This window comes from Haematobia irritans, chromosome 2, assembly GCF_050003625.1.
Source record: "Haematobia irritans isolate KBUSLIRL chromosome 2, ASM5000362v1, whole genome shotgun sequence".
Lineage (NCBI taxonomy): Eukaryota > Metazoa > Arthropoda > Insecta > Diptera > Muscidae > Haematobia > Haematobia irritans.
In genome coordinates this window covers 182,833,807-182,905,895 of record NC_134398.1, presented here as the reverse complement: position 1 = coordinate 182,905,895, position 72,089 = coordinate 182,833,807, and the positions used below count along the sequence as shown (strand labels likewise).

The window sequence follows — 72,089 nt, the reverse complement described above, 5'->3', positions numbered from 1 at the left end:
TTTTTTTCAAAATTTTACTTTTATAGAAAATTTTGTCAAAATTTTATATCTACAGAAAATTTTGTCAAAATTTTATATCTATAGTAAATTTTGACGAAATTTTATTTCCATAGGAAATTTTTCTCAAAATTTTATTTCTATACAAAATTTTCTCAAAATTTTTTTTCTATACAAAATTTTCTCAAAATTTTTTTTCTATACAAAATTTTGTCAAAATTTTATATTAGTTTTGTCAAAATATTATTTTTATAGAAAATTTTGTCAAAATTTTATTTCTATAGAATATTTGGTAAAAATTTTATTTCTATAGAATATTTTGTCAAAATTTTATTTCTATAGAAAATTTGGTAAAAATTTTATTTCTGTAGACAATTTTGGACAAATCTTATTTCTATAAAAAATTTTGTCAAAATTTTATTTCTATAGAAAATTTTGACAAAATTTTATGGCTACAGAAATTTATTTTAAATATTATTTTTATAGAAATATTTTTTAAATTTATTTTCAGACGAAAATTATGTCAAAGTTTTATTTCTACAGAAAATTCTTTTAAATATTTTTTTTATAGAGACATTTTTACATTTTTAATTCTATAGAAAATTTTGTCAAAATTGTATTTTTATAGAAAATTTTGACGAAATTTTATTTCTATAGAAAATTTTGTCTAAATTTTATTTCTATACAAAATTTGGTCAAAATTTTATTTCTATAGAAAATTTCCTCAAAATTTTATTCCTATAGAAAATGTAGTCAAAGTTTTATTTCTACGGAAAATTCTTTTAAATGTTTTTTTGTTATAGAAAAATTTTAAAATTTTTATTTTTATAGAAAATTTTGTCAAAATCTTATGTCTATGGAAAATTTTGTCAAAATTTTAATTTTATAGAAAATGTTGTCAAAATTTAGCACATTTTGTCAAAATTTTATTTCTATAGAGAATATTGACAAGATTTGAAAATTCTACAGAAAATTCTTTTAAATATTTTTTTTTATACGGGGGTATAATAAGTTTGTCATTCCGTTTTTAACACATGGAAATATCGATTTCCGACTATATATTCTTGATCAGGGAGAAATTCTAAGACGATATAAGCATGTCCGTCTATCCGTCTGTCTGTCTGTTGTAATCACGCTACAGCCTTCAATAATGGCGCTATCGTCCTGAAATTTGGCACAGATTCGTCTTTTGTTTCCAGGCAGGTCAAGTTCGAAGATCGGCTATATCGGTCCAAGTTTTGATATAGTCCAAGTTTTGATATATTACTATAGAAAATGTAGTCAAAGTTTTATTTCTACGGAAAATTCTTTTAAATGTTTTTTTTTATAGAAAAATTTTAAAATTTTTATTTTTATAGAAAATTTTGTCAAAATCTTATGTCTATGGAAAATTTTGTCATAATTTTAATTTTATAGAAAATGTTGTCAAAATTTAACACATTTTGTCAAAATTTTATTTCTATAGAGAATATTGACAAAATTTGAAAATTCTACAGAAAATTCTTTTAAATATTTTTTTTTATACGGGGGTATAATAAGTTTGCCATTCCGTTTGTAGCACATGGAAATATCGATTTCCGACTATATATTCTTGATCAGGGAGAAATTCTAAGACGATATAAGCATGTCCGTCTATCCGTCTGTCTGTCTGTTGTAATCACGCTACAGCCTTCAATAATGGCGCTATCGTCCTAAAATTTGGCACAGATTCGTCTTTTGTTTCCAGGCAGGTCAAGTTCGAAGATCGGCTATATCGGTCCAAGTTTTGATATAGTCCAAGTTTTGATATATTCCTATAGAAAATGTAGTCAAAGTTTTATTTCTACGGAAAATTCTTTTAAATGTTTTTTTGTTATAGAAAAATTTTAAAATTTTTATTTTTATAGAAAATTTTGTTAAAATCTTATGTCTATGGAAAATTTTGTCAAAATTTTAATTTTATGGAGAATGTTGTCAAAATTTCGCACATTTTGTCAAAATTTTATTTCTATAGAGAATATTGACAAAATTTGAAAATTCTACAGAAAATTCTTTTAAATATTTTTTTATGCGGGGGTATAATAAGTTTGTCTTTCCATTTGTAACACATGGAAATATCGATTTCCGACTATATATTCTTGATCAGGGAGAAATTCTAAGACGATATAAGCATGTCCGTCTATCCGTCTGTCTGTCTGTTGTAATCACGCTACAGCCTTCAATAATGGCGCTATCGTCTTGAAATTTGGCACAGATTCGTCTTTTGTTTCCAGGCAGGTCAAGTTCGAAGATCGGCTATATCGGTCCAAGTTTTGATATAGTCCCCATATACACCGACCTCCCGATTTGGGGTCTTGGGCTTATAAAAAACTGTAGTTTTTATCCAATTTGCCTGAAATTGGAAATCTAGAAGTATTTTTGGACCATCCAAAAGTTTACCGAAAATGGTGCCTATCGGTCCATGTTTTGGTATAGCGCCCTTATAGACCGATCTCGCCATTTTACTTCTTGGGCTTCTAGAATCGGTAGTTTTTACCCAATTTACCTGAAATTGGAAATCTAGCGGTATTCTAGGAAACTAAAAAGATGTGCCGAAAATGGTGATTATCGGTCCATGTTTTGATATAGCCCTCATATAGACCGATCTCCCGATTTTACTTCTTGGGCTTCTAGAATACGTAGTTTTTACCCAATTTGCCTGAAATTGGAAATCTAGAGGAATCGGTACAGTTTTTGATATAGCCCCCTTATAAACCGGCCCTCCGATTTAGGGTCTAGATTCTAGAACTTTTTTATATTTTTCGCGTGTATGGTTGTGGACTAAAAATGAGTCGATATTTACTATATCCACAACATCTTTTTAAGAAACCAAGATACCCATAAGCTTGATACAGCAGAAATCTTATGGCAAGAAATAAAATCCGAAGATCGTTCTGTTTATATGTAAAACCACCGTCTGTCTGTTGAACATCTGGTCAAATGCTTTGACAAATTTCTTCTACCCCTATCCAAAGATGGAATTTCCTTATTATCATTTAATATTATTTATATTTTCCAATAAAGTCTCCCAAATATTTAGACGATGTCCTCAAACGACCCCTTAACAATTTCATAAGAATTTCCATTTTAGGCCTTTAACAATGTCATCAAAGAAAAATTGTAAAAAAAACACCACGAAGTGGTATGCCATCTTTGTGGTTTACCTTTTATTGCGATATATTTTAATAAAATGCCCACAATAAATAAGAAAATCCTTGAGTTCAACCTAAATGGAATCTTCTCTTTTCTTTTTTGTTGGTTTGTTTTCTTGGATGTACATCAAAACTTTTCTTATTTGATTTTGGAAGGCTAAATTATCAACCTGAACAAAGTTTCGAGAGGTATTCGAAAGGAAATTTGTTGCGGGCGTTTATTTTGCTGTTTCGCTATGATTTAAACTCGATGCCACAACAAAAACAACAACTTGGGAAAAAACGAGAATGTAATAAACAACTCAACAATCAAAGGACAATCGGTTGTGAAGACCAAAAGCAAAGCATTCTTCAAGCGGGAACATGCTACCCACAAGCAATATTTACCAAGCGAGACTAAAATGCCAAACAAATGCGAAAGGAGGAAAAGTTTTCAAAATTTACAAGTTTCCTATCGTAAATCCATCCAAATGTTCATAGGTATATGTGAACACACAGTGGGAAGGATGTTGGTAAAATAGGGGAAGATGCTGCAACCTACGATGTTCATTTTATCAGGCCTTGTTGGCGGTGATATCGTCTTTATTCTACGAGTTCAGCAATACAATGCAGTCGCTTAGGGCCAAATCATTAGCATGGATCAGTTCGAAGCAAAATTCCTCCTATTTGACCGAGGGATGTATAAGCCGGTGCATTATCAAGGTGTAGGAACCCTTGCTTGTTTGCCATTTTATTTCTATAAAAAAATTTGTCAAAATTTTATTTCTCTAGAACATTTTTTTATCAAAATTTTATTTCTATAGAAAATTTTGTCAACATTTTATTTCTATCGAAAATTTTGTCAAAATTTTATATATATAGAAAATTTTGTCAAAATTTTATTTCTATGGAAAATTTTGTTAAAATTTTATTTCTATGGAAAATTTTGTCACAATTTTATTTTTATAGAAAATTTTGTCAAAATTTTATTTTTTAGAAAATTTTGTCAAAATTTTATTTCTATAGAAAATTTTGTCAAAATTTTATTTCTTTAGAAAATTTTGTCAAAATTTTATTTCTATAGAAAATTTTGTCAAAATTTTATTTCTATGGAAAATTTTGTCAAAATTGTATATATAAAATTTTATATCAAAATTTTATTTCTATGGAAAATTTTGCCAAAATTTTATTTCTATAGAAAATTTTGTCAAAATTTTATTTCTATAGAAAATTTTATCAAAATTTTATTTCTATAGAAAATTTTATCAAAATTTTATTTCTATAGAAAATTTTGTCAAAATTTTATTTCTTAGAAAATTTTGTCAAAATTTTATTTCTATAGAAAATTTTATTTCTATAGAAAATTTTGTCATTTCTATAGAAAATTTTATCAAAATTTTATTTCTATGGAAAATTTTGTCAAAATTTTATTTCTATGGAAAATTTTGTCAAAATGTTATTTCTGTAGAAAATTTTGTCAAACTGCGTAACTGCCGAATTGCGTAAGCGAACGAATCGTGTCGACCATAGCAAATGGTGCCGTCCCGGAATTCCGAGACGGCACTGCTTAGTGAAGACATTTTTCTATAGAAGGACCCAGGAACCCCTACATTCACTGCAGTAACAGTTGAGTTCTCAGATGCCCGTCATGAACTTTGTAAACTGGCACTGCATCTATCGATTTATAAGAGATTCGAAGAACGCAAGAGAAATTCAAGGCAGTAGGCTCAGACGGTGGTAAGCTGTCGATTACAGTAACTGGTGCCATCATCTGAACTCTAGTTAGTCAAGACATTTTTCTATGGGAGCAAAAAAATATCAGAAGACCTTGACCCACGATCCTCCTCTACAATCACTGCAGTATCAGCTGAGTTCCCAGACGCTCAGGATGAACCTGATTTTGTCAAACAGGCAACTTAATCTAGAGATTTTTAGGATAGTCGAAGAGAAACTCATGGCAGAACCCATAGCGTGAGATAACTTAGCAAGGGGTGTCGCCTCGAGAGAAAATTTGCTCAGAAATCTGCTTAGTCAAGATGTCTTGTAATGGAAACAAAAAAATTTGATCCAAAATCTCCCTCTGTGTATGTCCTCGTATTTACTTTTAAATTGCCATACAAAACTCTCTATAAGCTTATAGTTAGATACAGCCTGCATATATATTCCCAGATTTGACTTCGTAAGCGTACTGGTCCCATCAAATTCATTGCAGGATTTTTCTTCCAACGATATTCGGCTTTGTCGTCCATGTTGAGACGTAAATGGGGTAACTATATGATTTTTATACCCTCCACCATAGGATGGGGGTATATTAACTTTGTCATTCCGTTTGTAACACATCGAAATGTTCTGGGTCGTGGTGAAATTTTGAGTCGATCTGAGCATGTCCGTCCGTCCGTCCGTCTGTTGAAATCACGCTAACTTCCGAACGAAACAAACTATCGACCTGAAACTTGGCACAAGTAGTTGTTATTGATGTAGATCGGATGGTATTGCAAATGGGCCATATCGGTCCACTTTTACGTATAGGCCCATATAAACGGACACCCAAATTTGGCTTGCGATTGCTCTAAGAGAAGCAAATTTCATCCGATCCGGCGGAAATTTGGTACATGGTGTTAGTATATGGTCTCTAATAACCATGCAAAAATTGGTCCACATCGGTCCATAATTATATATAGCTCGCATATAAACCGATCCCCCGATTTGACTTGCGGAGCCTATAAGAGAAGCAAATTTCATCCGATCCGGTTGAAATTTGGTACATGGTGTTAGTATATGGTCTCTAATGACCATGCAAAAATCGGTCCATAATTATATATAGACCCCATATCAACCGATCAGCAGATTTGACCTCCGGCTCTTGGAAGACCAAAACTCATCTGATTCAGTTGAAATTTGGTACGTGGTGTTAATATATGGCCTCAAACACCCATGCAAAAATTGGTCGAAATCGGTCCATTATTATATATAGGCCCCATATAAACCGATCCCCAGATTTGACTTCCGGAGCCCCTTGGAAGAGCAAAATTCATCCGATCTGGTTGAAATTTGGTACGTTACTACCATCACGTACCAAATTTCAACCAGATATGATATTTAACAACCATGCCAAAAGTGGTCCATATCAGTCCATAATCATATATAGCCCCCATATAAACCGATCCCGAGATTTGGTTTTGGAGCCTCTTGGAGGAGCAAATTTCATCCGAGTCAGTTGAAATTTGGTACATTGTGCTAGTGCGTGGTCTATAGTTATATATAGCCCTCAGATAAATCGATCCCCAATCACACAAAAATTGGTCCATATCAAGTTCATAATTGTATATAGCCCCCATATAAGCGACCCCCATATTTCAATTCTGGCTCTCTACCACGTATGGACTAACTCACAATTTAGAAAACGATCTTAAGAAGTTTTAAGATACCACAACCCAAGTAATTCAATTGTGGATGACAGTCTTTAGTACAAGTTTCTATGCAATCCATGGTGGTGGGTACATAAGATTCGGCCTGGCCGAAATTACATATACTTGTTCCCCTTGGGATTGTCATCATGAATTCACTTTTCGTCGAGAGTAATGCTGCGATCTTTCCTATTCTACCAGCCTACCAGCAGTGATCCCATTTCTATAGAACTAAAATTTTGACAAAATTTTCTATAGAAATAAAAGTTTGACAAAATTGTCTATAGAAATAAAATGTTGACAAATTTTCTATGGAAATAAAATTTTGATAAAATTTTCTATAGAAATAAAATGTTGACACAATTTTCTATAGAAATAAAATTTTGACACAATTTTCTATAGAAATCAATTTTTGACAAAATTTTCTATCGAAATAAAATTTTGACAAAATTTTCTATGGAAATACAGTTTTGACAAAATTTTCTATAGAAATAAAATTTTGACAAAATTTCTTATAGAAATAAAATTTTGAAAAAATTTTCTCTAGAAATAAAATTTTGAAAAAATTTTCTATAGAAATAAAATTTTGACAAAATTTTCTCTAGAAATAAAATTTTGACAAAATTTTCTATAGAAATAAAATTTTGACAAAATTTCCTATAGAAATAAAATTTTTAGAAAATTTCTTATAGAACTAAAATTTTAACAAAATTTTCTATAGAAATAAAATTTTGACACAATATTCTATAGAAATAAAATTTTGACAACATTTTCTATTGAAATAAAATTTTGACAAAATTTTTTTAGAAATAAAGTTTGACAAATTTTTCTATAGAAATAAAATTTTGAAAAAAGTTTCTATAGAAATAAAATTTTGACAAAATTTTCTATAGAAATAAGATTTTGAAAATATTTCTATAGAAATAAAATTTTGACAAAATTTTCTATCGCAGTAAAATTTTTGAAAAATTGTAACTTATAAATGATTTTAAATTAATTTGGAAAAATTGTCCTCTGGTACGACTTTTGGTCCACTTTTGGAAAAATGTTGGTCAAAAATAAAAATTAATTGTGTCAAGGCTGGTTAGTGAATACACTAAAAGAATATACGTCATATTAAAGATTACGCAGTATAAATTTTAGGATGCCCAAACAAATTATTAAAGACAAATTGTTTTAAAATAATTAAATTTTAATTAAGATAAAGTTTATAATCTTTTCTTCAAAAATTTTTTTTTTATTAAATTTAGGATACACACTTTGGAAAATTGCGTCCCCCTGTTAAATTCGTATATCTTTCAACTAAGGTATATTTTCCTTAAAGTAAAGAGACACTTTTTTTATTTATAGAAATCGTCTTTAAATTAACTGAAATATTGAAGCTTTAAATTTAAGAAGGTCAAAATCATTGGATCCACGTAAACTTTTTTTTTGAGTGTATGAGTCCATGTCCGTCTATCTGTGAACACATTTTTGTAATCAAAGTCTAGGTGGCAATTTTAGTCCAATCGACTTCAACTATGGCACAAGTATGTATTTGGGGTCAAAATAGAATCATATTTGGATTTTGGAAGAAATCGGTTCATTTTTATATATAGCTATCTTCTTCTTCTTCCTGACTCGTTGTCTAAGCAAAAATAGGCACGACATTGATATTTTCAAGCTCTATCTACTTTGATTTAATTTTCTCACAATTATTACAAATATCACAATTACATCGTCTTCATTTCTCCCCCAAAATGTCCCACTATGCCAGCATAGATATGAGATTCACATATATTCGTATATTGTATGACAACTTTTTCTTCACTGTACAAATACACGTAGTGTTGTTGTGATGTTGATGGCGTTGTATACGTGGCAATGGCAATAGAGCTGTTGCTGAAATTCCTCTATATATGCGGTCCATACTAATTGAGTAAATGTTCCTTCGTGATTTTCCTCCAAATCATATTTACTTAACGCATTTTAAGCGCCAAAACATGACCGCAACGAAAAAGTAAAAGTTTTTGGCCATGCCATTATAAATGCTGGTGGTGTTGCACACTGTTGATGCTTGTACCTATCATGCTTAGTGGCTCTCTTTTATTCCTGCCTCCTCCAGGAAAACTTTTACCTAAAACTCAAGAATTGTGTGCGCTAATACAACAACAGAACGAGCAGAAAACGTAAAATTCGCAGAATCAAACTCTACCATTATGGAATAACCACCATCCAGCCAAACACCGCATCAATTGGGCGGGGGGTATTAACACTCAAGGAGAACAGCAAATATGAATTAGCCAGAAAGGAATATGAGAGGAATGTTTAATAAGATTGGAACCCAAAATCACATAACCATTCTACGAAGCAGATGTTTGTGCACAAAGGTGGAAAGTTTTAATTTTCATAAGGTGGGTGGAAAAGAACTATACTCAGAGGTAGGATGAAATGAAATGGAAGATTTACCCCTAAAAACGTAGGTTCATAATCATGGTTGCCACTAGAGCTAAAACTAATCTAGCAAAATTTTATTTCTATAGAAAATTTTGTCAAAATTTTATTTCTATAGAAAATTTTGTTAAAATGTTATTTCTATAGAAAATTTGTCAAAATTTTATTTATTTAGAAAATTTTGTCAAAATTTTATTTCTACAGAAAATTTTGTCAAAATTTTATTTCTATAAAAAATTTTGTCAAAATTTTATTTCTACAGAAAATTTTGTCAAAATTTTATTTCTATAGAAAATTTTGTCAAAATTTTATTTCTATAAAAAATTTTGTCAAAATTTTATTTCTACAGAAAATTTTGTCAAAATTTTATTTCTATAGAAAATTTTGTCAAAATTTTATTTCTATAAAAAATTTTGTCAAAATTTTATTTCTACAGAAAATTTTGTCAAAATTTTATTTTTATTGAAAATTATGTCAAAATTTTATTTCTATAGAAAATTTTGTCAAAATTTTATTTCTATAGAAAATTTGTCAAAATTTTATTTATTTAGAAAATTTTGTCAAAATTTTATTTCTATAGAAAATTTTGTCAAAATTTTATTTTTATTGAAAATTATGTCAAAATTTTATTTCTATAGACAATTTTGTCAAAATTTCTACAGAAAATTTTGTCAAAATTTTATTTATTTAGAAAATTTTGTCAAAATTGTATTTCTATAGAAAATTTTGTCAAAATTTTATTTTTATTGAAAGTTATGTCAAAAATTTATTTCTATAGACAATTTTGTCAAAATTTGTATTTCTATAGAAAATTTTGTCATAATTTTATTTCTACAGAAAATTTTGTCAAAATTTTATTTCTATAGATAATTTGGTCAACATTTTATTTCTATAGAAAATTTTGTCAAATTTTATTTGTATAGAAAATTTTGTCAAAATTTTATTTCTATAGAAAATTTTGTCAAAATTTTATTTTTATTGAAAATTATGTCAAAATTTTATTTCTATAGACAATTTTGTAAAAATTTTTATTTCTATAGAAAATTTTGTCAAAATTTTATTTCTACAGAAAATTTTGTCAAAATTTTATTTTGAAAAATTTAATTTATTTAGTAAATTTTGTCAAAATTTTATTTCTACAGAAAATTTTGTCAAAATTTTATTTCTATAGAAAATTTTGTCAAAATTTTATTTCTACAGAAAATTTTGTCAAAATTTTATTTCTATAGAAAATTTTCTCAAAATTTTATTTCTATAAAAAATTTTGTCAAAATTTTATTTCTACAGAAAATTTTGTCAAAATTTTATTTCTATCGATAATTTGGTCAACATTTTATTTCTATAGAAAATTTTGTCAAAATTTTATTTGTATAGAAAATTTTGTCAAAATTTTATTTCTATAGAAAATTTTGTCAAAATTTTATTTTTATTGAAAGTTATGTCAAAATTTTATTTCTATAGACAATTTTGTCAAAATTTGTATTTCTATAGAAAATTTTGAAAAAATTTTATTTCTATAGAAAATTTTGTCAATATTTTATTTCTATAGAAAATTTTGTCAAAATTTTATTTCTATAGAAAAATTGTCAAAATTTTATTCCTATAGATAATTTCGTCAACATTTTATTTCTATAGAAAATTTTGTCAAAATTATATTTGTATAGAAAATTTTGTCAAAATTTTATTTCTGTAGAAAATTTTGTCAAATTTTATTTTTATTGAAAATTATGTCAAAAATTTATTTCTATAGACAATTTTGTCAAAATTTTTACTTCTATAGAAAATTTTGTCAAAATTTTATTTCTACAGAAAATTTTGTCAAAATTTTATTTCTATAGAAAATTTTGTCAAAATTTTATTTCTATAGAAAATTTTGTCAAAATTTTATTTCTACAGAAAATTTTGTCAAAATTTTATTTTTATTGAAAATTATGTCAAAATTTTATTTCTATAGAAAATTTTGTCAAAATTTTATTTCTATAGAAAATTTGTCAAAATTTTATTTATTTAGAAAATTTTGTCAAAATTTTATTTCTACAGAAAATTTTGTTAAAATTTTATTTCTATAGATAATTTGGTCAACATTTTATTTCTATAGAAAATTTTGTCAAAATGTTATTTGTATAGAAAATTTTGTCAAAATTTTATTTCTATAGAAAAATTTTATTTTTATTGAAAGTTATGTCAAAATTTTATTTCTATAGACAATTTTGTCAAAATTTGTATTTCTATAGAAAATTTTGTCATAATTTTATTTCTACAGAAAAATTTGTCAAAATTTTATTTCTATAGAAAATTTTGAAAAAATTTTATTTCTACAGAAAATTTTGTCAATATTTTATTTCTATAGAAAATTTTGTCAAAATTTTATTTCTATAGAAAATTTGTCAAAATTTTATGTATTTAGAAAATCTTGTCAAAATTTTATTTATTTAGAAAATTTTTTCAAAATTTTATTTCTATAGATAATTTGGTCAACATTTTATTTCTATAGAAAATTTTGTCAAAAATATATTTGTATAGAAAATTTTGTCAAAATTTTATTTCTATAGAAAATTTTGTCAAAATTTTATTTTTTATTGAAAATTATGTCAAAATTTTATTTCTATGGACAATTTTGTCAAAATTTTTATTTCTATAGAAAATTTTGTCAAAATTTTATTTCTACAGAAAATTTTGTCAAAATTTTGTTTCTATAGAAAATTTTGAAAAATTTTATTTATTTAGAAAATTTTGCCAAAATTTTATTTCTACAGAAAATTTTTTCAAAATTTTATTTCTATAGAAAATTTTGTCAAAATTTTATTTCTACAGAAAATTTTGTCAAAATTTTATTTCTATAGAAAATTTTCTCAAACCTCGAGCTCGTTTCAATCAACAATTCATTAATTGGAAAAATCAAATACAGGTCGAATACAATAAAAACAATTTTATTTCTATAAAAAATTTTGTCAAAATTTTATTTCTACAGACAATTTTGTCAACATTTTTATTTCTATAGAACATTTTGTCAAAATTTTGTTTATATAGAAAATTTTGTTAAAATTGTATTTCTATAGAAAATGTTGTTAAAAATTTATTTCTATAGAAAATTTTTTCAAAATTTTATTTTTATAGAAAGTTTTTTTTCTATAAAAGTTTTATTTCTGTAGAAAATTTTGTCAAAATTTTATTTCTATAGAAAATTTAGTCAAAATTTTATTTCTATAGAAAATTTTGACAAATTTTTATTTCTATAGAAAATTTTGTCAAAATTTTATTTCTATAGAAAATTTTGTCAAAATTTTATTTCTATAGAAAATTTTGTCAAAATTTTATTTCTATAAAAATTTAGTCAAAATTTAATTTCTATGGAAAATTTTGTCAAAATTTTATTTCTATAGAATTTTTTTGTCAAAATTTATTTTCAATAGAAAATTTTGTCAAAATTGTATTTCTATAGACAATTTTGTCAACATTTTTATTTCTATAGAACATTTTGTCAAAATTTTGTTTTTATAGAAAATTTTGTTAAAATTGTATTTCTAAGAAAATGTTGTTAAAATTTTATTTTTATAGAAAATTTTTTCAACATTTTATTTCTATAGACAATTTTGTCAACATTTTTATTTCTATCGAACATTTTGTTAAAATTTTATTTCTATAGAAAATTTTGTCAAAATTTTATTTCTATAGAAAGTTTTGCCAAAATTTTATTTCTGTAGAAAATTTAGTCAAAATTTTATTTCTATAGAAAATTTTGACAAATTTTTATTTCTATAGAAAATTTTGACAAATTTTTATTTCTATAGAAAATTTTGTCAAAATTTTATTTCTATAGAAAATTTTGTCAACATTTTATTTCTATAGAAAATTTTGTCAAAATTTTATTTCTGTAGAAAATTTTGTCAAAATTTTAGTTCCATAGAAAATTTTGTCACAATTTTATTTTTATAGAAAATTATGTCAAAATTTTATTCCTAAAGACAATTTTGTCAAAATTTTAATTCTGTAGAAAATTTTGTTAAAATTTTATTTTTATAGAAAATTTTATTAAAATTTTTATTTCTGTAGAACGTTTTGTCAAAATTTTATTTTTATAGAAAATTTTGTTAAAATTGTATTTCAACAGAAAATTTTGTTAAAATTTTATTTTTATAGAAAATTTTGTTAAAATTTTATTTCTATAGAAAATTTTGTCAAAATTTAATTTTTATAGAAAATTTTGTTAAAATTTTATTTCTATAGAAAATTTTGTCAAAATTTTATTTCTATAGAAAATTTTCTCAAAATTTTATTTCTATAGAAAATTTTGTCAAAATTTTATTTTTATAGAAAATTATGTCAAAATTTTATTCCTAACGACAATTTTGTCAAAATTTTAATTCTATAGAAAATGTTGTCAAAATTTTGATTTCTATAGAGCATTTTGTCAAAAATTTATTTCTATAGAAAGTTTTGTCAATTTTTTTTTTCTATAGAACATTTTGTCCAAATTTTATTTTTATAGAAAATTTTGTCAAAATTTTATTTCTACAGAAAATTTTGTCAAAATTATATTTCTATAGAAAATGTTATCAAAACTTTATTTCTGTAGAAAATTTTGTCAAAATTTTATTTTTATAGAAAATTATGTCAAAATTTTATTTCTATAGACAATTTCAAAATTTTATTTCTATAGCAAATTTTGTTAAAATTTTATTTTTTTAGAAAATTTTATCAATATTTTATTTCTATAGAAAGTTTTGTCAACATTTTATTTCTATAGAACATTTTGTCCAAATATTATTTTTATAGAAAATTTTGTCAAAATTTTATTTCTATAGAAAATTTTGTAAAAATTTTGTTTTTATAGAAAATTATGTCAAAATTTTATTCCTAAAGACAATTTTGTCAAAATTTTAATTCTATAGAAAATGTTGTCAAAATTTTGATTTCTGTAGATAATTTTGTCAAAATTTTATTTCTATAGCACATTTTTTTAAAATTTTATTTTTATAGAAAATTTTGTTAAGATATTATTTCTATAGAAAATTTTGTCAAAATTTTATTTCTATAGAAAATTGTGTTAAAATTTTATTTCTATAGAAAATTTAATCAAAATTTTATTTCTTTAGAAAACTTTGTCAAAATATTATTTCTATAGAAAATTTTGTCAAAATTTTATTTTTATATAAAATTTTGTCAAAATTTTATTTCTATAGAAAATTTTGTCAAAATTTTATTTCTATAGAAAATTTTGTCAAAATTTTATTTTTATAGAAAATTTTGTTAAAATTTTATTTCTATAGAAAATTTTGTTAAAATTTTATTTCTATATAAAAATTTGTTAAAATTTTATTTCTATAGAAAATTTTGTTAAAATTTTATTTCTATAGAAAAGTTTGTCAAAATATTATTTCTATATAAAATTTTGTTAAAATTTTATTTCTATATACAATTTTGTTAAAATTTTATTTCTATAGAAAATTTTGTCAAAATATTATTTCTATAGAAAATTTTATTTCTATAAAAAATTTTGCCAAATTTTATTTCTATAGAAAATTTTGTTAACATTTTATTTCTATAGATAATTTTGTCAACATTTTATTTCTATAGAAAATTTTGTCAAAATTTTATTTGTATAGAAAATTTTGTCAAAATTTTATTTCTATAGAAAATTTTGTCAAAATTTTATTTTTATTGAAAATTATGTCAAAATTTTATTTCTATAGAAAGTTGTGTCAAAATTTTATTTCTATAGAAAATGTTGTCAACATTTTTGTACTATAGAAAATTTTGTCACAATGTTATTTCTATAGAAAATTTTGTCAAAATTTGATTTCTGAGAAAATTTTGTCAACATTTTATTTTATTTTGGGTAATTTTATTTATTTTGGGTAATTTGTTACAAGTAATCCGATTGTGGATGACAGTCTTTAGTAGAGGTTGAGGGTACATAAAAATCGGCTGGGCCGAACTTACGGCCGTATATACTTGTTGTTTAAGTTCAAATGCCGTTTTTTAGCTTTGTTCAGTCATATAATCATTTTCAAGTGTAATCCCTCCGTTAGGATTTGTCTATGCCTTTTTCTGCCTTTCGGTACGAAAATAAGGACATTTTCTAACGTCAAATGTCATCAACCCCCGCCTTTCGACATCCAAGCTTTTTTTGGTCATTCTCTTTGAGACTCTCTCGCTTCTACGAAGGTAAATATTGTTTGACGAACAATAATTGATTAAATAAAGCCCAAATATTTTGGTTCAAATTCTAAACCAGTGCCTTTTTATTTCTTTTCTACTTTTATGCCACGCATTCATTGGTCCATTCGAGCCGAATAATTGTTGGAAAGTATTAATTCGGTGTTTTTTATTTCTTCCTCGAAGGCAAAGGCTACGCCAATCAACAACAACAACAAACGATCGACGATCACCATCCTCTACGAGGCATTTTCAATTTATTGCACATAAATATAATTATATTATCAACAACCAAGGTATGTACTTTCAGTGATAATTAAAAAGTGAGCATATCCTTCGGTGTGAATATAAATAAAAACAGAAATAAACACTCGCCTACGGTCGCTTTACAACTCGTATTTTATATCGGTTGTACATTAAATCTCTACGAGAAAAAATTAAAGTATCCGTCGGTCTTTAATACCCGGTTACATTCTCATTAAAGTGTTGAAAAGTGCGTTTAATTCCACTTTGTTTTCATCCAAATATTCAACGTCAAAGTTGCATTTAATTTTCGCTGTATTTTGTCATTTGTTTGCGTATACATTGTTGTGTTTTTCTTTTGGTTTTTTGATCTTCGATCTGCATAGAAAAAACAAAAACAATTGCATTGGTTGTAAGCATTGGTTTGCCAATAGGCATCAATAGTAAAGTGTTATACAGTTGCCGTTCAACTTGCTATACACACGTACGCACACAGGTGTTACATCCAACATACGTTCGAACTGCATACACGTTGGTTTATTAGCGTGGGTCGCTTACGGCGCGAAATTATAAAAATAATTTTTTGCAGGTTCAATTGAGAAAAGTATTTATTGTTGATTCCTACGGATATCGGTCGTTTACTATTATCGTTCGTGTTACGTGGTAGTGTACCCTACGGTCGGTCGATACAAACAATAAAATAACAGTATTTATTATATATTATATTATCGTAATACTGACATATTTGAGTTTCCACGAAACTTTTTTATTTTTATATTATTGTTGTTGTTGGACCTTACTGTTTCGTAGTGTGCATCTTACAGTCCGTGCACCCTACAATCGGTCAAGTTGACATTTTACAATTTAAAGTTCACGACTTTTCATTGTCTTGTAATTTTTCCATTTGGCAAGTGATATTCACGATACACTTGCACAAATTTGGTGTATCTACGTACACTGGGAGAAATTTTGGATAATATATACACTGAGAGAAACTCTCTCGTAATATATAAAGTTTTCAATTTTTTCGATAATTCGCCACGCAAAAATTATTCTTTGTATTCTACGATACACTGAAAATATTTTTTGTATTCACGATACACTTGCAAAAATCTTTTGGAACACAAGGTACACTGGGAAAATATTGTAATATTTTCCAAATAAAGATTTTGCATATATTTCGCCACGCGAAAAAGGGTTTCTTGTATTTACGATACACTGGAAGAAACTTTACGTGTTTTCATACACTTGGAGAAATTTTTCGCCAATTTTTACAAAAAGTTGAAATACTTATAATTTACCTTACAGAGCTAATTTTAGCTGGTATTTCCAATACACTGTGAGGAAATTGGTGTATCGACGATACACTGTAAAAAATTGGTTGTACTCTGTACACTGTGAGAAATTTTCTGATCTCATTTTTTGTGTTTTTGTGGTAATTACGTTACCTTGTTCACATTTGTGGTACTTTCGGTACACTGCGAAAAATATTGTGTGTTGACGATACACATTTCGCATACACTGGAGAAAAAACTGCATTTTCATTTGTTCGACGACAAATCGAAGTAGCGTTTGGATCGATTTATACTCTTTTCGAGAGTTTTGGACATCACGTGTCAATTTTTTCGCCCTTTAAATTTTCCAGTACTTTTTCATAATGACTACTACACCACTTACTGCCTTCACAAGAGCAACTGACGCAATAGTCCGATTTGAAACGAAGTTTCACAGTTTGCGAGACGATGATTTGACCGCCTATAGACTAGAATGTCATGGTTCCGAGGCTAAGTCGTTGTGGGAAAAAGTTAAGAGCTTATTCGACGAATGTCTTGACTTTGTGTCCACACAGAGCAACGCAACCGAGGCAGTCGCCGCTGCTGACAGCAAATATGACGTGGCTTATAATTGTTATCTGAATGTCATGGAGTCAATTCAACGTAAATTGGAGGCACTACGTGCACCATCTAAGCATTCTGCTAAATCGCCTCGGTTGGAGGACCAAACATCACTTTTGAATGTTTCCCATAGGTCCGATGAGTCACGCGGCTCTTCTATCAGCTCTAGGGGAGACAATAGTTCCTCCCACAGTCTCAATCTGCCGCCTTGTGATATAGATGTTTTTGACGGCGATTTTCTCAATTGGCCGACATTTAGAGATTTCTTCACAGCAGTATACATTAACAATAGCCGACTTAGCGATATTGAGAAATTGTGTCATTTGCTCAAGAAGACCAGTGGTGAAGCTCGCGAGGTTGTTTCGAAATTTCCGCTCACGCATAGAAGCTTCGCTCTTGCGTGGAAGGCACTAAAGGGTACTTATGATAATACCCGCCTCTTGGTGAACCACCAACTCAAATTATTATTTGATTTGCCAGTCTTGGAGTCTGAGACCAGTTCAGGACTGAAGAAACTACAACGTGGTATCTCGACATGCATTTCGACAATGTCCATCTACGATGTGGCCACTGACGATTGGGATCCCATCCTCGTCTTTTTATGCCTTCAGAGGTTGCCGAAATGTACTGTTACACTTTGGGAACAGAGTATTAAGGACAAGTCTGCTTTGTCTTCTTGGTCAGATTTGGACTTCTTTCTCACGGAAAGAATCCAGACATTGACATGTCTTCGCGATATCCGCGGCATTGACGCCAGGCCTCCGGCCAACAAAAGAATTCGCTCGCATTTCACGAATGCGAAAACGACTCGTTCCCCATCAAGTACGCCTCCTTCCTCCCAATCCTCTCCTGACAGATTATGCGTTCTCTGTCGACGACATCATCACCTCAGAACGTGTTCTAGGTTTCATAATCTTTCAGTTCGTGAGAGGATGAATATTATTAGGAGCCATCAGTGCTGCATGAATTGTCTGTCCCGCAGACATATTGCAGCTAATTGCCCCAGCGCATATGATTGCGGTAAATGTGGTAGAAGACACCACACTCTTTTGCATAGGGAAACATCGACTGGTCCCGGGACTGCTCCTATCGTTCCCGCACCAGTTTCACGGAATCCCGTACCGGTGCCAGTGGATGCCAATGAACCTTCTACATCGACAGGCATTGTGTCAGGGACGTCCAGTAGACAGGTATTCCACACTTCGCGTACTGGAAATGTATTATTAGGAACTGCAATGGTGAATATCGTTCACCAGGGTATCACGTATCCTGCTAGGGCCTTAATAGATCCCGCTTCGGAATCATCCTTTATTACGGAAGGATTGCGGAACCGACTTGGACTGAGTACGTCTTCGACTTCGGCTACAATTTCTGGTGTGAATCAAAGTGTTTCGATCACGTCGAGAGAACTTTGTTCACTTTGCATTGGTACCCCACTAGATGAGTCGCTCCTACTGGAGACTACAGCGTATGTTCTTCCGAACATTTCCGGCAACCTGCCATCCTTTTCTCTAGATCGTGACATTGTGTCTAGTATGCCAAATCTACGTTTGGCTGACCCCAATTTATTTGTTTGTCGTCCTGTTGACCTGCTTTTGGGCGCGGATCTTTATCCGAAAATTGTGTTGGAGGGTACGCGAACGAATATTTTGGGATCATTACTAGCACAAAACACAGTCATCGGCTGGGTTGTCACGGGTCCTATCCCTTCCTCGAATATTTCAGTCTTCACGACTGCAGTGGACCTCCACGAGGAAAACGGTCTTGACGAGACACTTCTCCGATTTTGGGAACGTGAGGAGATTCCCCGACGCCCTCTCTTATCTGCATCAGATAAGTTTTGCGAGGACAATTACAAGAGAACGACTAGACGGGATTCTGAGGGAAGATACATTGTTACACTTCCGCTCAAAACTGATTTCTGTGGACAAATCGATTTAGGAAATTCAAGGACGGGTTGCTTAAGACAATTTCTTCGAAATGAGGCATCCCTCTTGCGAAAACCACAAATTAAGACGGTATATGACGACGTCATACGAGAATATTTACATTTGGGTCATATGAGGCCAGTTTCGGCTACGCCAACAGACGCCCCAGTTTGTTATCTACCTCATCACCCCGTGATTAACCCCGACAAAAGGACGACTAAGCTTCGAGTGGTTTTCAACGCCTCGAATAAGACGTCTACCGGCAATAGCCTGAATGACATTTTACATGTCGGTCCGACTCTACAAACTGACTTGGTCCTCCTCATTTTGAGATGGAGGTTGTACAAATTCGTGTACAATTGCGACATCACACAGATGTATCGCCAAATCCGAGTTGACCCGTCTCAGACCTGTCTGCAGAGAATACTATTTCGGGATTCTCCGCAAAACATTATCCAGGACTATGAGTTACAAACTGTAACATTTGGAGTAAATTGTGCTCCATTTCTAGCCATACGGACACTGTTGCAATTGGCGGACGACACGGAGAATGACTTTCCTCTTGCTGCGCACATCCTACGGAGGTGCATGTACGTTGACGACGTATTGACGGGCTACCATGATTTGCATACTGCGATTAGGTCTAGGGATCAGCTAATTGCCGCTCTATCTTCTGCCAAGTTTGAGCTGCGAAAGTGGACTGCGAATGATCGTACCATTCTCGAGGGCCTCCCTACGGGCCATTTGATTGATGCTGAGCTTCTCACGTTTGTAGAAGCTAGCAGTTCTAAGCCTCTTGGTATAAGATGGAACGCCCAGCTGGACGTATTCTACTTTGACATGAGTCCGCTCCCGGACAAGTCTCGGTTTACGAAACGCGATACTTTATCTGCCATTGCGAAACTGTTTGATCCACTAGGTTGGTTAGGCCCTATCATTGTTACTGCCAAGGTGATAATGCAGCAGATCTGGTCTGACAAGATTGGTTGGGATGATGCGCTTCTGTCTACGACAGAACGGGAATGGCGAAGGTTTGTCGAATGTTACCGCGACGTTAATTCGATTCAAATACCGCGTTGGGTTAACTATTCGCCTGATTGTGGCGCAGAATTGCATGTTTTTTCTGATGCCTCAGAGAAGGCATACGCGGGGGTGGTATACATTCGTATTTTGACTCCGAATGGTGATATATGCACTCATCTGCTTTCTTGTAAGACCAGAGTCGCACCGCTTAAGTCTGTGTCTCAGCCCCGATTAGAGTTGTGTGGAGCAGTTTTGGCCTCCGAATTGCTAAAGAGTATCCTCGACGAGATTGATATACAACTTCAGGGAATATTTTGTTGGACGGATTCGACGATCGTCCTTTCCTGGCTCGGCAAACCTCCATCTACGTGGACTACGTTTGTTGCCAATCGTGTCAGCAAGATTCAGGATATTACAGGTGGTGAGAATTGGCGTCATGTACGCTCTGAGGAAAATCCCGCTGACTTGGGTAGCCGGGGGGTTACCCCCTCGGAATTGGCTGGATCCCGACTTTGGTGGCATGGGCCACACTGGCTACGCCAGGATCGGTCTCAGTGGGATATTCGGGTCTCCGTCCCCCTTGATACAGATGTTGAGTTGCGCGCTGTCAAGGTTCATACCACATTTTTTTCGAATTATGAGGATGTGTTAGAGAGATTTTCGTCCTTGGACAGGGCTTTACGAGTTCTGTCTTATGTCTTTCGATTTTTACATAGGACCCATCCTGCCCATAGGGGTCACCACGTTTATCGCAGCACGGCTTTGACGAGCTTGGAGCTTAAAAACGTGAGACGACGTCTGGCTATACTGGCTCAAAAGGCTTATTATGCGGAGGAATACGCTTCCTTGTTACGCAAGGAACCTATTGGTCCGAAAAGTTCTTTGTTGCCACTTAATCCATTCTTGGATGAATCAGGCGTGCTTAGGCTCAACGGGCGCTTGGCACGTTCCCCTACACTGGCATATTCAGAGCGTCATCCGATTATTGTACCCTACAATAGTCGGTTTGCTGCTCTTTTGGCCAGGTACGTCCATTTGATATCCATACATGGGGGGAATCAATTGATGCTACGCATTTTGAGGATTGAGTACTGGGTTCCCCGCCTGACTTCTTTGATACGAAAGACCATAAATGGTTGTAAGCGCTGTCTTTTGGACAGGAAGCGGTCTTGCTCCCAGATTATGGCCGCGCTTCCACCAGAGCGTACTACACTTTCTAGACCTTTTGCCACTACTGGTGTGGACTTCGCGGGCCCATTTGAGGTCAAATCCTTTACAGGTCGCGCTTGTAAGGTAACCAAAGGTTATGTTTGCGTATTTGTCTGCTTTTCTACGAAAGCTATTCATTTAGAGGCTACATCTGATTTGTCGACGACATCCTTTTTGGCGGCTTTTTATCGATTTGTCTCCCGCCGTGGTTGTCCCGGAACAATATTTTCCGACAACGGCACCAACTTCGTTGGAGCATCTAGGGAAATTGAGCGGGATTTCAAGGTTGTGCTGCGCGAGAGCCGCGATAAGTTGTGCTCCGCACATTTGTATCAACAGTTGTCTTGGCAATTCATTCCGGCGGGAGCTCCACATATGGGCGGTCTCTGGGAGGCCGCAGTAAAGAGCTTTAAGCTTCATTTTCGAAAGCACGCCAATGGCTTCAAATACACGTTTGAAGAACTTTCTACCATTCTGGCTAGAATTGAGGCCTGCCTTAATTCTCGTCCACTTTGTCCGGTGAATGATAGTCCGCATGATATAGTGGCTCTCACGCCAGGTCATTTCTTGGTTGGATCGTCGATCCTCGCTCCTCCGGAGCCCGTTATTGATGAATCGCCTTTGCATATTGTTAACAGATACAGAAAGATGAAAGCTCTAACTCAACAGTTCTGTTTACGGTGGAAAGACGAGTATCTGAAGAGCTTGCATAAACGCTACAAATGGCAATTTCCTCAACGGGATATGCAGAAGGACGATTTAGTTGTCATTCGACATGAGCAATTACCCCCCACTTCGTGGAAGTTAGGTCGTATTGTTGATATTCATCCGGGTACTGACGGTCGAGTCCGCGTCGCGGATGTTAAAACCGAAAATGGCGTTATACGGCGTCCCGTAGTTAAACTTGTGCCTCTTACGGAGGTAAAATAAGTTCATTTTGCGTTGTACTCGCGTCCTCACTGGATTTTGCTAGCGTGAAAATCTTAGGTTTGATGGCCGCGTTTCGAATCGCTATAGGACGGAAAGTTGTAAGGCGACCTACGGTTTCTTGTCATTCTGACCATTTTGTTAATTTGATTTTCCGTTCCGTCATCGAAATCTTTCTATATTTTCATAGATGGAAAACATAGCAAAGATGGCCTCTACCCTTCCTGATTTTGAGGACGACGTCCCCATGTCTGATGAGGAACGGGAAATCGATCCAACCATCGCACCTCTGGCCGATGTATCCACCATCAGCACGACTGCTGATCCTGCCACTCTGGCCGACCTTTCCACCAATAAAAATCCGTTGACGACGGCTCCTGGAGTTCCTCCAGGAGAATTATCAGTGGCTTCGCCACCCCTTTCGGCACCAGTTCGAAAGAACCAGGGTTCGAATATTCAACGTGGCAGAAGAGAATGTGTCATATGCAAGGCAAAGCATCACTTACGTGATTGCAAAGAGTTCAGGGCGATGCGCATTGAACGAAGGCTGCGTACCGTAGCGCTTCATAAATGTTGTGGTAATTGCCTTGACGCCACACACTTTGTTCGTGACTGTCCCAGTCTACACAGGTGTAAGCACTGTAACGGTGACCATCACACCATGCTGCATAATCATGCAAAGAATAGCGCTGATCGGTCCCGCCCTGCTACAAAGTCTGCTCCCAGACAAAAATCCGGAGTTCCTCCAAAACCTGGTAGATCCTCTATTCGTCCGCATATTACGTCTGACCCTTCTGTCCGATCTTATCAGCCGTCAACTTCATCAGCTCCCCGACCCGTAATGGCGATTCAGCCCGTTGCTACGCTCGGGCCGACAATGGTCATTCAGCTAGAGTTGAATGATCGGCGAGTTCCTGTCCGGGCGCTTTTGGACCCTTGCGCAGGTCTTAGTTTAATTTGTCGGTCATTGGCCGAGGAACTTCGGCTAAGTCCTGTAGCAGTGGGTCCAGAAGTGTTCTGTCAGGTCTCAGTCGCATCATCACATGACCCATCGCAACGATTAGGGGTATCGGCAAGAATTGTGGATTTGACCCACATAACTTCTCCTTCGGAGTCCGTGAATCCTGCCCTAAAGGATCACTTTGCCGGGCTACAGTTAGCTGACCCGCATTTTTATCAAGCTTCACATGTAGCGATTGTCCTTGGTCCAGAGGTCTACCACAAAATAATGAGGCCACAAACATATTCTAGCCCGGGTTTCCCATGGGCCCAACTCACAATGTTTGGGTGGGTTATTTCGGGTCCATGCAACATATAATTGGGTGTAAGACAATCTTCCATTGTCTTCCGACTTAACGAGTCCTCGACACCCGGCTCTTCCGAGTCAAATTTATTTGAAATTTAAAAATCGATCGGGCTTAACGAGTCCATTTACGATCGCGTGCTTGACGAGCACATTTGTAAATATGAATTTGTTTTTGAAAAAATGAAACATGAATTGGAAACCATAACAAGAAAAAACAGAATTGAACTAAAATAAAATGCTCCTTTTTTTATTAACTGAAATGTACATTCTGTATACTTTCATTATTTAAATTGAACATATAATTAATATTACTTTAAATTTTGCAACATGGCAGGATGTTGCAAGGCGGGCGGCAATGTTTAAGTTCAAATGCCGTTTTTTAGCTTTGTTCAGTCATATAATCATTATCAAGTGTAATCCCTCCGTTAGGATTTGTCTATGCCTTTTTCTGCCTTTCGGTACGAAAATAAGGACATTTTCTAACGTGAAATGTCATCAACCCCCGCCTTTCGACATCCAAGCTTTTTTTGGTCATTCTCTTTGAGACTCTCTCGCTTCTACGAAGGTAAATATTGTTTGACGAACAATAATTGATTAAATAAAGCCCAAATATTTTGGTTCAAATTCTAAACCAGTGCCTTTTTATTTCTTTTCTACTTTTATGCCACGCATTCACTTGTTTTAAAGTCAGCCGTTACGTAGAAGAGTTTTCATACTTTCGTTGATGTTAGGCCAGACCAAACTTAAGGCCATATATGATTGTTTATTTTAGAATTTTATTTAAACCTTCAGTAATCGTTAAAAAATATTAATTATTACGCTTAATATTTCTTAATGCGGAAACTTTTAATTTAGCATCATGAGTTTTTTTGCGTTAATTTTTTTCCTAGAAAATTTTCTTATGAAGGGGAAATAAGTATTTCATATTTTTTTTGTGCAATTTTTTATGGACAGGTTTTCCCCTAGATGCTGTTTTAAGTTGTATAGTTTATTAGCCTTATTTGCACTTAATTTATAACAGCTATAGTCGTACATTGCAAATTCATCACTTGTCTTTTTTTTGCTTTTTAATGCATAGCCAATGCCTTCTGTGTTATTTATAACAGCAACAACAACAACACCAAAAGGTTTTAATACCAGATTACCACGTCTATGTTGCGAAGGAGTGAAATAAATGACGGTCGTATTACTGGAATTCTTGATGCATTCTATACGGAATAATAACTACAGAATTCGACCAAGGAATTATGATGACCTAAGTTTTTAAAAAAATTTCACTAAGAACAAACTAGATTTTAATGAAATGAAACTTTTAGAGTAAATTTTAGAGAAATGTATAATAAAATAAGTCATTTGTCCATAAACGCAACCAGATCTTTGCAGAGAGGAATTTCTTAATTGCACCGTTTTTTATACCCTCCACCATAGAATGGGGGTATATTAACTTTGTCATTCCGTTTGTAACACATCGAAATATTGCTCTAAGACCCCATAAGTATATATATTCTGGGTCGTGGTGAAATTCTGAGTCGATCTGAGCATGTCCGTCCGTCCGTCCGTCCATCCGTCTGTTGAAATCACGCTAACTTCCGAACGAAACAAGCTATCGACTTGAAACTTGGCACAAGTAGTTGTTATTGATGTATGTCGCATGGTATTGCGAATGGGCCATATCGGTCCACTTTTACGTATAGCCCCCATATAAACGGACCCCCAAATTTGGCTTGCGATTGCTCTAAGAGAAGCAAATTTCATCCGATCCGGCTGAAATTTTGTACATGGTGTTAGTATAGGGTCTCTAACAAGCATGCCAAAATTGGTCCACATCGGTCCATAATTATATATAGCCCCCATATAAACCGATCCCCAGATTTGGCTTGCCGAGCCTCTAAGAGAAGCAAATTTCATCCGATCCGGCTGAAATTTGGTACATGGTGTTGGTATATGGTCTTTAACAACCATGCAAAAATTGGTCCACATCGGTCCATAATTATAACCGATCCCCCGATTTGGCTTGGGGAGCCTCTAAGAGAAGCAAATTTCATTCAATCCGGCTGAAATTCGGTACATGGTGTTGGTATATGGTCTCCAACAACTATGCAAAAATTGATCCACATTGGTCAATAATTATCTATAGTCTCCATATAAACCGATCCCCCGATTTTGCTTGCGGAGCCTCTAAGGGAAGCAAATTTCATCCGATCCGGCTGAAATATGGTACGTGGTGTCAGAATATGGTCTCTAATGACCATGCAAAAATTAGTCCACATCGGTCCATAATTATATATAGCCCCCATATAAACCGATCACCAGCTTTGACTTCTGGAGCCTCTTGGAAGACCAAAATTCATCTGATTCAGTTGAAATTTGGTACGTGGTGTTAATATATGGCCTCAAATACCAATGCAAAAATTGGTCGAAATCGGTCCATAATTCTATATAGAGCCCCCATGATAAACCGATCCCCAGATTTGACCTCCGCAGCCCCTTGGAAGAGCAAAATTCATCCGATTCGGTTGAAATTTGGTACGTGACGTTAGTATATGGTATCCAACAACCATGCAGGAATTGGTTCATATCAGTCAATAATTATATATAGCCCCCATATAAACCGATCCCCAGATTTGACCCCCGTTGCCGTTCGGAGAAGCAAAATTCATCCGATCTGGTTGAAATTTGGTACGTGGTGGTAGTTATTTTATTTAACAACCATGCCAAAAGTGGTCCATATCAGTCCATAAGCATATGTAGCCCCCATATAAACCGATCCCGATTGATTTTTGGAGCCACTTGGAGGAGCAAATTTCATCCGAGGCAGTTGCAATTTAGTACATTGTGCTAGAATATGACCGTTAATAATCATGCTTTACTAGGTCCATATCGGTCTATAGTTATATATAGCCCTCAGATAAACCGATCCCCAATCACACAAACATTGGTCCACATCTATTCATAATTGTATATAGCCCACATATAAGCGACCCCCATATTTCAATTCTGGCTCTCTACGTATCGAGATAAAAGTCCATATCGATTCGTAATTAGTTGTAGACTTACCTATACATACCTTTTTTGTCCAATATATACCACGTATGGACTAACTCACAATATAGAAAACGATGTTAAGAAGTTTTAAGATACCACAACCCAAGTAATTCGATTGTGGCTGACAGTTTTTCATAGAAGTTTCTACGCAATCCATGGTGGAGGGTACATAAGATTCGGCCTGGCCGAACTTACGGACGTACATACTTGTTTTTTTTTTTTTTTTTTAATATGGAGGTACGATTTATCTATTTCACAATATCCTACAAATGCTTATATTTAGTCAGTGCGGGTGGTTAAGGATATTGTTGATGAATGGATGATTACTACCTTTATTTTGCATTATTTGTACCAGAGATGGTCTGTATCAAACTTTTTTAGGTTTGCGACTGTCGCAAAGTTGTAAACGTCACATACGCGTCGTAAATGTAGAAAAAGTAACAAAAGTCGCAAACTGAAAATACTTTAGTCGCGTCAGCTAGGCAGCGAATACGATGATATCCAAGACGATGGTATGTGCGAAGAAGTTTCAATTCTTAGGAATGTTCACAATTTTCGGTTTTAGTCCCCCAGTTCCCTATTGCCTTTTGCACGAGTACAGGGTAACCGTGGATTTTCTCGTCCTTTCTTAGCTTTAAGTTCAGTCTCCTGTCCAATATAACCCCAAGGTATTTTGCACACTCACCAACGGGAATTTCGATACCACCTAAGAAAATAGGCTTGACCATGGGAAAACTTTCACAAATTTCTGCTGAAACTCACAGCGAATGCTGTCAAATTAATTAAAAAATGTTCAGGATTTCTTCTATTCAAAATTTGGTTTTCTACAGTAGGTTTACGACTTTTGCGACATACGTATTATACCGTCGCAAATGTATGTCGCAAAAGTCACAGTTTGTGACAGGCCAACCCTGATTTGTACTTTTTTTCGTATTTCGTACCTTTTACTTACTTTCCATCATTGAATTTTCTTCGCTGTCATCTCAGTACATTTTTGTATTATTTATTTAGTCAGACAAATTTATTCAAGGAGATCGTTCAAGTCAAATACAGTCCACTAAAGAAAATAGACTCCGCTGTCATTATTTCGAAAGGCTTAGTTGTTCAGAAATAGATATGATATAGTTGGCCCCATCCGACTTTCTACGTTACTCACTTGTTTGTTAATTATTATATACTAGCGTAACCCGGCCCGCTTCGTTGCGCCTTCCGAAGCGTATTTGTAGGAACATTTTGCGTTAACTTAGTCAACCATATCCTTCGTGCTGAAAACAAATTCGAATTCTTTCAAACAAATCGGACTACTTGCTTTTTCGTTTATAGGTACAAATACGGATATGCATATGTAAAACAGTTCGTTTTAAAAAATGTTCCTCCAAATTTTTTAAATAATGTTCTGTATTCAAGTAGTTGGACAATATTTTATATTTCTTGTGAATTTTAAGTGTGGTTTGTCAAGGAAAGGTATCCTTCTCCTCAACATATCTGAATATTAAGCACTATATTATAATAACACACAAAGTATTACTGTTTCCCATCCAATAAATCGGAAAAAGCAAAAGTAGTAAAAAATTTTACCACATTAACATTTGCTAAAATGATGCACCCTCTATGTTGGCTGCCAATTTCATGTAAATTTAAGTTCTTTAATAAAAAGAAGTCTGGCAGAAGCCTGTGCAAAAATCATACAATTATGTACCGAGTTCCCATTTACGGACAACCCTCTACTTTCAATTTAAGAAAAAATAACGGACAAAAGGGAATCCTCTCCCCACCTTCGCTCCACTCCGACCACTCCACTCGGACCATCACGTACCCTATATTGATTTCACAACTACTCAATGTCCCTATAAATTCTAAAGAAGTAAATCGACAAAGTTTATTTCAATTTTCCCCTTCCCCAACCAGATATCGAAAAATCATATACTAATTTAAAAATCATGTATAAATTTAATCACCTCCTCCCACGTTCCCTGTAAATTTCAAGTAGATCGGAGATGTTTAAATTTTGCTCTATTGTTTTAAAGGGACGTCACTTTCCCCGATACAATATCGACAAACACCGTAGTGAATAGCACCCCTAACCTTCCCTGAAAATTCTTGAAACTTTCCTTCAAGTGTGGGGCAAGGAAGGTTGCCTCTTCGTTTATAACTATCCCCAACTTCCTTTGTAAATTTCAGAAAACTTAAGATTTTTTTGCAGTTTTAGAGGAGGACATCCTCCCCGACCAAATATCGAAAAGTGATGTAGCGTATCTTTTGTAAACGTCCCAGAAAATGTCAAGCAAATTATAAGCATAAAGTGGCGGCCTTTCTTCCGTCGTAACCTCTCTCCAGTCCTCTGTAAATTTCAACTAACTCGGTAAAGTTAAATTTTTTCTCTGTATGTACTTAAGAGAAGCGGATGTCTCCCTATGCCCTTTTATTTTTATTAAAAAATCAGGAACCTGATATAAATTTCATAACGTCACCTATTTTTCCGTAAAATTTCAGTCGGGGGAGTTTAGTTTTGTTTTCACTGTACTTTAAAAATAAAGTCGGTCAAAGGGGTGTTCCCCTTCCCCAACCAAATATCGAAAAATAATGTAGCGGATTGTTGTCTAGATGCCAACCCCAACATTCAATGAAAAATTCAAGCAAATCGCATAATTTTGTTCCAAGTTTCAAAAAGTAGGGCAAGGGGGAGGTCCCCCTCCCCGCCCACATATGAAATCATCAGGTACTCCATATTAATTCCATAACCTCACCGCATGTTCTCTGTAAATCTCAAATAATTTAGAGAATTTTAGTTTTTTTCACTGTACATTAAAAAAGTCGAACAAAGAGGAGATCCCCCTCCGCCACCAAATATCGAAATATAAAGTAGCGGATCTTTGTCTACATGCCAACCCCAACCTTCAATGAAAATTTCAAGCAAATCGGTCAACTTTGGTCCAATTTTCAAAAAGTCCGACAGAGGAGAGGTCCCCCTCCGCGACCAGGTGTCAAAAAATGAGGTACCCTATTTTCACCACATGAACGCCCTCTACGATCTCTGAAAGTTTCAAGTAAATCGGTTCATCCGTTTCGGAGCCAACTCGGAACATACAAACAAACAAACAAACAAATAAACAAACATAGATTGGATTTTATATATATAGATTACCCTGTATCGCTGCCACTACTATAATAAGTTTGTGCATTTGTATGTAACGCTAACAAGGAATAGTCTGTTTAGTATACCGATTGTTTTAGAATTAAATTCTGAGTCGATTTAGTGATGTCCGTCTGTTCGTCTATCTGTCTGTTCATGTATTTTTGTATGCTCGGTTCAAATTCGGTTCAGATTTAGATATAGCTGCCATATAACATATAGTTATCGCCGATATGGTCATAATTGTCGCTCGACGTCACAAACGCCACAAGGTACCACCTATCTTGGCGAGATCTAGCCCATATCCTTGTAAAATCGCCACTGCTAAGTATTCAAAAATGTAAAAATGCCTCAAATTTATCTACACCCCCCTAATACATATATATTGCCGGACAAATTATAAATGAACTTTTGTGGATTTTTTTTGCAATAGTACGAGAAATAAAAGATGTTTTCACATATAAATGCTGGAGGATTCCCTCTATCGATAGTAAATTCTGTGTTTTCATGCTGGTATAAAGCACCACACATCACGCTCGAATTCCATTACGAATATAAATAGATCAAAATGCTTTTATTAGCTTGTAAAAAATAAAATGAAGTGTCACTGGAATAAATCTGTCAGCTTTCAGACGAGCACTTTAGAAATGATAGCAACCTGAAATTGCTTTCAATACATATCATACGCTCTGTATACGATCATCATCATCAGCACAAAATTATTCCTTGAGCCATTGAAATAATTTCTCGAAGGCCTTCGCGAATACATCCACTCACATAGTCGACCATGATAAAGTTATAATTAGCACTTAGTTTAGTGAACATTTGCGTTTACGTTTACTTTTCCTTTTCCGCTTGGTTGAGACAAATACGCACGTAAGTAACTAATAATTATTATAACAATAAAGCTTATACAACAACTGCATAATAAACATTAAATCTTGTTTTTGTTTTATATTTGCGGATTAAAATAAGCGATTTAATTCTCCTTCGACGGGCTGGCCATTAAAAGTTCTTGCTTGTATGCATCTATATCATTAAGCAGTTCTGTGCCACATAATTGTTATTGTCGGTGAGTGTGAGTATGGGTGAGTGTGTGCATGTGTACGTTTTGGTTTAAAAGAATGGTTGTGAAAAATGGTCACTTAATGGAACCCAAATTAAAGAGAATGAAAACAATGGTGGGTTTTTTAAAAGAAAGCTGAATTTAAATATTTTAAAATTAAATTATTTTATATTTTGCAATTGGAAAAAGCTACACAGAAAAAATGTAAACTCCGTTATGGCAAAAATGAATTATCTCGTACGATAATCGAACAAAATTTTATTCCAAATTTTAAGAATACTTAAATTTAAGAAAATTTTCTCACATTTTTGGATTTTTACCTACCATTGAAAACCAAAAATGAACTAAAAATAAAGAAAACAATTTAAGCGCTGTATCATTATTTTAAACACGTTGTTGTTACTAATTTTGACAAGTATACGAAAAACATTTTAAGCTTTTGTTAGCATTGAACTTATTTGTACAAATTGTATACCTATAGAAAATTTTGTCAAAATTTTATTTCTATTGAAAATTTTCTCAAAATTTTATTTCTATTGAAAATTTGCTCAAAATTTTATTTCTGTATAAATTTTTGTCAAAATTTTATTTCCATACAAAATTTTATTTCTATAGAAAACTTTGTCAAAATTTTATTTCTAACGAAAAATTTGTCAAAATTTCATTTCTAACGAAAAATTTGTCAAAATTTCATTTCTATAGAAAATTTTGTCACAACTTTATTTCTAAAGAAAATTTTCCCAAAATTTTATTTCTATAGAAAATTTTCCCAAAAATTTATTTCTATAGAAAATTTTCCCAAAATTTTATTTCTATAGAAAATTTTGTCAAAATTTTATTTCTATTGAAAATTTTTCCAAATTTTATTTCTGTAGAAATTTTTGTCAAAATTTTATTTCCATACAAAATTTTTTCAAAATTTTATTTGTTTAGAAATTTTTGGCAAAATTTAATTTCTATAGAACAATATGTCAAAATTTTATTTCTATAGACAATTTTGTCAAAATTTTATTTCTACAGAAAATTTTGCCATAATTTTATTTCTATAGAAAATTTTGTCAAAATTTTATTTCTATATAACAGGTTGGCTGATAAGTCCCCGGTCTAACAAAGAAAAACACATTTTTTTTTTTTTGTCAAAATTCGTTTTTATTATTCAACATAGTTCCCTTCCAGAGCGATACAAAGATTATAACGACCTTCCAATTTTTTGGTACCATTTTGGTAGTACTCCCTCGGTTTTGCTTCAAAATAGGCCTCAGTTTCGGTGATCACCTCTTCATTGCAGCTAAATTTTTTCCCTGCCAGCATTCTTTTGAGGTCTGAGAACAAGAAAAAGTCGCTGGGGGCCAGATCTGGAGAATACGGTGGGTGGGGAAGCAATTCGAAGCTCAATTCATGAATTTTTGCCATCGTTCTCAATGTCTTGTGGCACGGTGCGTTGTCTTGGGGGAACAACACTTTTTTCTTCTTCATATGGGGCCGTTTTGCCGCGATTTCGACATTCAAACGCTTCAATAACGCCATATAATAGTCACAGTTGATGGTTTTTTCCCTTCTATAGACAATTTTATCAAATTTTATTTCTATAGAAAATTTTGTCAAAATTTTATTTCCATAGAAATTTTTTTTTCAAAATTTTGTCAAAATATTATTTCTATAGAAGTTTTATCAGAATTTTTCTTTCTATAGAAAATTTGGGTAACATTTTATTTTTGTAGAAAATTTTGTCAAAATTTTATTTCTATAGAAAATTTTCTCAAAATTTGATTTCTATAAAAAATTTTGTCAAAATTAGATTTCGTTTTGTTTTGTTATTGTTGGTTTTTGTTCTTTAAGCATTGTTGTTGTTTTTTGATTTCAGCTTAAAACTATGCATTGACTAAACTACAAGTGTAGCTTACCCAACAGAGGAAAATAATGTTTGTCAAATTTATTTGGGCAAAGCCCTATAGACGCAAGTTGGTTGGCTTATGCCTTTTTCCTTTTTTCGGAAGGTTCAAATGTGGTTCATTGTTGGGTTTAATGAACTGCCTGAATTTATTCTGATAATTGGTTGATAGTTTTGCTGCAATTAGAGGATGCTGATGAGGAATGTGGTAAATCCGAAACGTGCGTCCATCCGACCATTTTGCAGTCTATAGGGCTTTGCCCAAATAAATTTGACAAACATTCTTTTCCTCTGTTGGTTAAGCTACTCTTGTAGTTTAGTCAACACAATGGTTTTAAAGCTGAGATCAAAACATCAAATATGATTGAAGAACAGACCAACAATAAAAAACAAAACACGAAAAATTAGATTTCTATGAAAAATTTTGTCAAAATTTTATTTCCATAGAAAATTTTGTTAAAATTTTATTTCTATAGAAATTTTTATCAAAATTGTATTTCTATGGACAATTTCTCAAAATTTTATTGCTATACAAACTTTTCTTAAATCGTTATTTCTATAGAAAAAATTTTTGTCAAAATTTTATTTCTATAGAATATTTTGTCAAAATTTTATTTCTACAGAAAATTTTGTCAAAATTTTATTTCTATAGAAAATTTTTGTCAAAATTTTATTTCTATAGAAAATTTTGTCAAATTTTATTCCTATAGAAAATATTGTAAAAATTTTATTTCTATAGAAAATTTTATCAAATATTTATTTCTGTAGAAAATGTTGTTAAAATTGTATTTCTATAGAAAATGTTGTCAAAATTTTATTTCTATAGAAAATTTTTGTCAAAATTTTATTTCTATAGAAAATTTTGTCAAATTTTATTCCTATAGAAAATATTGTAAAAATTTTATTTCTATAGAAAATTTTATCAAATATTTATTTCTGTAGAAAATGTTGTCAAAATTTCATTTCTATAGAAAATGTTGTCAAAATTTTATTTCTATAGACAATTTTGTCACAATTTTATTTCCACAGAAAATTTTGTCAAAATTTTATTTCCATAGAAAATTTTGTCAGAATTTTATTTCTATAGAAATTTTGTCAAAATTAGATTTCTATAAATAATTTTGTCAAAATTTTATTTCTATAGAAAATTTTGTCAAAATTTTATTTTTATAGAAAATTTTGTCAAAATTTTATTTATATAAAATTTTGTCAAAATTTTATTTCTACAGAAAATTTTGTCAAAATTTTATTTCGACAGAAAATTTTGTCCAACTTTGACTTCTATAGAAAGTTTTGTCAAAATTTTATTTCTATAGAAAATTTTGTCAAAATTAGATTTCTATAAAAAATTTTCTCAAAATTTTATTTCTATAGAAATTTTGTCAAAATTACATTTCTATAAATAATTTTGTCAAAATTTTATTTCTATAGAAATTTTGTCAAAATTAGATTTCTATAAATAATTTTGTCAACATTTTATTTCTATAGAAAATTTTGTCAAAATTTTATTTCTATAGAAAATTTTGTCAAAATTGTATTTCTATAGAAAATTTTGTCAAAATTTTATTTCTATCGAAAATTTTGTCAAAATTTTATTTCTATTGAAAATTTTGTCCAACTATGACTTCTATAGAAAGTTTTGTCAACATTTTATTTCTATAGAAAATTTTGTCAAAATTAGATTTCTATAAAAAATTTTGTCAAAATTTTATTTCTATAGAAATTTTGTCAAAATTAGATTTCTGTAAATAATTTTGTCAAAATTTTATTTCTACAGAAAATTTTGTCAAAATTTTATTTCTATAAGAAATTTTGTCAAAATTTTATTTCTACAGAAAATTTTGTCAAAAATTTAATTTCTATAGAAAATTTTGTCCAACTTTGTCAAACTTCTATAGAAAGTTTTGTCAAATTTTTATTTTTATAGAAAATTTTGTCAAAATTAGATTTAGAAAATTTTATTTCTGCAGAAAAGTTTGTCTAAAGGGTGATACGGTCAAAATTTGGTCAAGGGAAAACGCGTGTAAATCGGTGAAATCGTTTATTTAAAAAATCAAATTAAATTTCTTTTTCAATTTCAATTAGTATAAAATTCAGGAAAAATATTCAGTTAGGCTTTCGCTTTTCCAAATCCGAATTGCCGGGCCTCACGCTTGACACCTGCCATCAGATTTTGTACAGCCACCTTGTCCACCTTCTTCGCCGCAGAAAGCCAGTTTGCCTTGAACTGCTGCTCGTCCTTAGCAATTTTTTTTGGTCTTCTTTAGGTTTGACTTGACAATAACCCAGTATTTCTCAATTAGGCGGAGCTCTGGCGTGTTGGGAGGGTTCTTGTCCTTGGGAACCTCCTGCACGTTGTTGGCGGCGTACCACTCCATGGCCTTTTTACCGTAATGGCAAGATGCCAAATCCGGCCATAACAGTACGGAACAACCGTGTTTCTTCAGGAAAGGCAGCAGACGTTTATTCAAACACTCTTTCACGTAAATTTCTTGGTTGACACTCCCGGAAGCTATGAAAATGCTGCTTTTCAAGCCACAGGTACAAATGGCTTGCCAAACCAGATATTTCTTTGCGAACTTTGACAGTTTTATGTGCTTGAAAATATCTGCTACCTTTCCCCTTCCTTTTGCCGTATAAAACTCCTGTCCCGGAAGCTGCTTGTAGTCGGCTTTGACGTAGGTTTCGTCGTCCATTACCACGCAGTCAAAATTCGTCAGCATCATCGTGTACAGCCTCCGGGATCGCGCTTTGGCCGTCGTATTTTGTTTATCATCGCGATTTGGAGTCACTACCTTCATGTAAGTCGATAGTCCGGCTCGTTTTTTGGCTCGATGCACGGTTGTAGACGATACACCCAGCCTATTTGCGGCATCTCGGAGAGAGAGGTTAGGGTTTCGCTTGAAACTACCGGCAACTCTCTTTGTCGTCTCAGCGTCTTCCGGTTTTCGATTTCCCCCCGATCCAGACTTCCTGGCTGTCGACAAACGTTCCCCAAACACTTTAATTACATTTGTAACGGTTGATTTGGCAACTTTTAGCGATTTTGGCAGCTTTGCGTGCGAGTAGCTCGGATTTTCGCGATGCGCGAGCAAAATTTTGATACGCTGCTCTTTTTGCTTGGACGGCATTTTTAGGTTTTTCAGGTTTTTTAAATGCAAAATTGAAAGAAATACGTCAAGTTTATATTGACCAAATTTTGACCGTATCACCCTTTAAATTTTATTTCTATAGAAAATTTTGTCAAAATTTTTTTCTGTAGAAAATTTTGTCAACATTTTTTTCAGTAGAAAGTTTTATCAAAATTTCTATAATATATATATATTTTTTTTTCAAAATTTGTGTTCTAGAAAAAATACAAAATTTTCTCCAAATTTTATTTCTATAGAAATAAAATTTGGAAAAAATGAAAATAGAAAATTGTGTCAAAATGTTATTTCTATAGAAAATTGTGGCAAAATTTTATTTCTATAGAAAATTTTGTCAAAATTTGATTTCTATAAATTTTTTTTTCAAAATTTGTTTTCTATAAAAAATACAAAATTTTTTCAAAATTTTATTTCTATAGAAAATGTTGTCAAAATTCTCCTTCTAAGAAAATTTTGTCAAAATTTTATTTCTATAGAAAATTTTAGAAAAAATTTGGTTTTGTCAAAATTAAAATTTGGGGTTTTCCCGAATTTTTATTGAAATTTTGATTTTTTTGGAAATGGTCAATAATGAAAGAACTTTTTTATGTAGGACTCATATTTAAGGATATAGGAACCAAAAAATTTTATTTATAAGAGTTTTGTTTTTTTCTTCTTTTAGATAAAGCTCCCATATTCCATTCGACCGGCAAAAACTTATATGGCTATGGTCATAAGCTACAAATACTGAAATTAAAACTCTGCACTATAAATACACATACATACTAGACTAAGTTTCTAATAAAGTCCTGAAATATTTGTTATGAAATATTATTAATATTTTGTACGAATTTATTTCGGCATAAGCCGGCTATCATGTAAACCCTTTTTTCGGAAGTTTCAAGTGAGGTTTACTTTTGGGTTTAGTGAATTGCCTGAATTTATTCAGATAATTGGTTGATAGTTTTGCTGCAAGTAGAGGATGCTGATGAGGAATGTGGTAATTCCGAAACGTGCTCCATCCAACCATCTTGCAGTCTATAGGGCTTTGCCCAAATAAATTTGACAAACATTATTTTCCTCTGTTGGTTAAGCTACACTTGTAGTTTAGTTGATGCATGGTTTTAAGCTCAAATCAAAAACAACAACAATTTTCTATAGAAATAAAATGTTGACAAAATTTTCTATTGCAATAAAATTTTGGTAGATAATTTTTGGCTCGAGTGGCTATCGTGATTTTTCTGTAATTGGGGATCGGTTTATTTTTGGGATATGTATAATACGGACCAATTTTGGCATGGTTCTTATCGGCCATACACTAGCGAAATGTACCAAATTTCAACCGGATCGGATGAATTTTGTTCCTCCAGGAGGCTCTGGAGGTCGAATCTGGGGATCGGTTTATATAAGGGCTATATATAATTATGGACGGATATGGACCAATTCTGGCATGGTTTTTAGAGACCATACACTAACACCGTGTAATAAATTTCAGCCGGATCGTATGAAATTTGCTTCTCTTTGTGGGGTCCGCAAGCCTAATCTGGAGATCAGTTTATATGGGCGTCATATATAATTATGGACCGATATGGACCAATTCTGGCATGGTTGTTAGAGACCATATACCAACATCATGTACCAAATATCAGCAGGATCTGATGAAATTTACTTATCTTAGAGGCTCCGGAGGTCAAATCTGGGGATCGGTTTATATGGGGGCTATATATTATTATGGACCGATGTGGACCAATTTTTGCATGGTTGTTAGAGACTACATACCAATACCATGTTCCAAATTTCAGCAGGATCTGATTAAATTTGCTTCTCTTAGAGGCTCCGCAAGCCAAATTTGGGGATCGGTTTATATGGGGGCTATGGACCGATGTGGACCAATTTTTGCATGGTCGTTAGAGACCATATACCAACATCATGTACAAAATTTCAGCCACATGGGATGAAATATACTTCTCTTAGAGGCTTCGCAAGCCAAATCTGGAGGGTCCGTTTATATGGGGGCTATACGTACCGAGTGAACCGATATGACCCATTTATAAAATCATCCGACCTTCATCAATAACAACTACTTGTGCCAAGTTTCAAGTCGATAGCTTGTTTCGTTCCGAAGTTAGCGTGATTTCAATTGACGGACGGACGGACTTGCGTAGATCGACTCAGAATTTCACCACGACCCAGAATGTATACTTTATGGGGTCTTAGAGCAATATTTCGTTTGTGTTACAAACGGAAGAACAAAGTTATTATACCCCCCCCGTCCTATGTTGAAGGGTATATTAAATAAAAAAATATATTTTGGTCACGAACTAACCTATTATAAGCAAAATATATTTTTCGTATAAAAATATATCTTTAATCATCTTTTCGCTTGAGATTGCGTATTCAAGTTTTCCATCTTTTGATGTTGCCATTCGCCTCGGCCAAATATTTGCCCATATTTACACTTTCTGCAATAACTAATTTAAACCCAGAGATTCTTCTAATGGATTGAAAATCGAGTCATTTCACATTTTCACTTAAATCAATGGCTTTGTAAATGGCATACGTCCATATCTGTATCGACATTACAGCTCTTAAAATCGTTTGTGATGATTTCATCAAAAGAACTATCATCCATCGTTTCCATTTCCCATTCTTTCGATGTTGAGAGCACCTCTTCGAATGTCAACAACAGTGGAAGACAGCATTAGCATTAGTGGTGCTTTCATCTGGCCTTAGGATAACGATGACACACAATTCAATGCTTTTGTCAAACCTACTCTGGTAAATGAGTACGGTTTTGTCCTTAGAGGACATTCTTAGTGTTTCACATTCCTAAAGATAAGACTGAATGCTATAGCCGAGAGACGAGGTGTATAAACATCAGCGCAGAGAGTTCAACAGTAAAAATGTCAACATTCAACAACAACAACAACAACAGTAGCAGCATCAGCATCAACACCAACATCAGTGGCTTTCATCTAAGGACCATCTACCGAAATGACAATGGTCTCCACTAAATCATTCGACAACAAAAGCGTTAATGAAATTGAAATCATTTGTTAAACAAAGCATGAATACAACATGACAACATCTCACCAAGAGTGTCCTTAAACCTCACCCACACAGATACACAATACCACCACACCATCACTCACGTATTTCATGTCATAGTGTCCAGTAGCTATGAATGTGAAAAATGGAATGGTCTAATTCTAATCATGTCATCATGCTATCGACCAAATGTGGGTATAGTGATTGCTTGGCCAGATGTAGGAATTCAAGGAAGAGTTGATACCAAAATGGCAACATTATTGGAATCTTTAAGAAGGGTAAAAGAAGACAAAAGATTACTAAGTACTTTGAAGTGATTCAATTAGAAAATTTGCTGTTTAATATTTATAGTAAATATTCGAAAAAATTACTATTTATAGTAAAGTTTTGGAAAATTTACTATTTATAGTAAATTTTTGGAAAGTTTACTATTTATAGTAAATTTTTTGAAAATTTACTAGTTATAGTAAATTTTTGAAAATTTTCTAGTCAAAGTAAATTTTTGGAAAATTTACTAGTTATAGTAAATTTTTGGAAAATTTACCATTTATAGTAAATTTTTGGAAAATTTACTTTTTGTTTTTTTTTTTTTTTAATTTTATTTATATTAGTACATGTGTTTCATAATATAGCGATGTATTCAAAAACTATATACATTACAATATTGATAGTAAATTTTTGGAAAATTTACTATTTATAGTAATTTTTTTGAAAATTTACTATCGATAGTAAATTTTTGGAAAATTTACTATTTATAGTAAATGTTTGGAAAATTTACTACTTATAGTAAATTTTTGGGAAATTAACTATTTATAGTAAATTTTTGGAAAATTTACAATTTATGGTAAATTTTTGGAAAATTTACAACTTATAGAAAATTTTTGGAAAATTTACTATTTATAGTAAATTTTTGGAAAATTTACTATTTATAGTAAATTTTTGGAAAATTTACTATTTATAGTAAATTTTTGGAAAATTTACTATTTGTTGAACCCTGTTCAACCATCTTTACGTCATTTCCAATACTATATAATGAATATGTATAATTGAATTGTATTTACAATTCTGGATGTGCTCCTTGAATAGTGGACTGTTAATCGATTGTGGTTTCAGAGTCTCCAGGAATTGTAAAATACCAAAAAGAAAAAATGTAAAGAAAACGCAAGATGTCAGGTTTTGTCTGGAACTTTATTGGGATGACAGCTTACCAAGCGGGATGACGATGCACCAAGACCATTTTGGTTGAGAGCAATAATTTTTGGATACTAACTGAGATATTGGATAGATTAGAAGCTTCAAATATAGTTTGAAGCAGTTTGAATGTTAATTATATATACATTTTTTTAAATTAAGGAAACATTTTCACATTGAGATATCTATTGTAATTTTGGTTTTTCACGCTGGAGTTCATTCATATATGATCATCGGTTCTCATATAAGAAGTGAAATAGATATTCGAGAAATGGAATATATGTCTTAATTACTATCTTATTTAGCATTGAAAACTATACGGCATTCTTAGGAAATCTGTTTTGGATAAGGGCTACTTTATGTTTAGTATCAATACCAAAATCATTAAAGAGAGATATTATTGTTGGATCTTAGAGAACACTTTATCAGTGGTTTTGGATAATACTTGGGGACCCGATGAAATACGAAATTTGAATTTATGATATTTCGAGATGTCCTGAATTTGCGCTGCGATATATCGATAGTTTGTCAAATCGGAAATTTTAGCAAGAAATCCGTTTGGTGTTTCTTCGAAATCTAATGAAAGTTGCTTTCATTCGAATCTTCAAAAGTAATCGTGGCAATTTTATCACTAATTAGCTTCGTGGTTCTACATATACATTTTTCAAAAGTATACAAATAAAAAATTCACGAGTCGTCTGATTTCTTCAATTCTCCGGCAGATTGTTGTTTTTGATTTCTAAGGAACTGTGTTGAGATCATCAAAATTGTTGTGTTTTTCGAATAAAATATGGCTCCTCAGAGATTCATTTTCTTTTCCGATCAATTGGTCACCTACTGTGCCAACTTCGCTGCTACCGATGTTTCGGAACACAGATTATCAAGTTTACAAGTTGATTTGGATGACCTGGAACGTCGTTGGCGTACTTTGACACAAGTGTATGAAAGTGCAATGACTGAGAATACACCGGAGTACACCAAGGAAGAAAAGGAATCAATTCATTCAAAATTTACAGAGTCATGTAAATCATACAAGGAATGCAAATCGTCTATGTTGGAGTTAATTGAAATTGAGAAAAGGAGTATGGAGAGGTCAGCGCAGCAATCCGAGTCTACTTTAGGCCAAACTTCCGCTAGATTATCCCAGGAGTCTGGCTTTTCGCTGAAAGTTCCTCCGTGCGATACGGAACTGTTTCATGGGGGATATGACAAATGGCCTAGTTTTAGGGATATGTTTACAGCGATTTACATAAACCATCCCAAATTATCGCCAGCGCAGAAGTTATTTCATTTAAGAGCGAAAACTCGGGGCGAGGCGAACCAAATAGTAAAGCAATTTGCACTAACTGATAATAATTTCAAGCTTGCGTGGGATGCTCTGATCCAAAGGTTCGAAAACCAGCGTATTTTGATAAACCACCAATTAAGGAGGATTTTCGAAATGGAAAACGTTAATTCTGAGAGAGGAAAGGGATTAAGAAACTTACTCTACACGGTTAACAATTGCCTTTCCATTTTGCGAACGTATAATATTTCAGTAGTTTCGTGGGATCCATTTCTTGTTTTTTGGGTATCTTCCAAGTTGCCTGAGGAAACACTCACAGCTTGGGAAAATTCTATAACGAACCACAAGCAGATGCCAAGTTGGGGTCAGTTAGACGAATTTATTTCAAGAAGATTGGATATGATAGAGTCCATTTCGGATATGCGAAAGCCTGCAAATACTCAGGTATCTACACATAAATCCCAGAATTTTCATACCAATTCTGAATCGAATTATCGTCCTTGTAAGGTATGTCGGCAAAACCATTCGGTAAGAGCTTGTTTTAAATTCAAATCGTGGCCGTTCAGCAAACGACAACAATTCGTTACCTCAAATAAGATGTGTGAGAATTGTCTTTCGCATGGGCATATAACTGCAAATTGCCAAAGCGAACACGTTTGCCAAAAATGTAGACAAAAACATCATACGCTGCTACATCCTTATCCTGAGAACGGAAATCCGAGAGAGTCAAATCCAGGAGCCCTAAATAATCGATTTTCACAAGATCAAGCGGCATCTTTCCACATAGATGCTCAGTTGGATGAATATCCGTCCACTTCTGACGGCGCATATGCTGGCGTTAACGATGTCCAGTCTCATTTTGCCAACTCAGATCAAGGGACAATTTTGCCAACGGCATTAATCGATATGGAGCATTTGGGAACTTTGTTCACAATTCGAGTTTTTATAGACCAAGGATCTCAAGAATCCTTTATATCTAGTAGAGTCGTTAATGAACTTTCTATTCCCACAAGAAAATCCTTTACGAGAATTTCAGGGATGGGTGGAACCATCTTGAAAAATTCTTCAAAAATTTGCAATGTTACACTTAAATCTCGGAAATCAAATTTCAAATTACGCACGTCGGCCATAGTTGTTTCAAGCCTAAAGCACCTAATGCCTGGGGCTCCAATTCAAATTCTTGATTTGACAGGAGCCAGTCGACTGGATTTGGCGGATCCCACATTTTTCAAACCTGGCCAAATAGACATGCTTTTGGGAAGTGATGTTTTGCCTTCAATTATTAAATCTGGAGTTGAGAGAAATGTTTTCGGAAGTCTTTTGGCGCAAGAAACGGAATTTGGCTGGTTAATTAGTGGGCCACCAAAACCCAGGACAGTAACCACATTCGCTTCTTGGGTTACGTCAAACGATTCTTTGAACGAGGATGTTCGTAAATTTTGGGAAATCGAGGAAGTTGCGACTGTAAAACCGATTTCTGATAGCGACGCTTGGTGTGATGAGTTTTACCAGAAGACTACGAAACGGTTGGAGAATGGAAAATACGTAGTGCGACTTCCATTTCGGCAGGACCTTCCACCTGAAATGTCGTTGGGACCTTCGCGACGTTCGGCGTTGGGGCAATTTCTAAGGATGGAAAAAACTCTTAAGAATTCTAAAGAACTCGAAGCTGAATATATTAAGGTTTTGTCTGAATACTGGGATCTGAATCACATGGAGTTGTCATCGTCAAATGAAACTTTCGAAAATAATCGATACACCACTTACTATCTGCCACATCACGCAGTGATCCGACCTGAAAGCTCCTCCACTAAAGTAAGAGTTGTGTTTAATGCTTCCAAGAAGACTTCTACTGGTGTTTCCTTAAATGATGTTTTGTACACTGGGCCAACCTTACAGAATGATTTGATGCTTATTATTCTTCGCTGGCGGTTTTATCAATTTGTCTTCAACGGGGACATTGAAAAAATGTATCGCCAAATTTATGTGGATGAGGAAGATAGATCTTTTCAAAAAATATTGTTTCGCAAGAGCCCTGCTGAGAAAATTCAGGACTACTGTCTCAAAACAGTCACATTTGGAGTAAGTTGTGCACCGTATCTGGCGATTCGCACGTTGTTGCAGCTCGCCGAGGACGGGAAAGTTACCCACCCTGTAGCGGCATCAATTTTAGAAAACCAAGTGTATGTAGACGATATACTGTCTGGTGGACACACAATTTTGGAGGCTCAATCTTATATAATGGAACTGATCGATTTGCTACAGTCCGCTGGTTTTCCTTTAAAGAAAATGACCGCAAATCATCCGCAAATTTTGCAACACTTGCCCCGGGAGAATCTTCTTAACGAAGACTTTCTAAGATTCAAAGAAACTAGTGAAACGAAGACGCTTGGCATTCGCTGGAATGCAATGACGGATGATTTTTTCTATAAGGTTGCAAACTTTTCCGTGGTTGATGCTCCCATAACTAAACGTAAAATCTTGTCTTTCGTGGCGAAACTTTTTGATCCCGCCGGTTGGTTAGCTCCAATTATAGTTCTAGCAAAGATTTTGATGCAACAATTGTGGATTGATGGAACAGAATGGGATGAGGAGGTAAAGCCCCATTCTCTTGATAAATGGAACTTCTTTATTTCTGACTTTTCCGAAATTGAGAATCTTAAGATTCCGCGTTGGATTCGATATTCACCTGAATGCAAGTTACAAATTCATGGATTCTGTGACGCTTCAGAGAAAGCGTATTGTGCATGTATATATGTGGTATCGACTTTTCCTAACGGTAGCAGAACATCATCCCTACTGGCCTCAAAAAGTAAAGTGGCTCCATTGAAAACCATAAGTCTACCGAGACTTGAATTGTGTGGTGCAGCACTACTATCGAGACTTTTAAAAACCGTACATCAAAATTTGAGCTTTCCTATAAAAGAAATATATTTATGGTCCGATTCAACAATTACTCTTGCTTGGCTAGAAAAGCCACCATTTTATTGGAAAACTTTCGTCGCAAACAAGGTTTCCGAGATATTGGATAATATTGGAAATATTACCTGGAGACATGTTCCAACATCGGATAATCCCGCTGACATAGGGACTCGGGGATGTACGGCATCAGAACTTCATTCGAATTCGTTGTGGTGGGTTGGACCAACATGGTTGGAAAAATCTCCTGAATTTTGGCCAAAACAAATCTCCTACAACGAACCAGTACTGGAGAAAAAAGTGATAGCATTTCAAACCCAAGTCCAGCTTGAGGATATATTGGAAAGGTTTTCTACACTTGACAGAGCTTTGCGAGTTGTTTGTTTCATTTTCAGATTTATTAGGAAATGCCAAAAAAGGGCGACTTGTGATATGTTCAACTCATACATTTCTGCTACGGAAATCTTGTTCGCCAAATTCAGGCTAATTAAACTTGCACAAATTTCGTATTTCCCCAAAGAATATTCTGCTTTAGAATCTGGTAAAGCAATAAGTTGTAAAAGTAGACTTCTTTCGTTGAACCCAATACTGGACGATAATAAACTGCTTCGTGTCAACGGTCGGTTAGCTAATTCGGACTTGAGCTATAATGAAAGATTTCCCATAATTCTACCTGAGAAATCCAGATATTGTAAATTGTTAATTGAGTTTACGCACATAATACTCTTACATGCCGAACATCAGACCATGCTGCGGTCTATTAGACAAGAATTTTATGTTATACGACTAAAGAGCGCTATACGTCATTGTGTTCGAAAATGCCGAACCTGTACCATTTACAAACATCGATCGCAACATCAAATTATGGCTGCTCTTCCCACTGAAAGATGTACTTTTTCACTTCCTTTTACGAATACTGGTGTAGATTTTGCAGGTCCATTCGATCTGAAAACTTCAAGATTGCGGAATGCTAGATTACAAAAAGGATACGCTGCAATCTTTGTATGTCTTTCTACAAGAGCTGTTCACCTTGAAGCCTGTTCTGACCTCTCATCAGAAGCATTCTTATCTACCTTTAGTCGTTTTGTTGGCCGCCGTGGATTTCCAAAAAAGTTTTTTCCGACAACGGAACAAATTTTGTGGGCGCTTCCCGAATTCTACGACAAGAGTACAGAAACTTTCTTAGATCGGTTGAGAAGTCAGTTGCTGAAAAATATGCAATGCATGATTTTACTTGGAACTTTATCCCGCCTCACGCCCCGCATATGGGTGGTTTGTGGGAGGCGGCGGTAAAAAGTATGAAGGCACACTTGAGGAAAGTTGCTTGTAGTACTAAATTTACTTTTGAAGAATTTTCAACATTTCTTATACGCATCGAGAGTGTTTTGAATTCCAGACCTTTGTCGCCTATAAGTGAGGATCCAACTGCTCTGATTCCATTGACTCCGGGTCATTTGCTTCGAGGTTCGCCATTGGTAGCTACGCCAGAAGAATACTCGGATAATCTTTCTCTTTTGAACCGTTGGAAAAAGCTTAAGACACTTCAAGTATTATTCGCGAAGCGTTGGAAAAGTGAATATGTGACTGAGTTACAAAGAAGATATAAGTGGAAAACGTTGCAACAGAATTTGAAACAGGACGATTTTGTAGTAGTAAAGGAGGACAATCTACCACCCACAGAATGGTGCTTGGGTAGAGTTCTCAAAGTTTTTACTGGTAAAGATTCAAATGTTCGTGTTGCGGAAATCCGTACACAAAATGGTACAATAATTCGCCCCTTGGTCAAATTATGTATGCTTCCAACTGCTTGATCCCTTAACAACCCGTTCACACAATAACTAAATCTTACCTTACAGCTTAACTTCAAATACACCAAAATGTCGTGTCTGTGGTGACCGTCATTTTCTTAAACACTGTTCCAAGTTTCTACAAATGTCCGTATCAGAGAGAAGAAGACAATTACATGAAAAACGCTTTTGCTACAATTGCCTATGTACGGCACACACTCGAGATTGGTGCCCTTCTAGGAGTAAGTGCATGGTCTGTCAGAAGAACCACCACACCCTTGTTCACGTTGATTCTAAGCTCCCATCCAAGTCAAGAGATTGTGACCGCCGTCCACTAGAACGACGCACACCCACCGTACGACGCTACCCCTCGAAGAGAAGTAGATCGAACGAATCCCGTCAAAGAGCACAGTCTTCAAGAGAGTCTAAACGAAGTCGAAGTTTTTTCAACGAACGACTGGGTAATCGACCTCGTACTCACGTGTTCCTGCCGACTGCGCTTGCTCGGGTGGTAACTCATGATGGTCCCAGCAAGGTGAGGTTGCTTTTGAACTCCGGCCATACTCAGACAGCTGTTTTAAAGTCATTGGTAGAACGATTACACTTAAAGACTACTAGACGCAATAACCAAGAATTTTGTACATTAAATTTGGAATCGTATCATGATCCATTGGTCAAAATTCAGATGAGCTGCCTCGTTGAGTCAAATTTCATGAGTACACTTCCAACCACCACAACAGAACCAAAGCTTCGCAGTATCTACAACCACTTGAATGATCTAGCGGATCCTCATTTTTTTCAACCATCTAATGTGGAAGTTCTAGTCGCGAATGACCAATTGCCAAAAATTCTTCGAGCTGGCCTCATCCAGTCCTCATCGAATATGCCCATTGCTCAGAGCACAATTTTTGGCTGGACAATTTCCGGGGCGTGTCACTTTTAACATTGCAGTCCTGCAAGGGGGCCGGTATGTTGAACCCTGTTCAACCATCTTTACGTCATTTCCAATACTATATAATGAATATGTATAATTGAATTGTATTTACTGAATTAATTTTATATTTGAATTAGAATCATAAAGAAATTGAAAATATTGAATTGAAATAACTGAAGTATCAAATAGAAATTGTGAATTACCTAGCATAGAGAAAGTGGCAACTCCTTGCTTCTCTCTTCAGTGAAAGCTTTCACTCAAATTTAATCTTAGCGATATTCGTCCTTCTCTACCATTAAAATGAATTGCTGAATTAACGAATTTGTACACTTGATATGTATAATGGTATTTTTTTATAACTCACTTGTGCATCGTCATCCCGCTTGGTAAGCTGTCATCCCAATAAAGTTCCAGACAAAACCTGACATCTTGCGTTTTCTTTACATTTTTTCTTTTTGGTATTTTACAATTCCTGGAGACTCTGAAACCACAATCGATTAACAGTCCACTATTCAAGGAGCACATCCAGAATTGTACACTATTTATAGTAAATTTTTGGAAAATTTACTGTATATAGTAAATTTTTGGAAAATTTACTGTATATAGTAAATTTTTGGAAAATTTACTGTATATAGTAAATTTTTGGAAAATTTACAATTTATGGTAAATTTTTGGAAAATTTACTATTTATAGCAAATTTTCGGAAAATTTACTATTTATAGTAAATTTTTGGAAAATTTACTATTTATAGTAAATTTTTGGAAAATTTTATTTTTATAGTAATTTTTTGGAAAATTTACTATTTATAGTAAATTTTTGTTAATATTACTATAAATAGTTTTTTTATAGTAAAATTTGCTATTTAATATTTTTGGTGAATTTTTGGAAAATTTTCTATTTTTAGAAAATTTACTATTTATAGAAAATTTACTATTTATAGTAAATTTTTGGAAAATTTACTACTTATAGTAAATTTTTGGGAAATTAACTATTTATAGTAAATTTTTGGAAAATTTACAATTTATGGTAAATTTTTGGAAAATTTACAACTTATAGAAAATTTTTGGAAAATTTACTATTTATAGTAAATTTTTGGAAAATTTACTATTTATAGTAAATTTTTGGAAAATTTACTATTTATAGTAAATTTTTGGAAAATTTACTATTTATAGTAAATTTTTGGAAAATTTACTATTTATAGTAAATTTTTGGAAAATTTACTATTTATAGTAAATTTTTGGAAAATTTACTATTTATAGTAAATTTTTGGAAAATTTACTATTTATAGTAAATTTTTGGAAAATTTACTATTTATAGTAAATTTTTGGAAAATTTACTGTATATAGTAAATTTTTGGAAAATTTACTGTATATAGTAAATTTTTGGAAAATTTACAATTTATGGTAAATTTTTGGAAAATTTACTATTTATAGCAAATTTTCGGAAAATTTACTATTTATAGTAAATTTTTGGAAAATTTACTATTTATAGTAAATTTTTGGAAAATTTTATTTTTATAGTAATTTTTTGGAAAATTTACTATTTATAGTAAATGTTTGTTAATATTACTATAAATAGTTTTTTTATAGTAAAATTTGCTATTTAATATTTTTGGTGAATTTTTGGAAAATTTTCTATTTTTAGAAAATTTACTATTTATAGAAAATTTACTATTTATAGTAAATTTTTGGAAAATTCACTATTTATACTCAATTTTTTGGCAAATTTACTGTTTATAGTAAATTTTTGGAAAATTTACTATTTATAATAAATTTTTGGAAAATTAACTATTTATAGTAAATTTTTGGAAAATTTACAATTTATGGTAAATTTTTGGAAAATTTGCAATTTATGGTAAATTTTTGGAAAATTTACTATTTATAGTAAATTTTTGGAAAATTTACTATTTATAGTAAATTTTTGGAAAATTTACTATTTATAGTAAATTTTTGGAAAATTTACTGTATATAGTAAATTTTTGGAAAATTTACAATTTACGGTAAATTTTTGGAAAATTTACTATAAATAGTAAATTTTCGGAAAATTTACTATTTACAGTAAATTTTTGGAAAATTTACTATTTATAGTAAATTTTTTGAAAATTTACTATTTATAGTAAATTTTTGGAAAATTTACTATTTATAGTAAATTGCTGGAAAATTTACTATTTGTAGTAAATTTTTGGAAAATTTACTATTTATAATAAATTTTTAGAAAATTTACCATATATAAAAAATTGACCATTTATAGTAAATTTTGGGAAAATTTACTATTTTTAGAATATTTACTATTTATGGTAAATTTTTGGAAAATTGACTACTTATAGTAAATTTTTGGAAAATTTACTATTTTTAGTAAATTTTTGGAAAAGTTACTATTTATAGTAAATTTTTGGAAAATTTACTATAAATCGCTTATTTATAGTAAAATTTACTATTTATAGTGGTATTTTGAAAAATTTACTATTTATAGTAAATTTTTGGAAAATTTACTATTTATAGTAAATTTTTGGAAAATTTACTGTTTATAGTAAATTTTTGGAAAATTTACTATTTATAGTAAATTTTTGGAAAATTTACTACTTGTAGTGAATTTTTGGAAAATTTACTACTTATAGTGAATTTTTGGAAAATTTACTATTTATAGTGAATTTTTGGAAAAATTACTATTCATAGCAAATTTTTGGAAAATTTACTATAAATATTTTATTTACTGTTTATAGTACATTTTTGGAAAATTTACAATTTATGGTAAATTTTTGGAAAATTTACTATTTATAGTAAATTTTTGGAAAATTTACTATAAATCGCTTACTTATACTAACATTTGCTATTTAATATTTATAGTGAATTTTTGGAAATTTTACTATTTATTGTAGATTTTTGGAAAATTTACTATTTATAGTAAATTTTTGGAAATTTTACTATTTATAGTAGACTTTTTGGAAAATTTACTATTTATAGTAAATTTTTGGAAAATTTACTATTTATAGTAAATTTTTAGAAAATTTACTATAAATCGCTTATTTATAGTAAAATTTGCTATTTAATATTTATAGTGAATTTTTTGAAAATTTACTATTTATAGTAAATTTTTGGAAAAATTACTATTTAAAGTAAATTTTTGGAAATTTTACTATTTAAAGTAGACTTTTTGGAAAATTTACTATTTATAGTAAATTTTTGGAAAATTAACTATTTATAGTAAATTTTTGGAAAATTTACTATTTAACGTAAATTTTTGGACAATTTACTATTTATAGTAAATTTTTATAAAATTTATTATAAATCCCTTACTTATAGTAACATTTGCTATTTAATATTTATAGTGAATTTTTGGAAAATTTACTATTTACAATAAATTTTTGGAAAATTTACTATTTATAGTACATTTTTGGAAAATTTACTATTTATAGTAAATATTTGGAAAATTTACTGTTTATAGTAAATTTTTGAAAAATTTACTATTTATAGTAAATTTTTGGAAAATTTACTATTTATAGTAAATTTTTGGAAAATTTACTATTTATAGTGAATTTTTGGAAAATTTACTATTTATAGTAAATTTTTGGAAAATTTACTGTATATAGTAAATTTTTGGAAAATTTACTGTATATAGTAAATTTTTGGAAAATTTACTGTATATAGTAAATTTTTGGAAAATTTACAATTTATGGTAAATTTTTGGAAAATTTACTATTTATAGCAAATTTTCGGAAAATTTACTATTTATAGTAAATTTTTGGAAAATTTACTATTTATAGTAAATTTTTGGAAAATTTTATTTTTATAGTAATTTTTTGGAAAATTTACTATTTATAGTAAATTTTTGTTAATATTACTATAAATAGTTTTTTTATAGTAAAATTTGCTATTTAATATTTTTGGTGAATTTTTGGAAAATTTTCTATTTTTAGAAAATTTACTATTTATAGAAAATTTACTATTTATAGTAAATTTTTGGAAAATTTACTACTTATAGTAAATTTTTGGGAAATTAACTATTTATAGTAAATTTTTGGAAAATTTACAATTTATGGTAAATTTTTGGAAAATTTACAACTTATAGAAAATTTTTGGAAAATTTACTATTTATAGTAAATTTTTGGAAAATTTACTATTTATAGTAAATTTTTGGAAAATTTACTATTTATAGTAAATTTTTGGAAAATTTACTATTTATAGTAAATTTTTGGAAAATTTACTATTTATAGTAAATTTTTGGAAAATTTACTATTTATAGTAAATTTTTGGAAAATTTACTATTTATAGTAAATTTTTGGAAAATTTACTATTTATAGTAAATTTTTGGAAAATTTACTATTTATAGTAAATTTTTGGAAAATTTACTGTATATAGTAAATTTTTGGAAAATTTACTGTATATAGTAAATTTTTGGAAAATTTACAATTTATGGTAAATTTTTGGAAAATTTACTATTTATAGCAAATTTTCGGAAAATTTACTATTTATAGTAAATTTTTGGAAAATTTACTATTTATAGTAAATTTTTGGAAAATTTTATTTTTATAGTAATTTTTTGGAAAATTTACTATTTATAGTAAATGTTTGTTAATATTACTATAAATAGTTTTTTTATAGTAAAATTTGCTATTTAATATTTTTGGTGAATTTTTGGAAAATTTTCTATTTTTAGAAAATTTACTATTTATAGAAAATTTACTATTTATAGTAAATTTTTGGAAAATTCACTATTTATACTCAATTTTTTGGCAAATTTACTGTTTATAGTAAATTTTTGGAAAATTTACTATTTATAATAAATTTTTGGAAAATTAACTATTTATAGTAAATTTTTGGAAAATTTACAATTTATGGTAAATTTTTGGAAAATTTGCAATTTATGGTAAATTTTTGGAAAATTTACTATTTATAGTAAATTTTTGGAAAATTTACTATTTATAGTAAATTTTTGGAAAATTTACTATTTATAGTAAATTTTTGGAAAATTTACTGTATATAGTAAATTTTTGGAAAATTTACAATTTACGGTAAATTTTTGGAAAATTTACTATAAATAGTAAATTTTCGGAAAATTTACTATTTACAGTAAATTTTTGGAAAATTTACTATTTATAGTAAATTTTTTGAAAATTTACTATTTATAGTAAATTTTTGGAAAATTTACTATTTATAGTAAATTGCTGGAAAATTTACTATTTGTAGTAAATTTTTGGAAAATTTACTATTTATAATAAATTTTTAGAAAATTTACCATATATAAAAAATTGACCATTTATAGTAAATTTTGGGAAAATTTACTATTTTTAGAATATTTACTATTTATGGTAAATTTTTGGAAAATTGACTACTTATAGTAAATTTTTGGAAAATTTACTATTTTTAGTAAATTTTTGGAAAAGTTACTATTTATAGTAAATTTTTGGAAAATTTACTATAAATCGCTTATTTATAGTAAAATTTACTATTTATAGTGGTATTTTGAAAAATTTACTATTTATAGTAAATTTTTGGAAAATTTACTATTTATAGTAAATTTTTGGAAAATTTACTGTTTATAGTAAATTTTTGGAAAATTTACTATTTATAGTAAATTTTTGGAAAATTTACTACTTGTAGTGAATTTTTGGAAAATTTACTACTTATAGTGAATTTTTGGAAAATTTACTATTTATAGTGAATTTTTGGAAAAATTACTATTCATAGCAAATTTTTGGAAAATTTACTATAAATATTTTATTTACTGTTTATAGTAAATTTTTGGAAAATTTACAATTTATGGTAAATTTTTGGAAAATTTACTATTTATAGTAAATTTTTGGAAAATTTACTATAAATCGCTTACTTATACTAACATTTGCTATTTAATATTTATAGTGAATTTTTGGAAATTTTACTATTTATTGTAGATTTTTGGAAAATTTACTATTTATAGTAAATTTTTGGAAATTTTACTATTTATAGTAGACTTTTTGGAAAATTTACTATTTATAGTAAATTTTTGGAAAATTTACTATTTATAGTAAATTTTTAGAAAATTTACTATAAATCGCTTATTTATAGTAAAATTTGCTATTTAATATTTATAGTGAATTTTTTGAAAATTTACTATTTATAGTAAATTTTTGGAAAAATTACTATTTAAAGTAAATTTTTGGAAATTTTACTATTTAAAGTAGACTTTTTGGAAAATTTACTATTTATAGTAAATTTTTGGAAAATTAACTATTTATAGTAAATTTTTGGAAAATTTACTATTTAACGTAAATTTTTGGACAATTTACTATTTATAGTAAATTTTTATAAAATTTATTATAAATCCCTTACTTATAGTAACATTTGCTATTTAATATTTATAGTGAATTTTTGGAAAATTTACTATTTACAATAAATTTTTGGAAAATTTACTATTTATAGTACATTTTTGGAAAATTTACTATTTATAGTAAATATTTGGAAAATTTACTGTTTATAGTAAATTTTTGAAAAATTTACTATTTATAGTAAATTTTTGGAAAATTTACTATTTATAGTAAATTTTTGGAAAATTTACTATTTATAGTGAATTTTTGGAAAATTTACTATTTATAGTAAATTTTTGGAAAATTTACTATTTATAGTAAATTTTTGGAAAATGTACTATTTATAATAAATTTTTAGAAAATTTACCATATATAGAAAATTTACCATTTATAGTAAATTTTGGGAAAATTTACTATTTTTAGAAAATTTACTATTTATGGTAAATTTTTGGAAAATTTACTATTTTTAGTAAATTTGTGGAAAAGTTACTATTTATAGTAAATTTTTGGAAAATTTACTATTTATAGTAAACTTTTGGAAAATTTACTATTTATAGTAAATTTTTGGAAAATTTACTACTTATAGTGAATTTTTGGAAAATTTACTACTTATAGTGAATTTTTGGAAAATTTACTATTTATAGTGAATTTTTGGAAAAATTACTATTTATAGCAAATTTTTGGAAAATTTACTATAAATATTTTATTTATAGTAAAATTTGCTATTTAATATTTAAAGTAAATTTTTGGAAAATTTATAGAAAATGTACCATTTATAGAAAATTTTTAGAAAATTTACCATTTATAGTAAATTTTGGGAAAATTTATGGTAAATTTTTAAAAAATTTAGTACTTATAGTAAATTTTACTATTTGTAGTAACTTTGTGGAAGATTTACTATTTATAGTAAATTTTTGGATTATTTTTTTTATAGGGAGTTTTTGAAAAAATTATTATTTTGGTCAGTTTGTATTACGTTTATCCAATCGTTAGTTTAGCTTGTTTCGTATTTAAACTAACGCCAAATTTAACTTATTTTTATTGCAAAAAAATTATTTGTTTGTGGTTCAAGTTTATTATTTTTGCGAAATTTTCCACAGTCCAATGAAATTTTCGTTTTTTTATGTATGTCTCAAACATTTTATGAACTAAACGCGAGTATAAAGTTCAATGGCCGTACACATAAGTTCATTTTTAACTAAAACAAATTAAATTTTTTGTACGATTGCCAAAAATACTAAGAATGAATTACTGTATGGTTAAAATGGTCATGATTTGGCACCAATGATTTTCTTAGTTACTCTCAGTTAATTTTTTCTTCAATGAGAGGGTGTAATTTCGAGAACAACAGTTAAAAAGTACAACATGGTACTAAATGTTCCTGGTTTTAACAACACTTCGTGGAAATCTCAAAACATGTAGTACAAAATAGTTCTATTTTCGCGCGAGGTAGTTCATTCTTCCTATAAAAGAGTTTACTTTTTTACGGCGTATGGTTGAAGATCTAAGTTTTATTGATAATTAATTATTATTGATTGGCATTGTGGTGTATGGCAGCTTTCGCAGCTTTTGTATCCCTAGAAATTTGATAGTGACTTTCAGTTAGAAGTGGCGTTAGCTTTTACACAAAAATTTGATTTGCCTCAAAATGAAAAATGTTTGAAAAATAGTTGAGTTTTAGCATTTTTCAAACGTTTGTGTTTATTGGGTACTTTCTTTGTCGGATTGCATTCTTTATCTCAAAAAAAAAAAAACTCTTTTAAAAGTTATTTCCTTGAGCTGTGAATCTTTTGTTATACTCACTAATACATATTAATTTCCGCTTTGGACTTCATAAATATAAGGGTAAATAAAGTGGAGTTAATAGCAATGTGAATGAAAGAGGAACATTTTTGGCGGTAACTGTATCTTTGTACTAACACAAGAACAACAACATTAAATATTGCACTTATACTAAATGTATTACGAAAACAATACCCACATGAAAGCTAACCGTGAATCCTATACAAATATAAGTAAGTCAAAACTAATACAACAACGCACAATAAAGTGGCCATGTACTGAGTCAGAGAATATAGAAAAGGAGTACACACGAGAGAGTATTACTCATAATGGTCAATGCTTTATATTAGTAACATGCATATCAATACTCAAATGCATACAGTTTTGCGTTCTTTGGCACCAATAAACATGTATACAAAAGGCTTAACATTCACAGATATACAAACTTACCTGTGTTTCAATTATTGCTTGCAATGCTAAACTCGAACAATGATCAAGTGAATACATAAATCTTATTATATAAAAAACTGTGTAAGAATAAATCACTTATATATTACTTTTCTTTCTCTGATCATTTTACACCACCGTTTTGTCTGTAGATCACTTGTGCAAATAAATAAATGGAACATACAATTTACACAACAATTATATTCCCCCGAAAAGAAACGCACTACGAAGTAACCAACCAGACGAAGCAAAATCAACAACCGAACTGACGCTTTCGTTGATGGATACCTAAAATAAAACCTGTTGAGTAAAGAGTGGAAACGGATAAACTCAAGTAGATAGAAACGGAAACTCACTTGGCTTTAGTGTGCAACTACAACAAAAACACTCTCTGCTCTCTCTCTCTCACTCGTTATATTTTTTGTTTGTTTTGTTTTCGCCTTTAAGTGTTTGCTGCGTCAGAGATGGCAAAACAAGAACACTAGTACTTTTTAGTTTCATTTAAATATGTACCATTCCCATGTAATTTACTAACACAAAAAATAATGAAGTTGACCAAGAAGAAAGAAGGATTCAATTTGAATTTAGGATAAATTTCTTTAACATAATATTATGGTTTAACTATTTTATAGTATTCTACTTATCATTGAATTTTGTATTCCAGTGCAGTTAACAAGTACACAGAAAAAGTGTCTTATGAGAAGAATTAACCACCTCTTGCGGGAAATGAAATAAATAAATAAATTGTATTCCATTTTTTTAGATTTCCACAGTGTGTTGATGAAATACACTAAGTAACGGATATATGCACATCTTACACATGAAAAAACAACGCATATAAAAAAACTTTTATCAAAACATCATGACTTTTTGTGGTATTTTGGTGCGAAACATCTACTATATAAAAATAAGTCAGGTTTTCCTTGCTAACGCAATAACTCAAGAACGCACGAACCGATTTCCATGGGTTTGATACCGTTGGAAAGGTCTCCGTGAGGTTTATAGCAAGATTCAAGAAATGTTTCAACAGAAAAGCGGGAAAATCCTTTTTAAATACAGCGCACATTACAAAAATTTATCATTTGAATTCATAGCAGTTGCTTTTATTATAAAATAATTGTATTTTTATACCCTGCGCCACCCAGAAGGAGACGAGATAGACACATGGTGTCTTTGGCAAAAATGCTCAGGGTGAACTACTGAGTCGATATAGCCATGTCCGTCAGACCGTGAACACATTTTTGTAATCAAAGTCTAGGTCGCAGTTGTATTCCAATCGACTTCAAATTTGGCACAAGTATGTGTTTTGGCTTAGAAGAGAACCCTACTGATTTTGGAAGAAATCGCTTCAGATTTAGATATATCTCCCATATATATATTTCGCCCGATATGGACTTATATGGCCCCAGAAGCCAGAGTTTTACCCTAATTTGCTTAAAATTTTGCACAATAAGAACAATTAGTACTATAGTCAAGTGTGCCAAATTTTATTCAAATCGGTTCAGATTTAGATATAGCTCCCATATATATATTTCGCCCGATATGAACTAATACGGTCCCAGAAGCCAGAGTTTTACCCTAATTTGCTTAAAATTTTGCACAAGAAGAACAATTGGTATTATAGCGAAGTGCGACAAATTTTATTGAAATCGGTTCAGATTTAGATATAGCTCCCATATATATCGTTCGCCCGATTTACACCAATATGACCACAAAGGCCAATCTTTTACTCCGATTTAATTGAAATTTTGCACAAGGAGTACAATTAGCATTGTAGCTATGAGTGCCAAATTTGGTTGAAATCGGTTCAGATTTAGATATAGCTCCCATATATATGTTTTTCTGATTTCGATAAAAATGGTCAAAATACGAACATTTTCCTTGTAAAATCGCCACTGCTTAGTCGAAAAGTTGTAAAAATGACTCTAATTTTTCTAAACTTCTAATACATATATATCGAGCGATAAATCATGAATAAACTTTTGCGAAGTTCCCTTAAAATTGCTTCATGTGTTCCACCCTAGTGCATTAGCCGACTTAAATTTTGAGTCTATAGATTTTGTAGAAGTCTATCAAATTCTGTCCAGATCGAGTGATATTTAAATGTATGTATTTGGGACAAACCTTTAACATATATATAGCCCCCCAACACATTTGGCGGATGTGATATGGTATCGAAAATTTAGATCTACAAAATGGTGCAGGGTATAATATAGTCGGCCCGGCTCGACTTTAGACTTTCCTTACTGTTTAGGGCAAACAGCTGAATAGCCGATTGACTTGGGAGCGAGATGGAGTAGTAAATACCTGGATGATAAAAATCTCTCTGAAGCCGAAACAAACCAAAGAAAGCTTTCTTTGTTTGGTTTGTAACACTCGTCGCAAAGAAAATGTGAACAAAAAGAAATAAAACCACAACGAGTTAGGGATTAAAATTCAATTTGGACATTAATTTTTATTTTTTATTTTTGGACGAAATCTTACCAAATAGAATGTGGACTGGTTGACGACCAAATTGGAATAGAAAGATTTTAAGCAAATGGCTTCCGCAATATGGCTGATTGTCAAAAATTTGTATATGATATCGAGCGAAATGCAATAAGTAATCAGATACTTGTTGCATTTCGCCGACAATTCTATTCAAACACAATGGAAAAATATTGGGGTATTTTTGTATCTCAATTCGGGAGTACATTTCATAGAACGTTAGGGATTTACATTTGGACGTAAACATTCCGCCCGCCTTGCAGTATTACTGTAACAGAATGTCTTATAATTCGTCTGCCAAAAGTTAAATAGAAAACAATGAGATATAAGATATTTACATTGCAAGTACAATATATGGTAATTCATTAAAGAATGAAGTTCGCAAAAAAAAGAATAATTATTTGCTTTTAAATTCATAATTCAATAATTGAAAGGAAAAAAAACAGTTGTTGTATAAGTTTTAAGTAGAAAAAATGCCATACAAAATTATTCCAAACATGGTATTTTGTGCTGTGGGAAGGCCGGCTCGTACATATATACCGTCAAGAACGACTCGTGAATAAATATCAACTCCCAGCACAATATCAACGGTAGAAGATTTATAGAATCGTTTGTCCGCTAAAACGAAATTTTGGAAGTAAGATTTGACTGTCTCAGGTAGGGATGTTTTTGGAGTTATAGTGGTGATTCTATTGTTGACTTTCAATGTGGCTTCGATTTTATGATTTTGATCAACACAAGACCACATTGTTACAGGACAAATAATCTCTCCATCGAGTTCCAGGGTCATCAGATTCAATTTATCAACAAACTTTTTCGAAATCCAGCTCATTCGAGAGCCAGAATCCAATAGACAACGAGCGTAGTGTTGACCATCATCTGCTTGAATTTTTACTAGAGCCGTGGGAAGTAAAGTTGTTGCGTTTTGTTGGAGTATCGATGTAAGAGATGTTGCGGATGATAAAGGTTTGGTTGTCCGAGATTCTTTTGGCCTAGTAGTATTATCCGGATTTGTCGTTGGTGGCCGACGGTTGGACGATGGAGGTCGGGAAATTGGACGTTGTTTATGCGTTGAGGAACAAGTAGCCACATTTTCTAATAGACGAGAGTTCATGTGAAGCAAGGAATGGTGTTTCTCTTGGCAATGTATACATCCGAGCCTTGTGAAGCACGATCCTTGAGAATGCGAATGGGCAAGGCAATTAGAACAGTAGCCATACTTCTTTACGGCCTCCCATCTTTCAGATACATTCATGTCTCGGAATCGAAGACAGTTTTTTAAGGAATGTGGTTTTCGGCACACTCTGCACAAATATATGCGACCTCGATTTAATTTTCCAGCCGTATTCATATTTCTGTAAAAAAGGGTAATAATTAGAAATGGGAGATAGGAATTTTGAGAAAGGGATTATTAAAGGACAAAAATTTTGGATAGCTGCAAAAAATGGAAAAGGACAATTAGGAGGATTCATCGTACAATACAACTAATTTTGTAATTGGCCTAGTTATAGTGCCTTTCTGGGTGTGTACTTCCGCTACTCGAACTCGATTGTCATTGCCATGATGAACCTTTGTAATGCGACCAAGACGCCAAGAATTCGGGGGTAAGTTTTCTTCTTTAACCACCACCAGCATGTTTTCCCTCAAGTCCTCTTCAGACCTTTTCCATTTATGGCGCTTTTGTAATTCTTTAAGGTATTCATTTTTCCATCGGGAACAGAAAAACTGATGTTGAGCTTTTATGCGTTGCCAGCGATTTTGGATAGAAGTAGAGGAATGGACAAGTTCTGGTTCCAGTGGCATAAGTATAGGCGAGCCAATTAAAAAATGTCCCGGTGTCAACGCTGTTAAATCGGTGGGATTCTCGGAAGATGGGGAAATAGGTCGGGAGTTAAGACATGCTTCAATTTTGGATAACAATGTCTGGAATTCTTCGAATGTAAATTTTTGGACACCAACCGTTTTCCTGAAATGCTGTTTAAAGCTTTTGACACCGGCTTCCCATAGTCCACCCATATGAGGTGCTCCTGGTGGTATAAAATGCCATGTCAAATTTTGGTGCAAGTAATTTGAAGTCAGAGTTTCACGAGAAGTTTGGATAAATTCTTTGGATAATGTTTTGGAAGCTCCAACAAATGTAGTTCCATTATCTGAGTGAAGATGCAGAGGGCAGCCACGTCGGGATACAAATCGGCTGAAGGCTGCTAGGAAAGCGGAGGTAGACAAATCGGTGGTTGCTTCTAAGTGTATTGCCTTAGTGGAAAAACAAACGAATACACAGACATATCCCTTTGTTATACGGCAACATCTTCCAGCATAACTTTTTAAGTCGAAAGGACCCGCAAAGTCTAACCCAGTGTGTGTAAAAGGACGAGATATGGAACATCGCTCTGTAGGTAAAGATGCCATTAGTTGTTGTTGACATTTCCTTTTGTACAGAATGCATGGTTTACAGCGATGAATCGTGGTTTTTATTAGATTTTGGACTTTTGGAATCCAGTACTGAGTTCTCACCAGTCGCAGCACCAGTTGATTCCCCCCGTGAAGACTGATCTGATGAATAAAATGGACTAAAAGACGAGAGTATTGGCATCCGTATGGAAGGATAATTGGATGTCTTTCGTTGAAAGATAAATCAGATGATGATTCTAGTCGGCCACATATTCGCAATATTCCCTCCTGGTCAATAAATGGATTTAAGGATAAAAGTGGACTAGATTTTTTAATAGATTTTTTAGAATTGAGTGTCATATACTCGTCTGGATAAAATGCCTTTTGAGAAACGCAAATAAGTTGTTTTCGAACAAAAATAATTTCGGATGTCGTAATTATTTTGTCGTTCCTTTGAAAACTGGATCGAAATTTTGGATGAGTTCGAAAATAAAACCGATAGATATAGGCACTTACTCTAAGGGCTCTGGAAAATGAAGAAAATCGGTCAAGAATGTCCTCAAAGTTTTGGAAATAAGTAAAAAGAACTTTGACGGGCTTTTTTTCGAGCTCAGTTTCGAAATTCTTTTTCTCAATGGTTCTTGGCCAATTCTTTGATGGTTCTGATAGCCAATCTGGTCCATTCCACCACAAGCGGTTGTTTTGTAGGTCCTGAGCTTGAACTCCTCGACTGGCTAAGTCTGCAGGATTGAATTCCGAATCCACGTGAAACCATTTGGATATGTCCACCACTTGTATAATTTTTGAGACTCTATTGGCTACAAATGTATTCCAACAACAAGGTGGTTTCGCTAACCAGGAGAGCACGATAGTTGAGTCAGTCCAGCAAAACAAGGAATAGTTTTCAATTTCAAATTGTGGGAGCAAATTGTCGATCATTTCAGCTAATAACGTGGACCCACAAAGCTCTAATCGTGGAATGGATAATGTTTTCAGTGGGGCTACTTTTGTTTTAGCACTAATTAAGTTAGTGGATATACCACTTGGACAAATAACACGAATGTATATGACTGCAGAATATGCTTTTTCCGATGCATCTGAAAAACAGTGAAACTCGATTTTACAATCAGGGGAATATGCGATCCATCTTGGAATTCTGATGTCATCTATTGCGTTATAATTAGCTTGAAAAGCTTTCCATAGTCGAAGTGATTCTGGAGAAATTATTGCATCCCATTCCGTTCGGTCCAACCAAATTCTCTGCATGATAATCTTAGCAATTATGATAATGGGTGACAACCATCCTGCTGGATCAAACAATTTTGATATTTGCGACAAAACTTCGCGCTTAGTGTATGAACAAGTATCTGGAAATTTGATGGTGGAAAAATAAAACTGGTCTGAAAGGGCATTCCAACGAACTCCTAGGGTTTTTGCTGAACTACGATCTTCGAATTCCAAAAAATCAGCACACAAAAGATGTTCAGTTGGAAGTCCTTTAAGAATTTTCTTTGAATTAGAAATCCATTTTCTCATATGAAACCCGGCGGAATTCAGAGCTTGAATTAATTCATCCCTCGACTTTATCGCCATCTCAATAGAGTGAGCCCCTAGTAAAGCGTCATCAACATAAATTGAATTCCTTAATATCTTACTAGCCAAAGGATATTTTTCCTGTACGTCATTTGCCAATTGGATAATTGTACGTATGGCCAAATATGGCGCACAATTTAATCCAAACGTTACAGTTTTCAATTCAAATTCTTGGACAGGATTATTCGGATTTTCACGAAATAAAATACGTTGAAATGGTGTATGGCTGGCATTGACAAGAATTTGTCTATACATTTTTTGGATATCACCATTCAGGACAAATTTGTAAAATCGCCATTTCAATATTAGTACAGTCAAATCATTCTGTAATACAGGTCCCGTATAAAGGACATCGTTCAAACTAATACCATTGGAAGAGGGAGCGGATGCATTAAAAACTACTCTAACCTTAGTAGTAGTTCTTTCCGGCTTTATTACCGCGTGATGTGGTAAGTAGTAGCACATTTGGATTGGACTAGGAGAATCTATCAATGACATATGATTGAGGGTGACATATTCAATAAGTGACTTATCATATTCCTGCTTCAAATCTGGATTCCGAATCAACCTCGATTCATTTCGCAGAAATTGTGCCATTGCACCCGAGCGGGATGATCCAAGACACAATTTTTCAGGAAAAGATTCTTTAAATGGCAAAGAAACCACATACCGACCCTCCTCATTTCTTCTGGTGGTCTTTCGATATAGATCTTCACAAATTTTGTCCTCATGGGAGAGAAAACGTTTCTTTGGAATATTCTCCACCTCCCAGAAACGTGAAATCTGCTTATCTAAGGAGATTTCACAGAAGAAGGAGACACGAGCAGAACATGAAGAATTGTTCCTAGTAAAAATAGGACCTGTAAGAATCCACCCGAAGACGGTCTCCTGAGCCATTAAAGAACCACAGATACCCAGTTCATTCTTTGACAACATAATCGATGGGAAAACATCTGCCCCTAAAAGAATGTCAATTTTTGAACTTTCATAGAACTTCGGGTCGGCTAATTGAAGAGGGGGTAAATCCGATAATCGTTGGATATCTATTGTTCTTGAAGGTAAATTATTTGATAAATGTGGGACGACTAAGGCCGACACAAATAATTCAAAATTCAAATCGGACTCCGAACCCAACACAAAACAACATTCTTTTTGAACAGCGGCAGATACCGAATTATTTAGTCCCGAAATCGTGGCAGAGGTATGTCTGGACGGAAGTCGTAACATATTAGAAAGTCTTTCAGAAATAAGTGTTCCTTCAGATCCAGAATCCAATAAAGCCCTAGCCCGATACACCACCCCAGAATGGAGAATTCGTACCATAGCTGTACCCAGTAATACCTCGTTCGAATTGGAGGCAAAACATGTTTGTATTACTCCATTTGAAGAATCAGTGGACTGTATATTAGAAGGGGACGATGGTGGTATTAAAGGATTTGAAATGGGATCATTTCTCGGCCGTTGAGAATTATTGGAATAAGATGTGCTTTGAGAGTGATTATTCGAGTCATTATGTAGTAGTGAGTTGTGACGTTTACCACATTTAAAGCAAGAATATTTACTTTTACATCTCTGCGCTGTATGCGAACTAGCAAAGCAATTCGCACATAAACCTTTACTTTTAATTTCGGTCCATCTCTGTTGGTAATTCATTTTGAGAAATTTCGGACATTTCCGTATTACATGGACTTCATTTGAACAAAGTTTGCAGGTGTGTTGGCTGATATTAGCCGGAAATGTGCTAATTTTCCCAGAGATTTGTTTGGAATTATTATTCCCTTTCGTTCGGGAATTAGAAGGCTTTTGCTCCTTAGAACCTCTGATTTCGGAGACGGACTCCAGGGTACGGTACCTGTTCGTTAAAAATTCGTCTAATTCCGACCATTTAGGAATGCAAGTTTTATCATTCAACGTCTGTTCCCATAAGGTCAAGGTAGAATCTGGAAGACAGTTGGAGCAAAGGAAGACAAAAATTGGATTCCAACTCTCGATATCGATTTTGTGGACCCTTAAGATCGAAATACAGGCATTAATGTCGCGTTGAAGCCCTTTTATAGAACTGGCCGATTCAGAGCAAATTGCCGAAAGATTGAATAAGGTCTTCAATTGTTCGTTTACAAGAACCCGTTTATTCTCATAACGGGCACATAAGTTGGACCAAGCTGTTCCGAAACCATCGTCAGTGAGCGGACTTTTCGACACGATTTCATGAGCCTCACCCTTGGTCTTTTGGGTCAGGTGGAACAATTTCTCTACGGGACTCAACTTAGAATTCTTTATACAGACCGCGGTGAACATGTCCCGGAAAGTTGGCCAAGATTTAAAGTCACCATGAAAAACATTTAGTTCGATTGGAGGCAAATTGAAACTGGAGTTAGAATTAGGACTTGAAGCAGAATAAGATGAGCCAAGATTTGCCATTAATTCACTTATCTTAGACACACATCGACAATAAGTAGAATAGGAACTCTTATATTTCTCCTTAACCGATTCTGTCTCCCTTTTTCGAGTTGCCTCGGTTTCTTTGCCATCGTCTTCTCCGTTGGCTAGTTCCACGAGACATTTCTCATAAATCTGCTTTAACCTATTCCAGATACCCTTAATTTCATCGCGATGGGTCTCGAGGAGACAAAGAGATGTGGTAGGCAATTTATTTTCATTTAAAGAAGCTTCAAATTCGACCAAATGATCGGCAGCCCTAATAAATTTGTCCAATGTCATGATGGTAGAATTCACGAAAAATACCCAATAGAAATTTCCAATATAAACGAAAAATTTCTTTCTTGAAAATTAAGACGAAAGGTTGGGAAAATGAAGAAATACCTTGCTATAGATGGAGAGTGGTGGGAGTTCTATTTATTTATTTTTCCAAAAAAAATTATTTTTTCTCTCAAAAAAAAAGAGAGATTAGTGATTACAAGCAGGGTTGAAAAATGTGCAAAGAGATTTTGGGTTGAACGAATCACTTTTCAATCCTTAAATTTTGGGTATCAATTCGTCAATTCCATGAACAAATTGACGTTGTAAATGTCCTATATAGGAAAATGGAAAATATATAAATATTAATCAAATCACGTCTGTTTGCAAATTTTGAATGAAGCGGCAACTCTACTTAAATAAGTATCTCGTTCCAACAAAGATATCTCTGGATACGCGTTCTATGCAAAACAGACCCGAATGATATATTCATACATATATATCACAAATGTAAACAATCGCCTGGAATGACAAAGTAATGGGTTCAATGAACTCTGTCGATATGGAAGAATTTGGAAAGTATGGAATATTTGTTTACATTCTTCTTCTTCCTCCTCCAGAAAAAAAATCAACAACACCTCAATAATAGACAGAGAGCGTGAAATGTGGAATACTTACGCCCGAGTAGCAAAGTGATGATGAGCGGGGAGTTGAGACAACGTAAGCGGGGCTTGCAACAAAGAGAAATGTGGAGTATATACACCCACGTAGGCAAGTGATGGTGAGCGGGGAGTTGAGACAACGTAAGCGGGGCTTACAACAAAGAGAAATGTGGATCTCAGAGATGGAGGAGAGCAGACATGCGCACTAGGCAGTTGAGAGAATGAGTGTACAGTGATATTTCGTAAGCATACACAGTGAGCCAAGAGAACATTTAATGGTTGAAACTGGGAATAGATCAAACATATGTACGTACATAAATATAACCCGTACGTATGTAGGAGACACCAAACGCGGATAAATCTCAAACACGTTTCTTTTGATCAAATACACCCGAAAAAAAAACGTTCGAAAAATATTTGTTCTTTTGTTTGGAAAGGAAGTGCAATGAACAATGTAATTGAAAATATTAATCCGATATATCATACAAAGTACATGAATTTCAAGTAAATTCGTTTCTTTTCGTTTCTTTTTGTTTTTAACTTACGGTTTCCTTCGGTGAACAAGTCCAACGTTGTTTTTGGCCACAAGCTACTCTACCACAGTTGTTTGCGATGAATTGCAACTTTTTCCTTGATGTAAAAAATTTGCACAACGTGGGGTTTATGTACACCTTAGCAATCTTTTCAAATAGTATTTCCGTAGACTGGATTTTCCCCTATTTAAATTGGTATAGTTTTCTGTTGCTCTGTTTCAATATAAATCTTTTTTTGGAAATTTTACAAATTTCTTTATATTTTTACACTATTTTATATTAAATAAAATTGTAGAATTTCTTTTGCCTATTCCGCTATTACACAATCCACTCTTTGGCAAAGCACATACTAAATGTGATTTATGCCAATGAGTTAGAGACGTACCTGGTAAGGAAGATCAATGCGCTGGAGTTGAAATCTTTAGAGAGACAGTGACAGGTGTATATCTGGCTCGAACTGGACCAAATGTTTAGGGCAAACAGCTGAATAGCCGATTGACTTGGAAGCGAGATGGAGTAGTAAATACCTGGATGATAAAAATCTCTCTGAAGCCGAAACAAACCAAAGAAAGCTTTCTTTGTTTGGTTTGTAACACTCGTCGCAAAGAAAATGTGAACAAAAAGAAATAAAACCACAACGAGTTAGGGATTAAAATTCAATTTGGACATTAATTTTTATTTTTTATTTTTGGACGAAATCTTACCAAATAGAATGTGGACTGGTTGACGACCAAATTGGAATAGAAAGATTTTAAGCAAATGGCTTCCGCAATATGGCTGATTGTCAAAAATTTGTATATGATATCGAGCGAAATGCAATAAGTAATCAGATACTTGTTGCATTTCGCCGACAATTCTATTCAAACACAATGGAAAAATATTGGGGTATTTTTGTATCTCAATTCGGGAGTACATTTCATAGAACGTTAGGGATTTACATTTGGACGTAAACACTTACTTGTTCGATATTGTGACGGGGAGGGAGTCCTCCTCTAAAACTGAACAAAAACTGGAATTCTCAAGTTTACTTGAAATTTACAAAGGCCGTAGGGGAAGGTTATGAAATCAATATGGTGTACTTGATTTTTGGGTATTTGAACGGGAACCTTCTCCTTGCCCGCCACTATGAAACTTGAAGGAAAGTTTTCAAATTTTCTTGGAATTTGCAGAGAAATTGACGTCCCTTTACAAAAACTAGATTTACTGCGCGTTGCTTGAAATTGGGAGAAGATGATTAAATGTTGATACGAACAGAAGAGAAAACAAATATTTTTGCAATAAAAATAAACTAAAATTAGCGTTAGTTTAACTACGAACTTTGTTTGTGTGAAATAAAATACATTTTTTGCCATATATGTATTTGCATTTGTTGTCATATTTTTTCTGTGTAGTAGTTCTCTTTTATTATTTTCTGTGTATAGGAAATGACATGGTAATCTTTTAAATAAATGAAACTAAAAAGTACTAAAAGTCTAGTTTTACCATCTCTGATAAACAAAAATGAATAAAAGCAACAACAAACAAATATGTATACGAGAGAGGGAGAGTTTCCGTTTCTATTTCTACGAGTTTAAAATGAGTTGCATTCGTTTCAACTCTTTACTCAACAGGTTATTGTTTCTATATCAATCAACGAAATCATCATTAGTTATAATATAACGTTTGTTTGAAAATCCATTTACTTAATGTATGCGGTTTAAAATCCTCCAAGGAACGACAAACTTAAATTGACTCATCAACTCTTTAGTCAATGACTTAGCTACTAACGAAACAAAACAAAACAAAAATATCCACAAGAGGTAGTGAGAGTGGAGCCAAACTAAAATAGTGAGTGAGTTGAATGAGGATCCACAGTAACTAAAATACCTTAAGCTACTTGGGAGAGAGAGTGTGTGTGTATGTGCGAATATAGCAAAGTGTGAGAGGGAGATTATAAACATCTGAGAGACTTAAAGAGAAATATAAAATGAGTTTTTGAGAGTTAGTGTGGACACTAATGTGGATACTTTTATAACATAACATTAAGTTTGTAGATATCTATCATATAAATGTTGACATATGCATAATCTAAACATATTAAAAATAAAACCGAGCTTCGACTGTACATTTTTTAACAAAATTTTCTATAGAAATAAAATTTTGACAAAATTTTCTATATAAATAAAAGTTTGACAAAATTTTCTATAAAAATAAAATTTTGACAAAATTTTCTATAGAAATAAAATTTTTTCAAAATTTTCTATAGAAATAAAATTTTGATAAAATTTTCTGTAACAATAACATTTTGACAAAATTTTCTGTAGAGGTAATTTTTATACCCTCCACCATAGGATGGGGGGTACACTAACTTTATCATTCCGCTTGTAACATATATTCTGGGTCGTGGTGAAATTCTGAGTCGACCCCCACATTTCAGTTCTGGCTCTCTAATTACTGCGCAGAGGGCTGCCACCTAACCTAACCTAAATACAGTCTTTAGAAGAAGTTTCTACCCAATCCATGGTGAAGGGTACAAAAGATACGACCTGGCCGAACTTACGGCCGTACTTGTTTATACCTGTTATACCCTCAACCATAGAATGGGGGTATATTAACTTTGTCATTCCGTTTGTAACACATCGGAATATTGCTCTAAAACCCCATAAAGTATATATATTCTGGGTCGTGGTGAAATTCTGAGTCCATCTAAGCATGTCCGTCCGTCCGCCCGTCTGTTGAAATCACGATAACTTCCGAACGAAACAAGCTATCGACTTGAAACTTGGCGCAAGTAGTTATTATTGATGTAGGTTGGATGGTATTGATATGGGCCATATCGGTCCACTTTTACGTATAGCCCCCATATAAACGGACCCCCAGATTTGGCTTGCGAATCCTCTAAGAGAAGCAAATTTCATCCGATCTAGCTGAAATTTGGTACATGGTGTTAGCATATGATCTCTAACCATCATGCACAAATTGGTCCACATCGGTTCATAATTATATATAGCCCCCATATAAACCGATCCCCAGATTTGGCTTACGAATCCTCTAAGAGAAGCAAATTTCATCCGATCCGGCTGAAATTTGGTTCATGGTGTAAATATATGGTCTCTAACAACTATTCAAAAATTGTTCCACATCGGTCCATAATTATATATAGCCGCCATATAAACCGATACCCAGATTTGACCTCAGTTCAGTTCAATTCAGTTGAAATTTGGTACGTGGTGTTAATATATGGCCTCAAACACCCATGCAAAAATTGGTCGAAATCGGTCCATAATTATATATAGCCCTCATATAAAACGATCCCCAGATTCAGGGTACGAAAACAAACGAAACGATTGAGGTACGTATCATTTAAAGTCACAAACTTTTCAATTTTCGTCAATCGTTTTGTACGCAGACAAAAACAGAACAACACACATTCTAGAAGCAAAAGAGACGAAACGTAACGATTGCTTTTATGCTCTTCGGATTTGCGGCGCCAATTTGTTTCGTTCGGTAACGAAATGGGAATAAAACGTTTGCAAACGTTTGCTGAGCGAAACGATGATAAAAATGTTTAAAAAAATCTTATTACATAACAGGTGTTATTGTTCCAGGAATAAATTGAATAAATAATGCTAGACAAAAATAAATAATATTCACGTTTTTTCTTCTTGTAACGACGTAATGAAACGTTTGCGAAACGTTTGCATTCAATGTGTACTGTTTTGTTTTCTCTATTTTACTAAGCACCGAAGTACTTTTCAGTTTAGGTTTGGTTTCCACTCACGAACAAAAACAATACAAAACGAAAGACAAGTGCCGTTATCTTAGGGTTTCGTTTCGTTTTGGATATGTGGTTTGTACGAAACGAAACAATTGGAAACGTTTTGTTTTGTTTGTTTTCGTACGCTGCCCAGATTTGACCTTCGGAGTCTCTTGGAAGACCAAATTTCATCTGATTCAGTTGAAATTTGGTACGTGATGCTAGTATATGGTATCCAACAACCATGCAGGAATTGGTTCATATCAGTCCATAATTACATATATATAGCCCCATATAAACCCATCCCGATATTTTGTTTTGGAGCCTCTTGGAGAAGCTAAATTCATCCGATCTGGTTGATCCGGGGCCGACTATATTATACCCTGCACCACTTGGTAGATCTAAATTTTCGATACCATATCACATCCGTCAAATGTGTTTGGAGGCTATATAAAAAGGTTTGTCCCAAATACATACATTTAAATATCACTCGATCTGGACAGAATTTGATAGACTTCTACAAAATCTATAGACTCAAAATTTAAGTCGGCTAATGCACTAGGGTGGAACACAATGTAAAAAAATATGGGAAACATTTAAATCTGAAGCAATTTTAAGGAAAATTTGCAAAAGTTTATTTATGATTTATCGCTCGATATATATGTATTAAAATTTTAGGAAAATTAGAGTAATTTTTACAACTTTTCGACTAAGCAGTGGCGATTTTACAAGGAAAATGTTGGTATTTTGACCATTTTTGTCGAAATCAGAAAAACATATATATGGGACCTATATCTAAATCTAAACCGATTTCAACCTAATTTGGCACGCAACGCAACAACGCTAATTCTACCAACTATGCAAAATTGCAACTAAATCGGATTTAAAAATTGGCCTCTGTGGTCATATGAGTGTAAATCGGACGAAAGCTTTATATGGGAGATATATCTAAATCTGAACCGATTTCAACCAAATTTGACACGCATAGCAACAATGCTAATTCTACTCCCTGTGCAAAATTTCAACTAAATCGGAGTTAAAAATTGGCCTCTGTGGTCATATGAGTGTAAATCGGCCGAAAGCTATATATGGGAGATATATCTAAATCTGAACCGATTTTAACCAAATTTGGTACACATAGCTACAATACTAATTCTACTTCCTGTGCAAAATTTCAACTAAATCGGAGCAAAAAATTGGCCTCTGTGGTCATATGAGTGTAAATCGGCCGAAAGCTATATATTGGAGGTATATCTAAATCTGAACCGATTTCAACCAAATTTGGCACGCATAGCTACAATGCTAATTCTACTCTCTGTGCAAAATTTCAACCAAATTGGGGTAAAACTCTGGCTTCTGGGACCGTATTAGTCCATATCGGGCGAAAGATATATATGGGAGCTATATCTAAATCTGAACCGATTTCAATAAAATTTGGCACACTTGACTATAGCACTAATTGTTCTTCTTGTGCAAAATTTTAAGCAAATTAGGGTAAAACTCTGGCTTCTGGGGCCATATAAGTCCATATCTGGCGAAATATATATATGGGAGCTATATGTAAATCTGAACAGATTTCTTCCAAAATCAATAGGGATCTTTTCTGAGCCAAAACACATACTTGTGCCAAATTTTAAGTTGATTGGACTAAAACTGCGACCTAGACCTTGATTACAAAAATGTGTTCACGGACAGACGGACATCGCTTTATCGACTCAAGAGCTCACCCTGAGCATTTTTGCCAAAGACACAATGTGTCTATCTCGTCTCCTTCTGGGTGTTGCAAACATATGCACTAACTTATAACACCCTGTTCCACAGTGTGGCGCAGGGTATAAAAAATTACCCCTTACAACCGAAAGCTTTACATCTACAAAGATATGAAAATACTATCTTGCATCTACTTCATTAATTGCTTGCTATGGTAAACTGGAAGAAAATTTCAAGGGAAAAATTCTCATGGGAATAGTCCACATATATGCCCTTTTATTTTGCTCATCACGGTAACCAGTCATTCATAAAGTGCACTTTTGCAAATAAATGATTGACACAACATTTAAAGTCCACGAAAAGAAATGAACCTCGACAAAAACCAAATAGACGAAGCGATTCCAAAAACCGAATTGAGTAAAATAATGCATTGTTGGTGGCATTATTATTATGCTAATGTTATTATTAATATGTTTAGATTTTGCTGGTATCCACATTAACATAATATCTATCTACAAACTTAATGTTATAAAGGTAACCACATTAGTGTACACTGTACACACTAACTCTCAAAAACTCATTTTATATTTCTCTTTAAGTCTCTCAGATGTTTATACTCTCCCTCTCACATTTTGATATATTTGCACACACACACACTCTCTCCC

At 32.3% G+C, this 72,089-nt stretch overlaps 2 protein-coding genes across 2 annotated transcripts; one reads left to right on the top strand and one right to left on the bottom strand.

The window, feature by feature from the left end:
* Positions 1-40,968: 40,968 nt before the first annotated feature.
* On the top strand, positions 40,969-46,193 carry LOC142225183 (uncharacterized). The gene is made up of 2 exons (XM_075294962.1): positions 40,969-45,384; positions 45,462-46,193. Exons 1-2 carry the CDS (start codon positions 40,969-40,971, stop codon positions 46,191-46,193), a joined length of 5,148 nt encoding a protein of 1,715 aa, XP_075151077.1.
* A 13,367-nt stretch (positions 46,194-59,560) lies between these two features.
* LOC142225182 (uncharacterized) lies at positions 59,561-64,807 on the bottom strand. The gene is made up of 3 exons (XM_075294961.1): positions 61,010-64,807; positions 60,617-60,874; positions 59,561-60,355 (listed from the first exon to the last, which is right to left on the bottom strand). Exons 1-3 carry the CDS (start codon positions 64,805-64,807, stop codon positions 59,561-59,563), a joined length of 4,851 nt encoding a protein of 1,616 aa, XP_075151076.1.
* Positions 64,808-72,089: the final 7,282 nt, after the last annotated feature.

Bases quoted from the DNA above. Each gene is read 5' to 3' on its own strand.
- LOC142225182 (XM_075294961.1), bottom strand. From the start codon at position 64,807: ATGACATTGGACAAATTTATTAGGGCTGCCGATCATTTGGTCGAATTT. The intron at 60,875-61,009 runs GTAAGTGCCTAT...GTTTCTCAAAAG, and splicing joins CATTTTCCAGAGCCCTTAGA to GCATTTTATCCAGACGAGTA. The intron at 60,356-60,616 runs GTGAGAACTCAG...TTTTCCACTAAG, and splicing joins ATCAACTGGTGCTGCGACTG to GCAATACACTTAGAAGCAAC.
- LOC142225183 (XM_075294962.1), top strand. From the start codon at position 40,969: ATGGCTCCTCAGAGATTCATTTTCTTTTCCGATCAATTGGTCACCTAC. The intron at 45,385-45,461 runs GTATGTCTTTCT...ATCTACCTTTAG, and splicing joins AAGGATACGCTGCAATCTTT to TCGTTTTGTTGGCCGCCGTG.